Here is a 72,089-nt window from a genome sequence, read left to right on the forward strand (position 1 = left end):
TCCCTTAGTCCTAACAGCAGCACAGATGAGGATGGGGTTAACTGCCCCTGTGGACTGGTAGGACCGGCGGAATTTTAATGAGCCCAAGAACCAATAAACGATCTTCAGCTCCCTGAAAAGGAGGAGATCACCCCCCAGCCCACCGTGTTTTTAACAAGCATAATGTATCTAGGGTGGGATATTTGTGTGCTGCTGTTAGGACTAAGGGAAAACAAATTATCGTTAGAAATTAACGATTCCCTTACGTCCTACCAGCAGCACAGATGGGGAGATAGCAAGAAGAATCCCCTAGGGAGGGTCCTCATGCCTGGCAGAACTAAGAACAGTCTGCCCAAAAGCCGAAAACTCTGCCATCCTAGCATCTATCCTATAAGGGGAGATGAAGGTTGACTCAGAGCTCCAGGAGGCCGCCTTGCAGATCAACTCTAAGGGGAGAAGGCTTCTTTCCGCAACCGAGGTGGAGACCGCCCTAGTAGAATGGGCTCTGACAAACTCGGGAGGATCTAAGGATTGGGAGACAAAGGCTTCCCTAATGGCCTCCTTGATCCAGCGACTAATGGTGGCTTTAGACGCTTTACGGCCTTTAGACTTACCGGCAAACAGGATAAGGAGATTCTCATCTATCCTGAACTCTCTGGATCTATCCACATAGATCTGGAGGCATCTTGAAATATCCAGCGGGTCTCTAGCTGGAGTATCAGAGGAGGAGGTTGTAAACAAAACTGGTAAAGAGATTACCTGGTTGATGTTTTGAAAAGGTAGGCACCTTAGGTCTGAAGTATGGTAAAAACTTCAGGAGCACTCTATCCTGTAGGAAGATGATGTATGGATGAATTGCAGAGAAAGCCTGTAATTCAGAGACTCTTTTGGCTGAAGCTATAGCCAGAAGAAAGACCATCTTTAAAGTTAAAAATTTGAAATCTACCTCCTCCAAAGGCTCGAAGGGGGGAGATGCTAGCCCCCTGAGCACTACTGAAAGATCCCACTGGGGAATAGGTTTCAGTATAGTAGGCTTTAGTCTCTCAGCTCCCTTCAGGAAGCGTTTGATGAGTGGGTCCCGAGAATATGGCCTGTTGAGACAGGCCGAGATGGCACAAATCTGTACCTTCAAGGTAGCTGGAGATAGGCCTCTGTCTAATCCATCTTGAAGGAATTGTAGTATCGCAGGAAGGGGCGGATCTGCGGACGCCACCTGTTTGGAATCACACCATGCCACGAAGATTCTCATGATCCTGGAGTAGGCCTTCTTTGTAGACTCTGCTCGGGAATGCGACAACGTTCTCAGGACCGACTCGGAAAGCCCTTCTATGTTGGGAAGGGACTGATCAACCTCCAGGCTGTCAGGTTGAACCTGTGCAGATCTGGGCAGAGGTGAGTGTCCCACGACACCAGGGTCTGCTCCGGGGGGAGTCTCCAATATTGTCCCCGACTCATCTGAATGAGCTGGGTAAACCAGGATCTCCTGGGCCAAAACGGTATGATGGCTATTACCGAGGCCTGATCCTGACGGATTTTCATCAATACCCTCGGTATCATGGAAAACGGAGGGAAGATGTAAGCCAGCCTGAACCTCCACGGTATCGACAGAGCATCTATCGCCAGGGGGGGTTGTCTTCCCTGTACAGGGAACAGAACCTCAGCACCTTGGCGTTGAACCTGGTTGCCATGAGATCCACCTCTGGCATACCCCAACTGTGAACTAGCTGCCTGAAGATCTCCGGATGCAGAGACCACTCCATGGTCGGTAAATCTCGACTTAAGCGGTCCGCTATCATATTGAGGGAGCCTTGAATATGAACGGCAGATAAATGCGAAAGGTTCAACTCTGCCCACCGAAGGATCACCCCGATCTCTGATAGAAGGGGCAATGACCTTGTGCCTCCCTGTTTATTTATATAGAGAACCGCAGTCATATTGTCTGACTGGACTTTCACCGCTTTGCCCCGAATCTGAGGGGCGAAGTGAAGGAGGGCTAGCCGGATAGCTCGCATCTCGCGAAGATTGGAAGAAAGACGCCGCTCCAGAGGGGACCAAGATCCCTGTATTGGGGATCCGTCCAGGTGAGCGCCCCAGCCTACCAGGGACGCGTCTGTAGTCAATATGACCCAAGCTGGTTGGGTCATAGACTTCCCTGCTGGTAGCCGAAACCACCATCTGAGGGAATTCCGGGTTTGACCGGACAGGGAGCACAGGGAATCTAGCCCCGCAGGGCTGCCGTTCCATAAGTGTAAGACCTCCGACTGAAGAGGACGGAGGTGCCATAGTGCCCAAGGGACTGCGTTCGCAGCCGCTGACATGAGCCCCAGCATCTTCATGAGAGTCCGGATAGAGACTCGACGAGGGATATAAAAGGACCTTTGCCAGGTCCTGAATCCGCGCTTTCCTTTCTAGAGTCAACCGGAGGGACATCTCCACAGGGTCGACCACGAATCCTAAATAATGGATTGAAGTCGATGGGCTCACATTCGACTTCTGCCAGTTGATAATCCAGCCCAGGCAAAGGAGAAAGGAAATTGCGATCTGAAGATGGTGGGTAAGGACCGGAACTGAAGAGGCTTTGAAAAGCCAATCGTCCAGATAAGGAATAATGGTCAGTCCTTGAAGTCTCAAGGCTGCCACCACCGACACCACCACCTTGGTGAAGATAAGGGGGGCAGAAGAGATTCCGAAGGGAAGCGCGGCGAACTGAAAGTGCTTGCGGACCCCTGAAATCTGGACCGCGATCCTGAGGAGTTTCCGGGACGCGGAATGGATCGGGATGTGAAGGTACGCATCCTTGAGGTCCAGAGTAGCCATGACGTCCCCAGAGTTGAGGATATGGCTGACTGACCTTATGGTTTCCATGCGAAACCTTGTTCTTCTTATAAATCGATTGAGAAATCTCAAAATCGATAATCATCCGGAGATCTCCCGTCCTTTTGGGAACCAGGAACACTGGTGAATAAATCCCTAGACCCCTCTCCCCTGCCGGCACCTCCTCTAGGGCTCCCTTGGAGATATAGTCCTGAATGTAAGATTCTAGGACCACTTGTTTGGCAGACCCGAAATTTCGTGTGGCGATGAATCTCTCTGGGGGGAGAGAGATGAGATCTACCCGGTACCCGACAGAAACTATGTCCTGGACCCAGGGGTCTGCAATCAATCGGCTCCAAGAGTCTTTGAAATGGGTAAGACGGCCCCCCACGGGAATCTGGGGGAGGGGTACGGGAAAATCTAGAGGAGACACTGCAGGGGCAGCAGGGCTTATCCAAGAGCCTCGAGGAGGCCCATAGTCAGGAGGGTTTTGCCTCCCTGGTGGGTTTATGGGAGCGTCTTGAATATTTACGAGACGGCCCCCCCCAATCTCTGCGCCTAGACTGCTGCCCCGGACGACCTTCGCGCTTCTTCTCCTGTCTGGGGCGTCCCCGAAAGGGCTGCTGGGGGAGGCTCTTCCCCTTTTTATCGGAGAGCCCCTCCATTATCTTGTCCAATTCGGACCCGAACAGCCTATCCGATTCGAAGGGGAGCCCACAAAGGTTGAACTTGGACGCGTTGTCAGCGATCCATGGTTTCAGCCAAAGTGGCCTGCGGGCAGCTGAAACTAGGGCCATAGTTTTGGCGGCCAGCTTCAACTGCATCTGGGTGGAATCGACCAGAAAGTCCATAGCCAGATTGGCTGACTTGAAGGCTGCCAGGATGTCATCTCTTGATACGCTCTGATCCACGTCCGTCTGGATTTGGTTGAGCCTGGAGCGTAAATAGGCGGCTACCTCGGTGGCCGCAATTGAAGTTGTTGCGGAGGCAGCAGCCGCCGCGTAACTCCTTCTAAGGGTGCACTCTGCCCTCCGGTCTAGAGGGTCCTGCAGACTAGACCCATCATCTGCAGGAACTAGAGTGCGCCGGGACAACTTGGCTATAGCCATATCCACCTTGGAAACGGAACCCCATGATTCCACCAAGGGTTTAGCCATCGGGTACATAAGTTTGAATTTTCTGGTGAGTACTGGACCTTTCTCAGGCTTTCTCCACTCTGTGCGCATCACAGAGAGGAGGGTCTCATCCGCTCTAAAGACACGCTGTGTCCGTCCGGCGGGATCGGAAGACTCCCCCATGTCAACATCCTGGTCCCCCGACCTGATGGACTTGAGTAACTTCTGCGTCTTTTCTGGAGGGAAAAATCAAGAAGTAAATTCTTCTTCCTCGGAAGAAGACCCCACAGAACAGGGGGTAGGTCTTTTGACCGGTGCGACCACCTCCATGGGAGTCTGAGAGGGACCTGGTAGCCTCTCATTAAGCAGCCGTACCACTCCCTTAATGGAATCATCCACGTATGTTTTTGTCCACTGGAACATCTCCTGCATCGTGGGTTCCGTGGATGCCGTGCGACAATTCTCACATCTGGAGTAAGGACAGCCGTCATCTAAGGGTGTGTTACATTCGTAACACGCCAAATGCTTCCTCTTGGCCCCAGCCTTCCGCTGATCCGGATCCTTAGGGGAAGCCATAGTCTGTAATTGGAAAGAAAAAAAACAGGTCATAACACCTACAATACCTGGAGGTGGAGAAACAAGACCTTAAGGGGGCCCACCAGCACTAGAAGAAATAGAGCTGTGAAAAAGAGGAACAACAAACCCCAAGCCAAGCAATATGAAAATATCTCAAGGCACAGGGAACTCTGGAGCTAACTTGTGAAAGCGACGCAACCAGAGCACTGACTGACAGGCTCTTGGGTGCTTTAAAGGAGGAAGCCCCGCCCCTTGGGCGGTTCCTTGATCGTAATTAGCCCAGCAAAATAACAGAGCCTATAATGGCTCAGCTGTTCTAAATGTCTCCCTAGATTTAATCCTGGGTCCCAGGATGTCTTTTATAAGGAGACAGTTAATAGAAATGGTGAGTTTTACAACCTCACCGCATCGCTCCGGAAAACCGGAAGTGACGTAGCGCACCCAGTGCGCGTCACTTCCGGAAGATGGCGGCGCCCATAGCGTCGCACACATGCGGTTGGAGAGACGGGACACCGCATGCGGAGATGAAAGAAGAGGGGAGGGGACACCCCCTTCCCCGACGGTACCCCAGCGACAAAAAATCGCCGCGATCAGGCCTAAAATAAAGGCACTGAAAGCAGGAAAAAAGCGATGCTTTAGCTTAAGGAAAAAAAGAGCCCCTAAGCACTCTTCAGCTCCCTGAGGGGGAGCGATACGCCAGTCCACCTGTCCAGAGGACAGAAAAAAACACGGTGGGCTGGGGGGTGATCTCCTCCTTTTCAGGGAGCTGAAGATCGTTTATTGGTTCTTGGGCTCACTAAAAGGTTAACCGGGCAATCATAAGGACGATGAGGTGGTAACTTCTGACAACCCTTTTCAGAAAAAACATCCTCAAAATCCGAAATAAATGTAGGTAGGGTAGTTATGGAGGCGACTTAGCAATTGCTATTTAAGCAATTTTCTCTGCACTGCTCACTCCACTCCAATATCTCCCTGGCCTGCCAATCCACTACTGGATTGTGCGCTACCAACCAGGGAAGACCCAGCACTACCGGAGTGGGAAGCCCCTCCAGAACATAACCTGAAAGCATCTCGTTATGGTGGTCCCCTACCCGAAGGTGTAAATTATGAACAATGTGGGTGAGGTTTCTCTGAGACAGGGGAGCAGAATCAATAGCGAATATGGGAATGGGTCTCTAACGTACAGAGAGACAAACCCAAAGTGCGGGCAAAATGGGCATCTATCAAATTTACCCCTGCTCCACTGTCTAGAAAGAAAGAAATAGTCTCCGTCTTATCACCAAAAATAATAACCGCTGGCAACACAAATTGTGATGTACGTATAGAGGAAACGTATACCCCCCGGCTGACATCCTCCACCCAGCCTGGGGTTAGTAGTTTTTCCGACGGTCTTTTGTTTCTGAGAAGGACAGACATTAACGAAATGACCCCTCTCCCCACAGAAAAAACAAACCCCACGCCTACAGCGAACCTCAGGAGGGCGGACCTGACGAGTAGTACCTCCTAGCTGCATAGGCTCGTCTAAGTCCGTACAGACTAACTGCTGCTTGGGAGGGGTTACCAATTTCTCTGATTCTTTCAACCTGTCCCTAAGGCGTCTCTCTATACGGATAGAAAGGGACATAACCGCATCAAGGGAAAAGGGGGTCTCATATAATGCAAGCGCATCCTTAACCCTTTCGGATAACCCAGAGCAGAACTGACTCCTGAGAGCCGGGTCGTTCCATTGGGTATCCGTAGCCCACCTACGGAATTCAGAGCAATACTCCTCTACCGGCCGCTCTCCTTGTAAGAGTCTCCGTAATCTTGATTCAGCCAGTGCGACTTGGTCAGGGTCGTCATATATGAGACCCAAGGCCCCGAAAAACTCATCCACTGACCGAAGAGCCTGGCAATCAGTAGGTAAAGAGAACGCCCAGGACTGAGGGTCCCCCTGCAGCAGGGAAATAACAACCCCCACCCGCTGATCTTCATTACCAGAGGAGTAAGGGCGCAGTTTAAAATATAACTTACAGGCCTCACGGAATGTCAAAAACTTGTCCCTTCCCCCAGAAAATCTGTCAGGGAGAGGGACCTTGGGTTCCGCAACAACCTGGTTACCAGTAGCAACCGCTGGGCTTGCGGTCAGTTGTAATTGCTGCTGTTGCTGGAGGACCGACGCCTTCAATCCTACCACCTCCAAAGACAGGCCATGAAATTGTTTGGACAGAGCAGCAATTTGATCCATACTGGATTCCAAGTAGGTAAAAAAATATTTTTTTATTTTTTTTTACCTACACAAAATAAGGGCCAGAGATAATGTAATGACCGGCAACACGCACAGGGAGGAAAACAGGGAAAGCCCTGCCCAAGGGAGAGGGAAAGGTGGTGACCCCTAACTCACCTTGCGGCTGGCACCTGACTGCCCTGACGTCCCTAGACGGGTTCCTCACCCGTGCAGCGATCACGTGCCTAAACCCTGGCTTTCCCTGAAATGAGCCCTAGATAGTGAACGGGCCGGTGGGATCGCTAGTCCGCACCACTGCACTATGAGGGAAACACCAGGGAGAGGACAGACAAATACAGACAAACACATACACCCAGGTGGGCGACCACAGCAGTCCACAAAGGTTCAACAGGGATCCGGAGGGTAGCGTTCTAAAGCAACAAGAAGAGAACGCAGCAACACAGCTCCAGTGGGTCAGAATAGATGTCCAGGCAGGAAGCTCTATCTCTGGCAACCAGAGAAGTGTGAGAGAGGAATATAAGGAGGTTTGGGAGTGCTGGACAAGGAACAGCTGAGGAGAAGGAGCTACGGATCCCTGAGTGAGCCAAAAGGGTTTGCAAAGCAAACCCAGAAAGCTACCATAAGGAAAACAGCCCTATCTTAAATAGAGCATGCAGCCAACCGCTGCGACTTCCTGACCCCCGGGTATAACGGAGTCAGGCGTGGTTCTCGATACCCTCGTGACACTTCTGCAATGTCACAAGATTTATTTCCATCCATTGTTGCATTAATTTTGCATTGATGATGGTAGAGTCTGACTGCTGCGCAAAGCCTTCTCCAGCACATCCCAAAGATTCTCAATGGGGTTAAGGTCTGGACTCTGTGGTGGCCAATCCATGTGTTAAAATGACGTCTCATGTTCCCTGAACCAGTCTCTCACAATTTGAGCCCGATGAATCCTGGCATTGTCATCTTGGAATATGCCCGTGCCATCAGGGAAGAAAAAAAAAACATTGATGGAGTAACCTGGTCATTCAGTATGTTCAGGTAGTCGGCTGACCTCATTCTTGGAGCACACACTGTTGCTGAACCTAGACCTGACCAACTGCAGCAACCCCAGATCATAGCACTGCCCCCACAGGCTTGTACAGTAGCACTAGGCATGATGGGGGCATCACTTCATCTGCCTCTCTTCTTACCCTGATTTGTCCATCACTCTGGAACAGGGTAAATCTGGACTCATCAGACCACATTACCTTTTTCCATTGCTCCAGCGTCCAATCTTTATGCTCCCTAGCAAATTGAAGCCTTTTTTTCTGATTAGTGGTTTTCTTACGGCTCCACAGCTGTTCAGTCCCAATCCCTTGAGTTCCCTTCGCATTGTCCGTGTGGAAATGCTCTTACTTTCACTATTAAACATAGCCCTGAGTTCTACTGTTGTTTTTCTTCGATTTTATTTCACCAAACGTTTAAGTGAACGCCGATCACGATCATTCAGGATTTTTTTCCGGCCACATTTCTTCCTTGAATACGATGGGTCCCCGCTATCCTTCCAGTTTTTAATAATGCGCTGGACAGTTGTTAACCCAATTTTAGTAGTTTCTGCAATCTCCTTAGATGTTTTCTCTGCTTGATGCATGCCAATGATTTGACCCTTCTCAAACAGACTAACATCTTTTCCACAACCACGAGATGTGTCTTTCGACAGGGTTGTTTAAGAAATGAGAAGCAACTCATTGCACCAGTTGGGGTTAAATAACTTGTTGCCAGCTGAAAGATAATCGCCCATGCAGTAATTATCCAATAGGAGGCTCATAACTATTTGCTTAGTTAAATCCAGGTGGCGACTTTTTTTTTTTTGGACAGGCAGTGTATGTCTATATGTGTTGAAGAAAGACGGCAGCACTCCAAATTGTGATGAAAAAAAGTGGATGGTTTATTAACCCATCTGACAGCAACGTTTCAGCTCTCTCAATGGAGCCTTTGTCCAGCTCCATTGAGAGAGCTGAAACATTGCTGTCAGATGGGTTAATAAACCATCCACTTTTTTTCATCACAATTTGGAGTGCTGCCGTCTTTCTTCAACATATGTACATGGGACCTTAGTCACAGGTCCTTGAAAGGATTTGCACCCTTTTTAATGTGTGCGGCTTTTTTCCCCCCCATTACAAATTATATATATATATATATATACACACATACACACACACACATACACACTACAGAGAACAGTACACTACTACAGAGGGATCTGGATAGATTGGAGGCTTGGGCAGATAAGTGGCAGATGAGGTTTAACACTGACAAATGTAAGGTTATGCACATGGGAAGGAATAATGGAAATCACCCGTACATACTAAATGGTAAAACACTGGGTAACACTGACATGGAAAAGGACCTAGGAATTTTAGTGAACAGCAAACTAAGCTGCAAAACCAGTGTCAGGCAGCTGCTGCCAAGGCCAATTGCATCAAAAGGGGCATAGATGCCCGTAATGATGAGAACATAGTCCTACCACTTTACACATCATTAGTCAGACCGCACATGGAGTATTGTGTACAGTTCTGGGCTCCTGTGAACAAAGCAGACATAGCAGAGCTGGAGAGGGTTCAGAGGATGGCAAATAAAGTTATAACTGGAATGTGACGAGGGGACATCCTCTGCGTCTGGAGGAAAGAAGGGGATTCTTTACAGTAAGAGCAGTGAGACTATGGAACTCTCTGCCTGAGGAGGTGGTGATGGCAAGTTCACTAAAAGAGTTCAAGAGGGGCCTGGATGTATTTCGGGAGCGTAATATTACAGGCTATAGCTACTAGAGAGGGGTCGTTGATCCATTGAGTCATTCTGATTTGTAAACAGTTCATCCAGCATTGAAGGGTTAAAAAGTTTTTCCAGTTTTATTAAGGATGCATGTTAAAAACATTCCAGGGCATACCGCTTTGCCATATTCAGTCAACGTGTAATACTGAGTTATGAGTGAGACTGTGTAACAGATGAAACGCATTGACAGAATATAGCAAAGCGGTATGCCCTGGAATGTTTTTACCATGCATCCTCAATAAAGCTGGAAATACTTTTTAACCCTTCAGTGCTGGATGAACTGTTTACTGTTCACACGCAGCTGGAGCGGAGTCCTGTGCACGGAGGCTTTATACTGCTATAGAAGCTGGCGTGAGTTCTCTTTTTAGTTATTCTGATTGCCTGATTGGATTCAGGAGGGAAAAAATTGGCCTTTACCGCAGTTTTTTTTTTTTTGCCTTCCTCTGGATCAACTTGCAGGAAAACAGGCTGAACTGGATAAACGGAGGGCTTTTTTCAGCCTTATAAACTATGTTACATTTATCAGTTATGTGCACAGCTCTACACTGCAGCTAAGCATGGGGGAAGGGGGTGTAGGTGCACACAATAGGACATGGTTGTACAAGCATGGCCGGAAAGGCAGACGCATAACAAAAAATGTAAACTTGTGTTGATTTAATACCTGCATGCAGCAGAGCATTGCGGAGACAATGGAAACGCCATGCTCCTGTGATGGGTCAATAACTTGTCGTGTGGCCTAGAGCATCAATTACAGCTTGACAACGACGTCTCCTGCTGTTCACAAGTCGACTTAAAGTCTGCTGAGGCATGGCATCTCACTCTTCTTGAAGATTCTGGGGTACAGAGTTATGAACCTCTACATGGCGACTCAGCTGGTGCCATAGGTTTTCAAAGGGATTCAGGGCTGGAGAAAGTGCAGGCCTCTTCATTTGAGGTCCCCCAGTCTCCAGCAGATGTTCCCTAATGATGCGACCTCGAAGAGCTGGCGCATTGTTGTCCATGAAGAAGAAATTAGTCCTGTGTTGTTAATGCAGAGGCACAATGACTGGATTAATGATGTTATTCACATAGTATGGGCTTGTCACTGTACCATTCACAAAGTGTAGGGCAGTTCTGTATTGACTAGACACCTGCCCACACTGTAACACCACCACCACCAAAGGCTCATCTGGTGACAACAGTGGCTAATGCATAGCAAGGTGCTGTTGATCAATTGTTAGGTGTTGTCTTGGTCTCATGATGGTAAAATGTGAACAGCATGATGAGGAGGACTGTTTAAATACTATTTCAAATTGAACCAGGAATGGGCGATTCATGGATCAAATACCTGTTGTGAATTTTGCAGTTAAGCTCCTTGTAAAGAACAGCAAGTTGTGCAAAAAGTGCTGACACATTCAACAGTTGGACAAGTGCATTCAAAAGTTTAGAGGTCACATTGAGTTCACCCATAAAGGTTAAAATGCATTTTAAGTTCATCCTGAAATTTCACCCACAAGCCAAATATCCCTAACTGTTTGTGAGTAGTGTATATACAAAATATTGTTGCACGGGCATTTAAAAAGTCCCCCAAAAAAAGACCCTTGCAACATTTTAATGGAAATGCTGGCATAGTGCCGTTTGTAAATGCCCCCCATTATTCTTTAAAAAGGTTTGGATATGTTCACACAAAGACAATGTGATCCACTGTGGGGTGGTCTAAAAATCCTTATGCATCAAATATAATGCAATGGTTGAAAACTGCATGAAATAATAAAAAAATAAAATAACACACCCACAGCATGCCCTCCAATCCTTGCAGATTTTTGCCGATAATTGTCCTTTTTGCGGTATCTGTGTTTTGTTGATCCGCAATTTGTAGACTGCAAAAACAGTTACAGTCATGTGCATGAGCCCTTATTCTGTAGGTAACCCATCCAGCATTTTACAAATATTTGCTGATCTTATTCTTCTTTCACATTCATCCTTTTCTCGCACATCTGTATACGTCATCTTTATTTTCTGAATTTACAATGAGAACATCACAATTTACATGTTATTCATGTGTCTAGCATTGTGCTACCTACAAAAAGGCATTTCCCATGATCCAGTCTTCTGGTTTTCCAGTTAATGATTAATACCGCCAAATGTACAGAGACAAATTCTTAAAAATGTGTTAGAATGTGCTGTAAGATGAAATATTACTATATCCATCATGTGTGACTAGGAACATTATTGTAAAGATCTAACACTTCACATGGAGAGGCTTCTTCAGCCCACGTCCATCAGTGTCTGTTAATTATACCAAGGCAAATTTAAAAAAAAAAATTTCAGAGCCTCCATCATGGAAAGCATACCATTGCATGCAGTGTAATTCTTCCTGTCACAATAATGGAAACTGCATAAAAAAAAAAAAAAAAATCGGATGGAGACAGCACGTCCTGAAGTAAAGCTTTATGCCACGTTTCAGCCTAGGAGGCCTTTCTCCCCTGGAGACCTGCACCCACCGCTCACCAAACTAGGCGTGCTGTCCTACCTTCTTTTTCCAAATGATGGAAACTGCGACTGACAGAGCCCATTATAAACCAATAGGCTCTGTCGGGCACTGGTGGTATCCATCATGCAATGGACCTGGCGTCATTAAAAACGGAAGCCGCAACAAAATTGTGAACTTGGCCTCAGACAACCCAATAAAATGATGTACGGTATGTCGTTTTAAAGAGGTTGGCCCACAAACAACAGTTGGGACCCCGACTGATCATAAGAACAGAGTTCCCCAGGTCCTCTGGGAGAATGTAGTAATAGTGCACGTGTGACCACTGCTCCATTCACTGTCTATGGGACTGCAGGTGGAACGGTTGGACCTCTAGAGATCATACATTTATCAACCCCTTTAAACATGTTGTCTTCATGTTAACCAAAATTTTTAGGCATTATTTCTTGACATTTTTTTGGGGGTAGAATATACAGAAAATTAATACAGTAATACAACTGTCTAATATGTTCTCTCCATCAATTCCTCACAGTTGTCAGAATCTCTGCTTGCTGTCACTGAATTAAAAAAACCTGTCCTGGTTGTGTGATGGACAGAGAGGTGCGGTGCTCGTTAGGGTTACGTTATGTAAATCAAACTTCTGTCTAGTTTGAAGGCAAATCAGAGTAAAAGTAAAAAAAATTAACTGTCCTTCATACTTCCCTCATGATCCACTCCTTATTTTGGCTTTAAAAGCTGCATCAAAAAACCTGCATGTGTGGCCATGCCCTAACGAGTCATACACTGGTATGTCCTTTCTATGACAACGGGCAAGTTTTTATCCACTACAAGTTCTTATGGAAGACTTCAAGCAGAAATGTTAAAAACCATAAAGAATTGATACAGAAAGAAATATCACACACAATGTAATATAAACCAGAATACCTCTTTTTAAAGGGCATCTGTCAGCAGTTTTGTACCTATGACACTGGCTGACCTGTTACATGTGCGCTTGGCAGCTGAAGCATCTGTGTTGGTCCCATGTTCATATGTGCCCACATTGCTGAGAAAAATGATGTTTTTATATATGCAAATGAGCCTCTAGGAGCAACGAGGGGCGTTACCGTTACACCTAGAGGCTCTACTCTCTGCAATCGTCACACCCTCCGACAGGGCCAGGCAGTATAAATGTGATCACACCTGGTCCTGTCAATCAAAGGGCAGAGGTCACAGCAGTTGCTGAGAGAGCTGAGCCTCTAAGTGTAATGGTAACGCCCCGGTTGCTCATAGAGGCTCATTTGCATATATTAAAACATCATTTTTCTCAGCAATGCGGGAACATATGAACATGGGACCAACACAGATGCCTTCAGCTGCCAAGTGAACATGTAACAGGTCAGTCAGTGTCATAGGTACAAAACTGCTGACAGATGCCCTTTAAGCCCTGACATTAGTACTGAGATGAGGCTACTCTACACATATATTGGAATATATGTAAAATATGTTCTAATCCTGTTCTCCCATTGGCCAGTAGTAACTGGAAAGTAGTGCAGAAGATGAAGATTCCCTGACTCTCATCAGCAGCTATCAACTAGAACTGCATAACCTTTCCCAAATATATTTCCTGACCTCTTGTATCTAAATGGAGCAATTCTATTGACACAATCCTATTCCAGATGTGAGATATTCCACTTAGTGACATAGGTCCAAGCCAAACCTGCTGTCTCCTTCATTTAGGTAAATGCAGTATTGTATATACAGTCTGACATGTGCACCGGCCTGCCCATCACCAGAGTCTCTTCCAAAATATGTAGATTGACTACAAGATTTCACATTAACCAGTGCAATTAGCTTTCACCGGAAGTCGTCCCGCGGTGATAGAGGTAACAATCTGGAATCTGAAGTGTTAGGTGACATTTTTCCTTTCGTTAGCACAGGAAGGGGAGGATGTCCTGCAGGTGGGACCCATCTGAGACTGAATGGGGAAAGGCCAGATGACCCGCTTGGCACACTGCGTAATAATCCTGCAGTAGTCAGAAATGAATGCTACCGATAACTCTGAATCCACCCCCCCTCCTCCCATCTCCTGATTTGTCTTTTCGTGTTCTTGCGTGTGCTTAGGGGAGGATTCTTGAACTCTGTCTCAATCAGATTTTTTAGGCAAGCGACCCATCTTGGTCTGGATGTTCCTCAGCAGAAAGAAGACTATGGTAACTGCTAAGCAGGTGATCTCAGCCGTCCAGAACGCTGTGTCCCAGCCATAATGTTTGGCAACTGTGCTGAAAGGTAATCCGGCGAGAAATCCTCCAACTGCAAAGAAAAACGGTTTCAGTAAAAAATAAATAAATAAAAAAAAATAAAAAAAACAGCTTTCAGCTCTGACAAGTATCATGCCTCATTCACACGTCAGTGTTCGGTCAGTGATTTCAGACGGTGATTTTGAGCCAAAGACAGGTGCGGCTCTAAACACAGAACAGGTGCAGATCTTTCCCATATACCTAATGCCTGTGGAGGCTCCAATCCTGGTTTTGGCTCAAAATCACTGATGGAAAAATCACTGACAGAACACTGATGTGTGAGTGAGGCATCAGTGAAATCTAGCATTATGTACAAATGTCAGTCCTTCTTGCGGAGGTCTATGGAGCAGAGCAATCCTTCTAGGGGACAATACCTCCATAGTGTGGAATGCCACAGAATATACTTCCTTCAATTCCCAAGAGTAAATGGAACCGCATATATAAGGCTAGAAGTCCTCCCAAGCCCTTGTCATATTCGCGTGTTAAGACACAAATACAATACATAAAGTCAATGAAAGTTTCTTTATGTAAAAAATGTAAAATCATACAATCCACAGATTCTTTTTAGCATATTACATCTGTGACTCATTGACATAAAACATTTGTAACTTACTAAGCATTGCCCATATTACTTTATGAAAAGTCCATATGCATCAATCCACATGGACAGGTTGAGCGTGAGCACACCAGATCCCCACCAGGAACTGTCCTTGTGGATTGGTAACTATGGACATTTAGGCCCCTTTCATACGGGCGAGTAGTCCGCGCGGGTGCAATGCGTGAAGTGAACGCATTGCACCCGCACTGAATCCTGACCCATTCACTTCTATGGGGCTGTGCACATGAGCAGTGATTTTCACGCATCACTTGTGCGTTGCATGAAAAATCGCAGCATGCTCCTCTTTGTGCGTTTTTTCACGCAACGCAGGCCCCATAGAAGTGAATGGGGTTGCGTGAAAATCGCAAGCATCCGCAAGCAAGTGCGGATGCGGTGAGATTTTCACGCACGGTTGCTAGGAGACGATCGGGATGGAGACCCGATCATTATTATTTTCCCTTATAACATGGTTATAAGGAAAAATAATAGCATTCTGAATACAGAATGCATAGTAAAATAGCGCTGGAGGGGTTAAAAATAATAACTCACCTTAGTCCACTTGCTCGCGCAGCCCGGCATCTCCTTCTGTCTTGATCTTAGCTCTGTGTAGCAAGGACCTTGGATGACGTCACAGTCATCACATGATCCATCACATGAGCTTTTACCATGGTGATGGATCATGTGATGACCGCAGTGACGTCACCACAGGTCCTGTTGCTACACAAAGCTAAGATGAAGACAGAAGGAGATGCCGGCTTCGCGATCAAGTGGACTAAGGTGAGTTAAATTTATTTTATATTTTTTTTAACCCCTCCAGCGCTATTTTACTATGCATTCTGTATTCAGAATGCTATTATTTTCCCTTATAACCATGTTATAAGGGAAAATAATACAATCTACAGAACACCGATCCCAAGTCCGAACTTCTGTGAAGAAGTTCGGGTTTGGGTACCAAACACGCACGATTTTTCCCACGTGAGTGCAAAACACATTACAAGGTTTTGCACTCGTGTGGAAAAATCGCGGGTGTTCCCGCAACGCACCCGCACATTTTCCCGCAACGCCAGTCTGAAAGAGGCCTTAGTATAGTAATATGGACACTGCTTACCAATGTTTTAGGTCAATGAGAAATCTGTGGATTGTACGATTTCATCTTTTCAATATAAAGAAATTTGCGTCAACTTTACAAGTGAATGCAACAGAATATGACAATGAATGAACGTCTGTATAAATCCATGAGAAAAACCTTAGTGATTAAGTGGACTTGAACGTATACCAACTTTTTCGCTTTGTAACACGCATTTTTTCCTCTCAAAAATGGGGGAACAGGGCAGTCTGTCTTATACAGCAAATACTAGTCGTTATGGATGAGTGAACTTCTGTTTTCAAATTCTGCATACAAGGTTCGGGTTATCTAAGAACTTATGGTCCGTGGCAGCAGAATCCATAACGGAATTCTTACATTACCCGAACCTTGTACGCCGAACTTGAAAACAGAAGTTCACTCAAAACTACTAGTGGGCAATTCCATTATGGGAGCGCTCACTAGTATGCAGGAGGCGCGGGGAGTTATGAGCTTCAAGCGCTGCCTGTACTCACCACTCCCTGGTCTTCTGCTGCCCGCTCTGTACTGTCCTTACTGCATACGGCGTCAGGATGTAGTGTGTGCACTATGATCTGACACTGCACGTCAGGTGACAGTCCAGGGCGGCCCCTGAGAAGACCAGGTAGTGAGACTGCAGGAAAGAACGACAGACCTGGAGAGTGGCAGCAGAGCAGGAGAGGTAAGTAAATTTATTTATTTTAGCTCTGATCTGACATTTGACATGGGGGTCGGATCTGAAGTCTGATGGGGGTCTGACATGGTCTGATCGGACGTCTGATATGGGGGTCCAGCATGGAGGTTTGATTTGGGGGTCAGATCTGAGGTTTCATACAGGGATTTCATCTGCAGATCTGATATGGTGGTCTGATGAAAAATATACATATATCTTTTTTCTTATTTTCCTCCTTTAAAACCTAGGTGCGTCTTATAAAGCGAAAAATACTGTAGTTTCGGATCACAGCAGCCTATGGGTGCTGCATAATGTATTCACAACGTGGTCATATGCATTAGGTCTTACTGTGTTAATACTGCAAAATACGTATAGGGGAAGTATCCGAGCCGCCAAAACTGCAGCTCGGATGCGGACCAAAACAACGGTCGTGTGCACGAGGTCTTAATGTCGGTTGAATGCTCATTCAGCTGATAACTATCTCTTCAGACCCCTCTGTACACTATGCATACATGTGTCAATCACGCCAAAACCGGCAGGTTAGGCTCATATTCATTTAATGAGTATGGTGGTTAAGATTTAAAATGTAATTTCATAAGATGTGATCAGTAGAAATTCATACAAACTACTCCAGTGAAAAAATAAATAATAAAAAAGTTACTTTACAAGTTACACTTACCGTTAGCTGACAGGGCCACAATCGCATGGGAGGTACCGCAGAAATTTGAAGGGGCACTTTCATTGGCAATAACTCCAAACAGAGCTATGGGACCATAAGAGCAAAAACCAAAGACAGCTCCAAGAATCAGGATCCACACCTAGCACAGTAAGAAAAATGGATTTTTTGTACTCACCGTAAAATCCTTTTCTCGTAGTAGGCATTGGGGGACACAGCACCATGGGTATATGCCCAGCTGCCACTAGGAGGCTGACACTAGAAACAAAAAAGTGTTGGCTCCACCCAGGTGGGCTATACCCCTCTGCTAGAGCCAGAACAACTCAGTCAGTACCAAAAGCAGTAGGAACGCCACCCCTGAACCAAAAAGAAACGGAGTGCCAACAAGTCTTGAACTGGGGAACCCGACAACCACAAGCAAACGCCGGAACCACGAACAAGAACAAATGCTCCAAGGAAAGGGAGGGATCTGTGTCCCCCAATGCCTACTACGAGAAAAGGATTTTACGGTGAGTACAAAAAATCCATTTTTCTCGTGCGTGGCATTGGGGGACACAGCACCATGGGACGTCCCAAAGCAGTCCCTGAGGGAGGGAAGAAGATCGCCAGACGGCAACCTAAAGCACCGCTGCCTGCAGAACCTTACGCCCCAGGCTGGCATCAGCAGAAGCCAGGGAATGAATGTGGTAGAATTTAGCAAAAGTGTGAACTGACGCCCAGGTGGCGGCCCGGCAAAGCTGGGCAGCCGAAGCCTGATGACGCACCGCCCAGGAAGCTCCGACTGCCCTAGTCGAATGAGCGGTCAACCTGGAAGGGGGAGCGCGACCCTTCGCGGCGTAGGCCTCCTTGACAGCCGACCGAACCCAGCGAGAGATGGTGGCCTTGGAGGCAGGCAGACCTTTACGAGGACCCGCCGGAACCAGGAAAAGAGAATCCGAACGACGGAAGGGTTCCGTGAGGCGAAGGTACCAGCGGAGAGCCCGAACAACATCCAGGCAATGGAGAGACTTCTCCCGAGGGTGAGAAGGATTAGGGCAGAAGGAAGGAAGGATAATCTCCTCATTGATGTGAAACGGGGTGACAACCTTAGGGAGAAAAGAAGGAACGGGACGCAAAACGACCTTGTCCCGATGGAACACCAGAAAAGGCGACCGGCAGGAAAGCGCCGCCAGTTCGGAAACCCGACGGATAGAGGTGATAGCCACAAGGAAGGCAACCTTAAATGACACAAACGACAGAGAGATGTCTGCCAAGGGCTCAAAAGGAGAGGACTGAAGAGCATCAAGAACAAGATTCAGGTCCCACGGCTCCACCGGAGGACGAAAAGGAGGGGCTCGGCGAGCGACACCCTGCAGAAAAGTCTTAACCTGAGCCCGCGTGGCCACAGAACGTTGAAAAAGGACCGAAAGGGCAGAAATCTGCCCCCTGAGAGAAGCCAGGCGAAGCCCCTTATCAAAACCAGCCTGAAGAAAGGCCAGAATATTAGGGACCGAAAAAAGGAGAGGACGAGAACGTGCGGACTCGCACCAAGCAAAATACGCCCTCCAGGTCCGATAGTAAATACGGGCCGACTGGGGCTTCCGAGCGCGAAGCATCGTCTGAACGACAGAGTCCGAGAGACCACGGGCCTTCAGGATCGCGGTCTCAACAGCCACGCCGTCAAACGAAGCTGCGGTAAATTCGGGTGGAACAGAGGGCCCTGCGAAAGGAGATCGCGACGCAGGGGAAGACGCCATGGAACGTCGGCGAGCAGGAACACGAGATCTGCGTACCACGCCCTGCGGGGCCAATCTGGGGCCACCAGAATCGCCGGCACCCGGGCCGCCTTGAGACGCTTGAGCACTCGAGGCAGAAGAGGGATGGGCGGAAAGAGATACAGAAGGTCGAACTGGGACCAAGGCAGAACCAGGGCATCGACCGCAAGAGCTTGCGGATCCCTGGACCGCGCAACATAGCGCGGAAGTCTGTGATTCAGGCGAGACGCGAAGAGATCCACGTCCGGAACTCCCCACCGGAGACACAGTTGATGAAACACTTCCGGGTGGAGAGACCATTCGCCCGGGTCGACGAGCTGACGACTGAGAAAGTCTGCCGCCCAATTGTCGACCCCGGGAATGTGGACGGCGGAGAGAACGGGAACGTGTTCCTCCGCCCATCGCAGGATCTGAGAGGCCTCTCGCAGGGCCATCACGCTCCTGGTGCCCCCCTGATGATTCAGATAAGCCACGGCGGTGGAGTTGTCCGTTTGAATCCGGATCGGGAGGCCGCGCAGACGGGAAGTCCAGTGCGACAGTGCTAAGAAAATCGCCCTGAGTTCGAGAACGTTGATCTGCAGGGAAGATTCCTGAACAGACCACAGACCCTGAACCGTGAGGGACTCGAACACCGCTCCCCATCCCGAGAGGCTGGCATCGGTCGTGATCACGCGCCAACTGGGGGGGAGGAAGGACCGGCCCAGGGACACCGTCCGGGGAAGCAACCACCAGGAGAGATCCAGACAAACCTGAGGAGGGAGACGAACGAGGCGCTCGAGACCCTCCGGGGACTTGTCCCACCTGGACAGGATGAACATCTGCAGGTCCCGAGAGTGGAATTGGGAATAAGGAATGGCTTCGAATGAGGCCACCATCCTCCCCAGGACGCGCATACACGTCCTGATGGTCAGAGAGGACGGCCTGCGGAGAAGATGTACCCCCGCATGAAGAGAAGACACCTTCTCCGGGGGAAGGAACACCCGCCCGAGGCGAGTATCGAACAGCATTCCCAGAAAGAGCATCTTCTGGCGTGGGACAAGGGAGGACTTGGAGTGGTTGACAAGCCACCCGAACCGAGCAAGAGCCGAGAGGGTGATGCTCAGGCTGGACAGGTTGTCCTCGGGAGACGGGGCCCGAATCAGAAGGTCGTCCAGGTAAGGCACCAGGGCGACCCCCCTGGCACGAAGAAGAGCCACTAGGGGAGCTAACACCTTGGTGAAAACCCTTGGTGCGGAGGCCAGACCGAAGGGAAGGGCTACAAATTGGAAATGAAGCGAACCCACCGCGAAGCGAAGGAACCTTTGATGGGAGAGGGCGATGGGAACGTGGAGATAGGCATCCTGAATGTCGACCGACGACAGGAACTCGCCCAACTCCAGGGAGGCGATCACGGACCGGAGGGACTCCATGCGGAAATGACGGACCCGGACAAACCGATTGAGCGCCTTCAGATCCAGGATAGGACGGAGTGAGCCGTCCTTTTTGGGGACGGTGAACAGGTTCGAGTAGAAGCCCCGAAAACGTTCTGACTCTGGAACCGGAACGATGACCCCCAGAGCGCGCAGGGAATGAATGGCCTGAAAAAAACTGTCTGCCCGGGCGGGAGACATGGGGGGGGACGTCAAGAAGAACCGACTGGGTGGGAGGTCGGTGAATTCGATTTTGTACCCCGAAGAGACCACCTCGAGAACCCAAGCGTCTTCTACGTTTGCCCGCCAAACATCCCGAAAGACGAGCAGGCGCCCTCCCACCATGACGGGGATCGAGTCATGCTGAAGGAGGCTTAGTGGGCTGGGGACGAGCGGGCTTGGGTTTGGCGTGCCAAGAGGGCCTGGACTTGAAGGAAGGCCTGGAAGGCTTCTTGTCAGATCGGGCAGGAGGGGCCCGAAAGGACCGAAAGGACTGCGTCCGGGAGGACGATCCGGGGAAACGACGGCGGCGAGGCTGATTCTGAGGAAGAAGAGAACTCTTACCTCCAGTGGCCTCGGAGATGAGCTCCTCTAAGCGTTTCCCAAAGAGCTTTCCACCAAGAAAGGGAAGAGAGATAAGAGCCTTCTTAGAGGCGGCGTCCGCCGCCCAGGAACGAAGCCAGATGGTGCGGCGGATAGCCACAGAGTTGGCGGCCGCGCGCCCAGAGCGGCGAGCCGATTCCATAGAGGCGTCACAAAGAAACTTGGAGGCCTGATAGATCTGGGAGGCAAGCACTGCCAAGTCCCCCTGCTCAGAGTCAGCAGGTAAAGCACGGAGAAGCTGCTTTGCCCAAACGGCGCATGCCTTGGCGACCCAAGAGGCGGCAAACGCAGGACGGATGGCGGCGCCCGCTGCGATGAAAACGGACTTGGCCAAGGAGTCGACCCGTTTATCAGCGGGATCCGACAAGGAAGCCGCATCAGCCAGGGGAAGCGTAGTAGCCTTCGCCAGACGAGCGACCTGAGGATCCACCAGGGGGGGCATCGTCCAGAGATTGACCGAATCCTCAGAGAAAGGATAAGGAACATCAGAAGCCTTGGTGAGATGAAGGCGCCGATCAGGGTGACGCCATTCCCTGGCAAGGAGAGCGTCCAGATCCTCGTGATTGGGAAAAACCACAGTGGACCGCTTAGAGCGTCGGAAGGACACTGCCTCCATGGAGGAGGACGAGGGGACATCCTGCACGTGGAGTGCGTCCCGCACGGCTCTGATGAGATCCTGCACTGCTGCCGACATCGCCGAACACCGCTCAGATTCAGAATCTGAAGCGGAGGAGTCCCCAGGAGCGGCGGAAGCGGCTGAAGAAGAAATCTCACCGGACTCAGACCTAGCCGGGGAGTGATCCGGGGAAACTGAGGAGGAGTGAGACCCAGCCGAGACCGTACGTGGTCGTTTGCGGGACCGAGAGCCGGAGCGAGGCTGGGAACTGTCGCCAGGCGTATCACCAGCGGTAGAGGCCCTGCCAGAGGCGGCCGCAATCTGGGCAGGGAGACTGTCCAGAGACTGCGCCAGGGATTGGGAGAGGCTAGCAAGGCTACCTATGGCCTGGGACAGGGTAGCAGCCCATTCCGGGAGAACCGACAAGGTAGAGGCCGCAGGAGCGGACTGGGCGGGCCCGGGGGTGAGGCACTGCACACAGAGGGACGTAGGCTGGCCGCATGGGAACTTCCTGCTACACACAGAGCAGGCGTAATGAGTGGAAATGGCGGCAGGGGGAGTGGGGGCCTGACCAGAGGAAGACATGATGGCCTCTCGGTGGTGGAACCTGAAAAGAAGAGGAAGGAGTCAGCCAGAGGCTGCCTACCACGACCAATGGTGCTGTGTCCCAGAAAAAACCGAAGCTGGAGGATCCGGAGCGCACAGAGTGAGGACGCACCACAGCTCAGGCAGAAGGAGAGAGAGAGAGCGTCCGGCAGAAGAACCGCCCCCCTAGCAGCCCGCGCTGGCGCAGGATTGGGCGGAAAGAAGAGAGGCCTCCGGAGGAACGCCCACAAGGGGAGAGGCAGAGAGGAAGCCCGGGAAGCCCAGGAGGCGGAGACGACGCCCGCCCACGTGACCGCGGCCTAGGCCAGGCAAAAGCCGCGGCCTCTAGTATGCCAGGGTGCCGCCGGAGGAGAAAAGCGCCGCCGCCGGCAGGCCCCCGCCCGCCAGCGCAGGAGGCGGAAGCGGCTAACAAACAGCCAGCGCCGAGGGAAGGCAGAGGAGGGGACACAGCCACCGAGGTAGGGAGAGCGAGGGCCGAAACCGGCCGTCTTAAAGGGGCCGACACCATTAAAAAAGGCTCCAGAATGGCGACCCCCCTGAGAGCCCAGCTTACTAAGTGGAGGTGGGGGGGTGGAGGGGAGGGGGTTGGGGCTGAAGCACATACTCACCCTCCGATTAGTTCAGGCGCAGCATGACCACCCCCTCGGCGGACTCAACACGGAAACCGTGGGTCCGCCGGAATCCACTGCGGAAGCAGGTCACGTTGGGGACTGGGTGGCTGCAAGGTACCGAGTACGCGCCCGCAGGGGGACAACTAAGGTGGAACACGATGGAGCCGCCCCTGCTACCTGTAGAGGAAAAAATTAAAAGAAATAAAAATAAAAGATAAAAAATTAGCAGAAAAAGGACCTGCTAGCAGGTCATGTCTGCCTCCTACGGACACTAGAACTAGACTGAGTTGTTCTGGCTCTAGCAGAGGGGTATAGCCCACCTGGGTGGAGCCAACACTTTTTTGTTTCTAGTGTCAGCCTCCTAGTGGCAGCTGGGCATATACCCATGGTGCTGTGTCCCCCAAAGCCACGCACGAGAAATCAGATTAACAAGGCAATAAAAGAATGACAGCGTCATCATGGATGTGGCCAGCGACATATAAATCACAACCTATAGTTAACTCACATGAAGAGGTATGGCCCATAACAACTGTATTCTTTCCCTTTCTACTAGAGAAGCGTTTCCTAATCCAGTCCTCAAGAACCCCAGCGGTTCATGTACTGAAGATGTTACATGGGAGTAGCCGTCGTGGAGTAGCCGTCAGCTGATTTGCCGACATCGATCGCTCCTGAACCCCCACTCACATGCATGCTCAACCACTCTTATTTTCCAGGGGCTGGGGCAGAGAGACTCTGCAGATTGGGGGAACGGATAAATGCTGCCAAGCGCAGGATGCTCCTCTCAAAGCCAACTGTGAAGAGGGTCCTGACCCTATCTGTGAGCTCTAATTAAAGGACATCTGTCAGCAGATTTGTCCCTATAAAACTGGCTGACCTGTTACATGTACACTTGGCAGATAAAGGCATCTGTGTTGGTCCCATGTTCATATGCGCCAGCATAGATGAGAAAAAAAAACTAGATTGTTGTACTTACCATAAAATCTGTTTCTCTTCCGTTCATTGGGGGACACAGGCTTGACCATGGGTATAGTTGCTGCCACTAGGAGGCAACACTAAGCACAAAAGTGTGAGCTCCTCCCTCCAGCTATACCCTTCCTACAGGGACTAAGCTAAAGCAGTTAGTGCAAAAGCAGTAGAAGCAAGAACACACAGGAAACCAAACGATGTACAAACCCAGAACCACATGGGCCAAAAGAGGCCCGTAAAAAAAAAAAGAGCTGTCCCCCCCAATGAACGGAAGAGAAACAGATTTTACGGTAAGTACAAAAATCTAGTTTTCTCATCCGCATCATTGGGGGAGGACAGGTTTGACCATGGGACGTTACAGAGCAGTTCCAAGGGTGGGCCATAAACAAAGAAACCTTCCGGTCAATTAGAGAACTGCTGTCTGTAAAACTCTACGCCCCACAGAAGCGTCAGAGGACGCAAAGTTGCGTACTCTGTAAAACTTTGAAAAAGTGTGCAAAGACGACCAGGTAGCCGCCTTGCATACCTGAAGGGTCGAAGCCCCATGATGCATTGCCCAAGAGGCCCCTACTGCCCGAGCAGAATGAGCTGTAACCCGGAAGGGTGGGTCCCGATCACTGACGCGGCACGCTTCAACAATGGCCAAACTAATCCATCGGGAAATGGAAGCTATGTAAGCAGTCAGCACTCGTCTCTGCCCCTCTGGAATGACAAATAGCGAATCCGTCTGTCGGAAAGATAAAGTCTTATACCAAATCCAGAGTGTGGAGTGACTGCTCACGAGGAAAAGACGGGGCAGGACAAAAGAAAGGTAATATGATCTCTGCATTGATATGGAACGCTGACACAAAATTCGGAAGGAAGGACTAAACAGGGCAAACGACTACTTTATCCTGATGGAGGATCAGGAAGGGCGATCGACAGGAAAGATCCGCAAGTTCCAACACCCTACGGATGGAAGTGATCGCAACTAAAAAAGCCACTTTGTAGGACAGGAAGCGAAGGGACACCTGTTGCAAAGGCTCAAACGGAGATAACTGAAGAGCGCTGAGCAGCAGATTAAAGGGCTTCTATCACCCCCCCCATTGTGCAATTTTCATTAGTCGCGACATTAGCTACTTGCTAATGTCAGCTGAGTGCAATCATACATGTCCTACCTTTGTCTGTGGCTTATTTCTTGTAAAAATCATACTTTTATCATATGCAAAGTAACGTTCCTCGATCGGCACAGGCGTACTGAGTGAAGGACGTGCGCTTGCCAGCTCCTTCCTAAGTGCGCCTGCGCCGATTACATCACACTACACCCGGAAGAGAAGACTGCAGATTATCGCTGATGCCGGCAGTCTTCTCTTCCGGGTGTAGAGTGACGTGATGAAGGATCTGGCAAGCACGCGTCCTTCACTCAGAACGCCTGCGCCGATCGAGGAACGTTACGGCGCAGGTGCGGTAATTCAGCAGTAGATGGGGCCAGCGGGAGGAGGAGAGCGCTCGCTGGCCCTGTCTATCAAGAGGAGATGGGGCATGTCTAGAAGCGGCAGATGCAGTGGCTACCAGCAAGTACATGCCCAACTTGCATATATGATAAAAGTATGATTTTTACAAGAAATAAGCCACAGACAAAAAGGTAGGACATGTATGATTGCACTCAGCTGACATTAGCAAATAGTTAATGTCGGCTAAAGAAAATTGGGGGTGACAGAAGTCCTTTAAGGTCCCAAGGATTCAACGGAGGGCGGTAAGGGGGCACAGCGCGCGCCAAGCCCTGCAGATAGGTCTGAATCGCAGACAGCAAAGCCAAGTTCCACTGAAATAAAATGGAAAGAGCCAAAACTTTGAGGGAACTGAGAGCCAGTACCAAGTCCATGCCCGACTGCAGGAAGGACAAGAGTCGCGGCAGCGAAAAATAAATGGGGGACAGCTGGTGGAGCTCGCACCAACTAAAGTAGGACTTCCAGGTCCGGTGATAGATCCGGGAGGACGATGGCTTTCTGGCAGGAATCATGGTCTGGACAACAGCATCCGAGAAACCCTGAGCCCTTAGTACGGTGGCTTCAACAGCCATGCCGTTAAATGTAGAAACCTTAGATTCGGGTGGAAGATCAGTCCCTGAGACAAAGGGTCCTCCTGAAGGGGAAGACGCCAGGGTTCGTCGGCGAGGAGGGAGACCAGGGATGCGTGCCACACTCAGCGTGGCCAATCCGGGGCCACTAGAATGAGGGGCGGACTTTCGGACTTGATTTTCCAGAGAAGACGCGGAAGGAGAGGAAGAGGAGGGAACACGTAAGGAAACGTGAACTGACTCCATTGAATTATGAGAGCGTCGTACGCCAGGGGATCCTTGGGCCACACAACGAAGTTCTCGAACTTGTAGTTAAAGGGAGAGGTCCTGAGATCCACGTCCAGCCGACCCTACCGCTCGCAGATCGCTATAAAAACCTGCTGGTGAAGAGCCCATTTGCCGGGATCGAGACGCTCCTGGCTGAGGAAGTCGGCGATCCAGTTGTCGACGCTGGGGGATGTGAACTGCAGACTGAGAATCAGCGCAGTTTCTGCCATGGCTGCAGGGCTCCAAGTGCTGCCCTGCTGGTTGAGATACACCACCGCCGTGAAATTGACGGACTGACGTGTGTCCACGTGCCCTGAACGGAGAGATTTCCCAATACTCCCCCCCCCCCCCCAGCCCCGGAGGCTCGTGTCCGTTGTCAACACCGTCCAGCGGAGGGGAAGGAAAGATCGGCCCGACATCAGCATCGGGGAAACCAACCACCACCTGAGTTCCCGGCAGGTTTGATCCGGGAGGCGTACAAGCCGATCCAGGGAGGTTGGGGATCGGTCCCAATGGGTTAGAATGTCCCACTGAAGAGTCCTGGTATGGAGCTGAGAGACCATGTGACCCAGAACCCTCATGCAGAGATAAATGGGGAGAGGACGGGGCCGCAACAAGGGAAGAATCTGAAGCCGGAGAGTGGATATCTTCTCCGGGGGCAAGAATACCTTGGCCTGAAGGGTGTCGAATAACAATCAGTCGCTGAGAAGGATGGAGACATGACTTTCGTCAGTTCAGAACCCATCCAAATCGTTCTAGGGTGTCCAGGACGATGCGCAGGCTGTCCGCCGTTTCCCCGAATGATGGACCCTTTATCAGGATATCGTCCAAGTATGGGATCGCTACTATTCCCCAGGCATGTAGCAGAGCCATGACCGAGGCCAGAACCTTTGTAAAGACTCTGGGAGCTGTGGAGAGACCGAATGGGAGAGCCACAAACTGGTAGTGAAAAGGAGAAATTTCTGGTGACTGACGCAAATGGGAACATGGAGGTAAGCGCCCTTGATCTCTATCGAGGCCAGGAACTCCCCCGGTTCCATGGACGCGATGACCAATCTGAAGGACTCCATCCGGAAGTGGCGGAGCCGAAGAAAGAGGTACAGGGCTTTGAGGTCCAAGATGGGAACTACAAAGAGATTGAAGTAAAACCGGCAAAAACGGTCTTGAGCAGGAACCAGGACGATCACTCCCTGCCGCAGGAGGGTGAGCATGGCCTGAAAAACGGAATTGGCGGCAGAGGGAAAGGTCAGAGGAGATCTGTTGAAGAGCGTCCTGTTCTGTGGTAAATTAGTGCTCTTACCACCTGTAGCGTCATAGATAATTTCGTCCAAGCTTTTGCCAAAAAGTCTGCTGCCGGCGAAGGGAAGGGCCGTCTAAGCTCGTTTTGAGGCATTATATGCCGCGCAGTAGGAGAGCCAAAGTGTATGGCGAATAGCCACCAAGAGAGCTGACAAGTCTGGCCGCGTCCAGAGAGGCTTTGCAAACATAAGAACTGGCCTGGGAAAGCTGCAGGACAATATCAGAGAGTTCCTCCAAGTGGTCCCCAGCATAGCCTTTTTGCCCACTCACCCATAGCTTTGCTGACCCATGTAGAGGCAAAAACCGGGCAAAGTGCTGTGCCCACTGCTTCAAAGGATGACTTTGCAAAAGCTTCCAATTTTTTATCCCTGTGGTCGGAAAAGGAAGCCCCCTCTGCCATAGGCAAGGTAGTATGTTTTGCCAAGCGAGATACAAGAGGGTCCACAATAGGGGGGGGACGACCACTTTGTCAAATCTTCCAGAAAGGCATATAAGATGTCTAAGCGTTTAGGCAAAGTAAAACGTCTGTCAGGGGAATTCTACTCCTTGGAGAGAGAGGAATCGAAATAGTGGGGATTAGGGAAACATTTTGGCGAGCGACGGGAACGTCTGAAAGAAAAACTCGAGCTGGCTGATGAGGGTGTGGGGTTCTCAACCTTTAAGGTTTCTAAAACCGCTGAAATGAGGTTGTCTACCATAGAGGACAGTTTTGAAGACTGGTCCTCAGAAGATACAAAGTCTGCATCTGAAATTTTTTCTTCAGAGCAAGCCTCCTCCAGGGAGGACACATCCGAGCTAGACTCTCTGGGAGGCGACGCAGATACCCTTCTGGTGGAGGGTGGTCTGGCCCGTTTTGCAGGGCGACCATGATGGGAAGTGGCCACAGGATCCCCAGAGTCAGACTGGTCAGAGGGGTGCCTAGCGGACAAACGCCCCAGAATTTCCACGATGGCTTTGTTGGTATGGGAGACGTCCTGTACCATCTTTGACAGGGAACGCGCCCACGCCGGTTCTACCATGGGCTAGGCAGGAGGGGCGACTGGGTCAGGGTCAGAGCCACTTGGCGGTGGGGCAGAGCATGAAGAGCAGAGGGGATCTTACTGACCGCATGGAAATTTAGAGCGACAAGAAGCACAGGCAAAATGGCGTACAGAACTCGCCGCCTGCTTTGGGGCCTGGGCTCAGACATAGTGATTACTTTGTAGTGACAGGAAGAGAAGGCAAGACCCTGTAGGAGGGGGGGGGGGGGGGGGGAAGCCTACACAACCTGTGTCCCTCAATGGAGCTTATCCAGAGCCTGTTGTCAGAGTCCTGCAATGGTCCTTCTGCAGTAGGAGTAGGCGGAGAGCAGAAAAGAGAGCCAAGAATCTGCGCCAGGAGAAGATGGAGTGGGGGGAGGAGGGAGCAGCTCATGCCCAGCCCCCATGTACAAATGTTTGCATCGCAATCCCCTGTGGAAGCAGCAGGCCCGTTCTGTCCGGTCCCCGAAGAGGAGAGGGGTCACGCTGCCGCCGTAAAGAAATTCTCCTCTCCCCTACCCCTAAAGATAGTGGTGGTGCTGTGACATACCCCGGCCAAACGAATAAGCCGGCCGGAATAGGCTGCAGAGAAGCCGGCGAGGACAGGACCAGAATACTGGGAAGAAGCAGAAGGTGGCCCCAGGTGACTACCTAGTAGAGACAACGAGACCTGACATTAAGCCTTCCCCGCCCCCTCCCTCAGCCGGGGGGGGGGGGGGGGGGGCGACACCTGCCAAAACTGAGGCCTCTGGGGAAGGTAAGCAGGCCTCTGTGGGGCACATTCCTATGGGAAAACCTGAGAAGGGGGAGGGAGGGGGCCTTGGGGACTTAGATATTACTCACCAGTCTGGCGTCTGGCTCCAGCAGGGTCACCAGCTTCGGTGTGCTGCTCCTTGGTTAGGGTTGCTACATCGGTAACAGAGGGGACTTAGCGGAGGCCTGACCTGGTGACCTGAAAGCTGGCGGGATACAGAGGCTTTGGGAACCTCTGGTCCTCCTTGCCTTCTGGAGACCGGGAACGAGCAGCGGGCTTGGGGACCCCCTGGACTCCCGTCTCCTGGGTGGTAACAGATAAACCAAAGTTGAGTTGTTTGGAAGAAACACACAACACTATGCGTGGAGAAAAAGAGGCACAGCACACAAACATCAAAACCTCATCCCAACTGTGAAGTATGGTGGTGGAGGCATCATGGTTTGGGGCTGTTTTGATGTGTCAGGGCCTGGACGGATTGCTATCATCGAAGGAAAAAAGAATTCCCAAGTTTATAAAGACATTTTGCAGGAGAACTTAAGGCCATCTGTCCACCAGCTGAAGCTCAACAAAAGATGGGTGTTGCAACAGGACAACGACCCAAAGCATAGATGTAAATCAACAACAGAATGGCTTAAACAGAAGAAAATACGCCTTCTGGAGTGGCCCAGTCAGAGTACTGACCTCAACCCGATTGAGATGCTGTGGCATGACCTCAAGAAAGCGATTCACACCAGACATCCCAAGAATATTGCTGAACTGAAACAGTTCTGTAAAGAGGAATGGTCAAGAAGTACTCCTGACCGCTGTGCACGTCTGATCTGCAACTACAGGAAACGTTTGGTTGAAGTTATTGCTGCCAAAAGAGGTTCAACCAGTTATTAAATCCAAGGGTTCACATACTTTTTCCACCTGCACTGTGAATGTTTACATGGTGTGTTCAATAAACACATGGTAACATTTAACTCTTTGTGTGTTATTAGTTTAAGCAGACTGTGATTGTCTATTGTTGTGACTTAGATGAAGATCAGATCACATTTTATGACCAATTTGTGCAAAAATCCATATAATTCCAAAGGGTTCACATATTTTTTTCTTGCAGCTGTAGCTAAAGGGAGGAGCTCACACTTTTGTGCTTAGTGTCTGCCTCCTAGTAGCAGCAGCTAGACCCATGGTCAAGCCTGTGTCCCCCAATGATATGGATGAGAAATTATGTTTTAATATATGCAAATCAGCCTCTAGGAGCAATGGGGGCGTTACCATTACACTTAGGGGCTCTGCGCTCCCTACAACTGCTGCATCCTCTGCACTTTGACAGGAACAGGTGTGATGATATTTTCACTGCATGGTTCTGTCAATCAAAGTGTAGAGGGCGCAGCAGATGCAGAGAGAGTGGAGCCTAGAGGCTCATTTGCATATATCAAAACTTTATTTTTCTCAGCAATGCGGGCACATATGAACATGGGACCAACACAGATGCCTTCTGCTGCCAAGAGCACATGTGACAGGTCAGCCAGTTTCGTAGATACAAATCTGCTGACAGATGCCCTTTAACAATATAGCGAGTCCACTGGTGATCATTTCTTCCATATACTGCATATGTTGCAATGTATGTATGATTGTATGTTCAATCCCTCCAGTCATATACTTTTCTACTTTAAATGGGGCTATGTGTTGCAGGCAAAAAATTTATTTCTGTATAAAAGGTGCGATCAATGAAACATGAGCAAACTATTATTTGTGGTTTGATAACTGGACGTGTTTACAGAAGGCAACGATCAGGAATGAACATTTGGGCAATAATCACTCCTCCATCTAAGGCTACTTTCACACTGGCGTTTTTGCTGGATCCGGCAGGGTTCAGGAAAAAACGCTTCCGTTACTGATAATGAACAGATCCGGTTGTATTATCTTTAACATAGCCAAGACGGATCAGTCATGAACTCTATTAAAAATCAATGGAGGACGGATACATTTTCTATTGTGGCAGAGAAAACGGATCCGTCCCCATTGACTTGCATTGGGGGTCATGCCAGATCGGTCTTGCTCCGCATCCCAGAACGGAAAGCAAACTATAACATGGTGCGGTTTGCTCTCTGGTATGGGAACACAACTAAAAACGGAACAGAATTCATTTTGGAGCAATTTGGTCTGTTCCGTTTTGTCCCCATTGACAATGAATAGGGACAAAACTGAAGCTTTTTTTTTTGGTATTGAGCCCCTATGATGGATCTCAATACCGGAAAACTAAAACGCTAGTGTGAAAGTAGCCCAAGAGGACCTTGACTGTATATCAGCTGATAAAGCATGTTGCACTGCAGCACGCTGGGTCTGTCCTGTCAGTGTATTACAAGCAACACAACATTATTACTATATTTTCTAGGGTTTTATAGCTTTACAACATTCTGAATGATTTGTCAGTCTATAAAATAAAGGCGCACTCCGGGCAAAGTGCAGGACCTGTGAAGGCGGTGCGTGATTCCAAGAACAATAAAGAAAGAATCACCCATGTATAACAATGTATTGGCGTTGCCTGGACTGTTCCTTTAAAGGAAACGTGTAATGAGAAAATGACCCATCGTATATACATCTATACATGATAGAGTTTTTATGTTAAGCATATTTTTGTTCTAGAATTTTTGGCGATTGCTTTTGTAATTTTCCATGTCACTATCTATATTTAAAAAACAATCATAAAAATCTGCAGTTTTCACATCGGCAACTAGGCCTAAAATATGTAAAGACTTCAGGGCACATTTATTAAGACCATGTTTTAGACGCCAGTCTTAATAAAGGCCATGCGCTGGCTCTGCCAAAGTTATGAAGAGGCGCCGGCCTCTCCAAACCTTCAGCGCATCCAGCACCAGTTCTAAATGTAAGACAGCTTCCTTGCGGTCTTACAGTTAGAATATTTTCTACGCCTAACACAGGTATAGAAAATTATGAATGAGACGGGCCTGCCGGACCATCTCCTTTGCCATGCCCACAATTGTAGAGCGGAGCAAATTGTAGATAGCAGCGCAACTTTGCACCGCAATCTGCACCTGAAATACGCCTAATATAGGCGTATTTCAGAATAGTAAATGACCCCCATCCTGTCTTTTCAAAGCAGCCACATGGTCCATAGACACAATGGTCAGGAGGAGACTCCATTGACTTCTATGGGAGAGTTTTCTAGGCATGCTCTGTGACCTGTGCAGCAGTCAGCCAGGAGCTGATAAGCTGTGATATCACCTCCTGTGAATGGTGGATCTATGTAGAGGTGTTACTTGTAATTGTAATCCTGACTATGGTGATAACAAGATAGCTACTGAAAAATTACCTGTACACAACAGGAAATCATGACCTGTTATTAGACCTAGTGGTCAGTGTGAAAATTGCAGGATTATATACATTTCTTAATATAGATAGTAACATGGAGAATTAAAAAATAAAAATATGAGACTCAAACAATAGGTCAGTTTCTGATGACACCTTCCCTTTGAGGTCAAGCCTTAAAGCCAGGAGAGAAGCATCAATTTACAACCCTTAGTTAAATGAAAGGAGTAACAGACGTATTCAAAGAAAGACAGAAACCTCTTGTTCATTCAGATTGGACATCTCAGCGAGAGGCTGGAGGGCGAGAGACAAGATCCCGTCAACCTGAGAGAATGTGAAGAGCAAAGAAGAAAACCGTATACATATTAAGAGAGAAGATGAGAAATCGAGCAAGCACTGCACCAGGCTAGGTCTAATGACATGCACAAAGAGTAAAACTTTCTGCCCAAGCTTTACCTTACCTTCGATGATCCTGGAGTGACTGTAACACGGAACAGAAACAAAGACACAACCATTCCGGCCATCATAGACAGAAGCAGGCCGTGACGAGGGTTGCCATAGTTCTTCAAACCTGCCTGATGGTGACCACAGAAAGGACATTGAAAAACCGTTAATGCAAGTGAAATAATAAAAAATAATAAAAAATACATATTATAGATCCCTCTAGTTCTGTTCAGTGCTCATTACGGTTATGTTCACACCTGCTTTGGTCCCTCTTTCTCTACTTCCATCATATTTTATGGGAAGACTAGCAATAAATGCAGTCAACATGACTGGAAACCGTGGAGGAATGATGGATCTGGTGCAGTGTCATGGTTGACGTTTATAACGGAAGCCACGGCACAGTGCCAAATGCATCATTCCGTCATGGTTTCGGTCATGTTAGACTGCATTTGGAAGGCCTTATACAGGAGCTGAGTATTTAGTGGCAGGCATAGTTTCAGATTCTGTTGTACATAATATTTTAAGATTTCCCTTACAATGTGATGGGACCCAATCTTGTTCTTGGCAGTAAATAAACAGGGTATATTTTTTTTATGAAGTGGCCCACCCCTTTATGTTTAGTCCAGTACACTTAAAGGGTTGTGCAGGCTGTATATATTGATGACCTATCCTCAGCATAGGTCATCAATATCTGATCGGAGGGCATCAGACACCCGGCACAGCTGCCGATCAGCTGTTTGAAGAGTAAGCAGCATTCCATTTGAGCGCCGATTCCTCTTCAGTACACAGCAGTGCAGTGTAATTACAAGTGTATGGAGCAATAACTAAAGTAGCGCTGCATGGAGCACCGCCTCCTCGCCAAGCAGTTGTTTGGTGTGGGTGCCGCATGTTAGGATCGGTCACCAATATCTGAACAGTGGAGGTCCGACAACTGGCACCCCCATTGATCACATATCGATGACCTGTATTAAGGATAGGTCATCTATATAATATACCACCTGCACAAGCCCTTTAATGTTCAGATATTGAGGCCATATCAGACGCAAAAAATTTAGCCATGTTGCAGACATCTGAAACAGGCCTTATGATATCAGATTTCATAAGCGCCCCTTATAGTTGTGCAAACTGGCATAAAAAATTTCTGATAAAAAGGACTTAGATCTTCTTTTGATACCTGTCTTCTGTATAGCTTAGTTCACATTTTAGCGATTCCATCAGTTAGGGCTCATTCAGATGACCGTACTGTTTTGCAGATCCGCAAAACACAGATGCTGGACCATGTGCGTTCCGCAATTTGCAGACCACACATGGCTGGCACTATCAGCCGCAATTGCGGACAAGAATAGGACATGTTCTATCTTTTTTTGCAGGCCGCAGAACAGAACTACGGATGCGGACTGTACACTGTGTGCTGTCCGCATCTTTTACAGCCCCATTGAAATGAATGGGTCCACACCCGTTATGCAAAATTGCGGAACGGGTGGGGACCCGTTCATATGGCCGTGTGACTGGGCCCTTATTGTGAGCTGAAACCAGGTGCAGGTCTAATTTATCTCTGTGGAGGCTCCACTGTTTGTTGGCTCACAATCACTGATGGAAATCACTGACCGAATAACTGAAGTCTGAACTAGGCCTAAAAGGTAAAAGCATTATGCTGTAAACTGCCCAAAAAAATGCTGAGTTTGTAATGGGTGCATTCACGTTTCTTACTTTTGCCACAGCACGGTCGGACAGTAATCCTGCAGCAATACTGCCTAGGAGACCTCCCACCTCTAGGGCGCTCATGTACGAGCTTCCTGCAAAAGACAAAAAATGAAAATTTTATATTTCATGTCAAAATATAAAGATGATTTGTGCCTGAAGTGCTCAGTACATGTTGTTCAGGTTTCTGAATAGGATTGTCTATCCGTATGTACATACAGATTACTCCCTGCCATCTTCAGGAGCTCCATGATGCCTGATGCCCCTGAATGCTTGTCAGAACCCTGTGGCTGCACCACAATCACCACAGTCTGGGGTGAACCCTCAGTCTGCCTCATGTGGCAGCGATGTATGTCTGACAGAGAATAGATATTTGGCTGTGGATTACACATCACTTGTGTAAACTATACGCAATTATATGTGCAGAGAAGAAGGAAAATGACGTCCATGTCGGCCACTTACCTATCAATGCGGACTGCTCTTTGTCTTGAATCAAGAAGAGCTGCCCCCAATCTGTACAGCAGGTTTTCGCTCCAAATACCACCAGATACCCAGCGCACAGCAACCACAGGTAAGGAGAGAGCAGGAACTCTTTCAGAGTGGTCTCATCTGCAGACTGGGACCCTGGAATCGCAGCCGAAGGGACAGGATAATAAATGAAGAAAAAAACATGTATAACACAAGGTCCAAATGACTCCTCACGTGAACTGTAGTGAGCATTGTAAAATACATATTTTGTGTCTCCAATTTCTCTGTGGGGACAAATGAGCAAGAGGGACCATTAAACAAGCATGCCAGCAATTGGTCTTGGCACATGGGTTATTATAAAAGAGGAGCTGCCCCCTCTCCTGACATGTCTGTTTAGTAACTACTTGCATCCCCCATGTGATAACAATTCTGGAGCATCTATTCTTTTGACTCTGTGTTGTGCCATTCCTCTATTATACCGGCTACAAGTCATGAATGAATTACTAGCTGTTTGCAATGACGGTCCAACTGGGTGTTACCAGCTGGGGGTGTGGCCCTGCACAGTCTGACATTATCCAAATCAGAGCCGTCAGGGTCAGACCAGTGTTTTGGTCCTAAATGTGCACAGGACCTGCTCCTGCTAGATATCAAGAGCAGGAACTTTAAAGGGGTTCTCTAGGATTTACATATTGATGAATTTTCCTCAGCCCTCTGGGCGCTCCAGCATCTTCCTAGCCCATGTGATGTCACATTCATCGGTTACATGGCCTAGGCACAACTCAGCCCAATTTGAAGCACAGCCACTATACAATGTACAGCGCTGTGCTGCATAAGCTGTGGGCAGGCCACGGTGCTCACAGGGGCGCCGCAGCCTTCTATTGAGGATAGGTCCTCAATGTGTAAACCACTTTAAAATCATGCTATACATTTACAACAGTGCGATTATAAAAAGACCAGGACCCACATGGCGTATATGTACAGCTAAAGGTCATCAGGTTAAGTGGAAAAACAGGTTAGGCGTGTACAGGTGAAACTCGAAAAATTAGAATATGGTGCAAAGTTCATTTATTTCAGTAATGCAACTTAAAGGTGAAACTAACACGAGATTCATTACATGCAAAGTGAGTTATTTCAAGCCTTTATTTGTTATAATTTGGATGATTATGGCTTACAGCTTATGAAAACCCCAAAGTCACAATCTCAGAAAATTAGATTATTACATGAAATCAATAAAAAAAATAAAGGATGTTACATAGAAAAATGTAGGACCTCTGAAAAGTATAATCATGCATATGTACTGAGTACTTGGTTTGGGCCCCTCAGTGCGGCGTGGCATGGATGCTATCAGCCGATGGCACTGCTGAGGTGTTATGGAAGACCAGGACGCCTTAATAGCAGCTCTTCTGCATTGTTTGGTCTCATGTCTCATCTTTCTCTTGGCAATGCCTATAGATTCTCTATGGGGTTCAGGTCAGGCGAGTTTGCTGGCCAATCAAGCACAGTAATCCCATGGTCACTGAACCAGGTTTTGGTACTTTTGGCAGTGTGGGCAGGTGCCAAGTCCTGCTGCAAAATTAAGTCAACATCTCCATAAAGCTAGTCTGCGGAAGGAAGCATAAAGTGCTCCAAAATCGGACCACTGAGCAACAGACCAGTTCTTTTTCTCTTTAGCCCAGGTAAGACGCTTCTGACGTTGTTTGTTGTTCAGGAGATGCTTGACAAGAGGAATACGACATTTGGAGCCCATGTCCAGGATCCGTCTGTGTGTGGTGGCTCTTGATGCACTAACTCCAGCCTCAGTCCACTCCTTGTGAAAGTCCCCAACACTTTTGAATGGCCTTTTCCTGACCATCCTCTCCAGGCTGTGGTCATCCCTGCTGCTTGTGCACCTTTTTCTTCCATATTTATCCCTTCCACATAACTTTCCATTAATGTGCTTTGATACAGCACTTTGGGAACATCCAACTTCTTCTTTTGCAATTACCTTTTGAGGCTTTCCCTCCTTTATGGAGGGTGTCAATGATGGTTTTCTGCACAACTGTCCGGTCAGCAGTCTTTCCCATGATTGTGATTCCTACTGAACCAGACAGAGACAATTTATAGGCTCAGGTTCCCTTTGCTCAGGGGGTATGGATTAATTAGCTGACTAGAGTGTGACACTTTGAGCCTAGAATATTGAACCTTTTCACAATATTCTAATTTTCTGAGACTGCGACTTTAGGGTTTTCATAAGCTGTAAGCCATAATCATCCAAATTATAACAAATAAAGGCTTGAAATACCTCGCTTTGCATGTAATGAGTCTATCTCATATAGTTTCACCTTTTAAGTTGCATTACTGAAATAAATGAACTTTTGCACGATATTCTAATTTTTCCAGTTTCACCTGTAGGTTTTCTGTGGGATATAAATAACCAAAGGCAAAATAAGATGTGTTCACCTTTCTTCCCTTTCTTGGCCCCCAGCTCAATGTTCTTAAGCCCCACGTCGGACGGCTCATTCTTGATGAGTATAAGACAAACCACAGACACTCCAATGCAGATGAGACCAGAGAAGGATAGGGTACTGCGCCAGCTGTAACTAGCCGCTACTAGGGTAGCAATAATAGGCCCTAGGCTTCCTGCGAGGTTCATACTGCACGACAGCACTGCCCACCATGTGCCAAATTGTGAAGGCTCGAACCACTGAAAGGTAAGAGGAAAATAGGTGCAAAGATTATCTTACAAATGAGGCAACGAGACATACAGTCATGTGAAAAAATTAGGACACCCTTTGAAAGCATGTGGTTTTTTGTAACATTTTTAATAAAAGGTTATTTCATCTCCGTTTCAACAATACAGATAGATTAAAGTAATCCAACTAAACAAATAAAACTGAAGAAAAGTCTTTTCAAGATCTTCTGTAAATGTCATTCTACAAAAATGCCTATTCTAACTGAGGAAAAAGATAGGACACCCTTGCCCCTAATAGCGAGTGTTACCTCCTTTGGCTGAAATAACTGCAGTGAGACGGTTCTTGTAGCCATCTACCAGTCTTCGACATTGGTCTGAGGAAATTTTACCCCACTCCTCAATGCAGAACTTTTTCAGCTGTGAGATGTTTGAGGGGTTTCTTGCACGTACAGCCCTTTTCAAGTCACCCCACAGCATCTCAATGGGATTCAAATCTGGACTTTGACTTGGCCATTCCAGGACTCTCCATTTCTTCTTTTTCAGCCAATCTTTGGTTGATTTACTAGTATGTTTTGGGTCATTGTCATGTTGCATGGTCCAGTTCCGCTTCAGCTTTAATTTTCTAACTGATGGTCTCACATGTTCTTCAAGCACCTTCTGATACACAGTAGAATTCATCGTGGATTCTATGATGGTGAGCTGACCAGGTCCTGCTGCAGCAAAGCAGCCCCAAACCATGACACTTCCACCTCCATGCTTCACAGTTGGTATGAGGTTCTTTTCTTGGAATGCTGTGTTTGGTTTACGCCAAACATGTCCTCTGCTGTTGTGTCCAAATAATTCAATTTTGGACTCATCTGTCCAAAGAACATTATTCCAGAAGTCCTGGTCTTTGTCAACTTTATCTCTGGCAAATGTCAGTTTGGCCTCGATGTTTCTCTTGGAAAGCAAAGGTTTCCTCCTTGCACACCTCCCATGCAAGTTAAACTTGTACAGTCTCTTTCTGATTGTAGAGGCATGTACTTCTACATCAACAGTAGCCAGAGCCTGCTGTAGTTCTCGAGATGACACTTTAGGGTTTTTGGAGACCTCTTTTAGCATCTTGCGGTTTGCTCTTGGGGTGAACTTGCTGGGGCGACCAGTCCTGGGCATGTTGGCAGTTGTTTTGAAAGCCCTCCACTTGTAGACTATCTTCCGGACAGTGGAATGGCTGATTTCAAAATCTTTTGAGATCTTTTTAAATCCCTTCCCAGACTCATAGGCTGCTACAATCTTTTTTCTGAAGTCCTCTGACAGCTCTTTTGCTCTCACCATGGTGCTCACTCTCACTTCAACAGTCAGGAGCACACCAAACTAAATGTCTGAGGTTTAAATAGGGCAAGCCTCATTCAACATGCAGAGTAACGATCTACTAATTATGTGCACCTGGTGTGATATACCTGTGTGAGATCTGAGCCAATTTAAGAGGGAATACATGTGAGGGTGTCCTATCTTTTTCCTCAGTTAGAATAGGCATTTTTGTAGAATGACATTTACAGAAGATCTTGAAAAGACTTTTCTTCAGTTTTCTTTGTTTAGTTGGATTACTTTAATCTCTCTGTATTGTTGAAACGGAGATGAAATAACGTTTTATTAAAAATGTTACAAAAAACCACATGCTTTCAAAGGGTGTCCTAATTTTTTCACATGACTGTATGTGCAAGCATCTATTCAGAATCAATATATACCGGATATATTTTTACTTCAGATGCCAGAGCCACCTTGTGCCCCCCATCCTCTCCTTCTTGATTGACAATGCCAGGAAACATATGCAGGAACCTGGCCCTGTCAATCAAGGAGAGAGATGGTCTGGCAGGAATATGGATTAAGACTCATGCACACGGACGTTTTTATTTGCGGTCCGCAAAAACGGTTTCCGTTGTTCCGTGATCCGTGTGTCTTCCTTGATTTTTGGAGGATCCACGGACATGAAAAATGAAAAAAAAATCTAAGTCAAGTTTGCCTTTGAAATGATAGGAAAAAACGGACACGGATCACGGATGACAATCATTGATTTGAATGGGTCCGTGAAAAAAATAGGACAGGTCCTATTTTTTTCACGGACTGGAAACACGGATCACGGTTGCGGATGCCAAACGGAGCATTTTCCGATTTTTCCCCGGACCCATTGAAAGTCAATGGGTCAGCGGAAAAAAACGGAAAACGGAACAACGGCCGCGGATGCACACAACGGTCGTGTGCATGAGGCCTTAGGCTACTTTCACACTTGCGTTCAGAGCGGATCCGTCTGAGACAGATCCGCTCATATAATGCAGACGGCGGTTCCGTTCAGTACGGATCCGTCTGCATAATAATGTTAAAATATTTCTAAGTGTGAAAGTAGCCTCAGACGGATCCGTCCAGACTTTCAATGTAAAGTCAATGGGGGACGGATCCGTTTGAAGATTGAGCCATAGTGTGTCATCTTCAAACGGATCCGTCCCCATTGACTTACATTGTAAGTCTGGACGGATCCGCACGCCTCCGCACGGCCAGGCGGACACCCGAACGCTGCAAGCAGCGTTCAGGTGTCCGCCTGCTGAGCGGAGCGGAGGCTGAACGCTGCCAGACTGCTGCATTCTGAGCGGATCCGCATCCACTCAGAATGCATTAGGGCAGTATGGATGCGTTCGGGTCCGCTTATGAGCCCCTTCAAACGGAACTCACAAGCGGACACCCGAACGCTAGTGTGAAAGTAGCCTTAATAGTATTTTTTTTTTGCAGAATGAAGCAACACATCGCTAAGTTAATGGTGTCCCATTGTGTCTGGTTTAACAATCAATTTCCTGGTGCTGTTGTGCGGGGTTGACAGTATCTAATCTCTGTCTCTTTGCTTTCCCTCTCCCTTCTCTAGAGATATCACCAGGGAAGAGGAGGTCCTTGCATATTGCATGAATTAAAGCTAGTGAAAGCAGCAGTATCCTGAGCTCACAAGCAGCATATATTACAGTGAGGAGCACATCCACAAAAGTCTGAAACTGGGAGCGGGTTACACACTGAATGAATGAATGACACAATTATCTTAAAGGGGTTGTCTCCCTTCAGTAAATGGCATTTTATTTATCACATAGACAAAGTTAATACAAGGCATTTACTAATGTAAGCTAGATTTATTTTTCCACCCAATTATACACTGCTTGTTTCCAGGAGTTACAACCACCACTGCAGAGCGGATATGAGGTGGCCGGGATGGAACTGCTGCGCATGCGTGCCTATGCGCAACCCCAGCCACCGGAGAGGCTGGCACTTTTTTCCTATAGTGTGCAAGCACAACTACCACTGCTGGACTGCAGGGTGGTCCTAAACCCTGGATACAAGCAGTGTATACTGTGATGGAAAAAAAATAATCCAGCCAGCAAAGGAGGCAACATGGACAATCACAATACATTAGTAAGTGCCTTGTATGGGTCCAGCACAGTATTCAATTCTGTTTTTCTGCGGTCACCACTCCTGACATGCCTGTTTTAATAGCTTCATGCATTCCCCATGTAAAACAATTCTGGAGAAGCTATTCTTATGTCTCTATGTTGTGCCATTCCTGTATTATTTCTACTAGAAGTTATGAATGAATTGCTAGCAGTCTGCAGTAAGGGTACAGAGGGGAGGTAACCAGTTGGGAGTGTCTCTGCACAGTCTGCAAATGACAGCACTGATTGCATAGAGTCAGTCTGTGCAGGTACACACCCCCAAATTGTTACCACCCCTCTGTACCCTTACTGCAGACTGCTAGCAATTCATTCATAACTTCTAGTAGAAATAATAAAGGAATGGCACACCATAGAGCCATAAGAATAGATGCTTCAGAATTGTTATTACATGGGGAATGCGTGTAGCTATTAAAACAGACGAGGTGACAGATCCTCTTTAATGCAGATTTCAAATCACGCCTATTATATAAAAATCTTTTTTTCCTTGACAAAGGCATCCATAGCCATTGTACCTCCTTCCCTGTAGTACTAGCAGCTAAGCAAGTAAATACTCCTGTAAATCGTTGGTGAATGTGTTGATGATCTTTTTACAAAAATTGCAGATACCCAACGAACAGCTGTACACTTACCTTCCGAAGAACCTTCCCACAGGGCGGCCAGCCAAGTCCTTGTGCAAGACCATTAAAGAACCAGAGGATGGCAAAAACGGACACAGTGGAGCTCCAGGAAAAGAGCACATTTACCACCCCCACTAAGCAGAGTCCTGTAGAAAAGAGCCAGCGAGCACTCATCTGGTCAGACAGGACCCCGCTGATGAACTTGCTGATTGCATAGGCTGCGGACTGGCTGCTGGTGATCAGACCTGTGGACAACATACAGATCTAGTTATATAACCGAGCTTCACGTGTGTTACATCTGCTTCAATACCGAATTTTCATAGGTAAATAGGACATTCATTATCAACATCGTCACTTATTACAGATAGGCACAAGCATCTTAATGAACAAGGATGTGAAGATCTAAATAAAATTATTGTTTGTCACTGATTGCATCTTTTATCGAGGCAGAAAACTCCCCTTTTGTTAAGGAAATCCTCTTGTATAAAGATGCACTGCCAATAATATGCAAACTGCATGAATGGCCCCCATACAGTAGGATGATTGTTCCATTTGATCCTACTGGACAATCCTTGCCGTCAAGCTAGATCGTTGATCGGCATTTGTTTTTGGGCAGACGTCACCTAGGCACAGCTCAGCCCCGTTCAAGTGATTGGAGCTGACCTACACCTAGGCCTCATGACTGATGGCCATGACATTACTGGCCTAGAACAAGCAGTGAGAAGGCTGCTGTGCTCAAAGGAGCGCCGGGGCCTTCTCAAACGGCTGATCGGCGGGGGTCCTGGGTGTCGGTCCCCACTGATCAGATGCTGATGATCTATCCAGAGTTATCAGTTACAAAGAGCTGGATAACCCCCTTAAGAATTGGTATTTTTTTAATTGGGAGAGGTTGTGTCTGGTACTGTAATTTAGTTCTACTAATGTGAATGGGGCTGAGGACACTGTGGACAGTTTTTTGGAAAACAAAAACAGCCATGTTATTCTAACCCTGGACAACCCCTAGAACTCGACCAACAGCTCTTTTTCAACCAACTTACTATGAACAGGACTTCAAGAAGTAAACATGGTGATCCGTGTGATGCAACCTCCAGGCAAAGTCTTTTGGTGCCACTTCAAACATGTCACAAAGTGACAGGAAAATAATTAGGAAATGTGGAACGTGGTTGCTGCATAAAAAGTGGCAATTATTTCTTATTCATGTTTTGGTCAGACTGCTGGGATTCCCACCGATTACATGAACAGGGGTCCTGTGCCCCAATATGAATGGAATGACAGCTCCAGCATGTTCAATGCTGCATTATTCAAACTGTATGAGAAGGCCGAAGATAGGCGAGTAAAGTGCACATCCTCGACCTACCATTCCATTCATACAAGGTGTGCAGGGCCCCTGTCCTCATGATCGGTTCGGTCCAGGTCCTTAATCTTACACCAATGTCTATTAGCAGTGACTGTGGACCACCTCTGTCTGCACTGTTCTCATGTACACAGCACTCACCAAGCTTTATTGCTTTTATACTTTTTTTTTCTTTTATACCTTTATTGCTTGTGATGGTTAGGTGTCCGATCAGATGATCAGCAGGATGCCTATAGCAGGAGGCTGCTGATGGGTCTAACTAGGCCTAGCCTGGATACAAGACGAGAGGCGGCCTCTAGCCTGGATACAAGACGAGAGGCGGCCTCTAGCCTGGATACAAGACGAGAGGCGGCCTCTAGCCTGGATACAAGACGAGATATGGCTGGCCATGGAGGAATACAGGTTCTGTATGGTATCCTGCAGTACATTTGTCCACAGATGTTACAGCTGGGCCTGTAGATCCTACACCCTCGTAGGTTGCTGAAGCTGGCATCTCAGCTGATCCCATAAATGCTTGACTGGCGATAAATCTGGTGACCGGGCAGCCAAGGAAGTGTAATCTGGTGGAGACATTCCTGGGAATCCCTTGCTGTGTGTGGTTGAGCATTAGTGTGCATTCACACAACCTTAAGTGTTTTGCGGTCTGCAAATTGCGGATCCGTAAAACACAGATTCCAGCCGTGTGCGTTCCGCATTTTGCAGACCGCACATAGCCGGAGCTATATAGAGAATGCCCATTCTTGTCCATAAGCGCGGACAAGAATAGGACATGCTCCATATTTTTTTGCGGGGCTGCAAAACGGAACAACATTGAAATGAATGGGTGCGGAACGGATGCGGATCCATTTATATGGTCGTGTGAATGCACCCTTAGCCTGCTGAAAACTACTAGTTAGAATCCCTGCCATGAGAGGAACACATGTGATGGCAGGATGTCCTGCATATATCGCTGAGCTGGTAGTGTCCCCTGTATCACTACTAGGGGTTACAGACTGTTGTACGTGGTGGCTCTCCAGATCATCCCGCCAGCAGTTGGGACAGTGTGTCACTCCACAGCAAAGGCAGGATTGAGAGCTCACCACCAGGGCCCCAAACAAACCCAACCATCGTGGGATCCCAAACAGAACCGATGCTCCCAACAGCTAAGTTACAACGGCCTCGATCAGGGATCAGCAACCTTCGGCACTCCAGATGCTGTGAAACTACAACTCCCAGCATGCACATTTACTCAGCTGCTCTTGTAACTCGCATAGAAGTGAAAGGAGGATTCTGGGAATTGTAGTTTCAGAAGAGCTGGATTGCCAGAGGTTGCTGATCCCTTGCCTAGATGGTGGGCAATTCATAGAAACATCCGCTCTGCTTCTTTCAATCCAATGATGCATCCCCTCTCAAAGTCTGTCAATGGGGAAAAATATTTTCAAGTGCGTCGTAGAGGCATGTCTAGCAGTCAACGATCTCTCACCAAGAGGCACACTACCCAAAAGTAACCTCTGTGAGCCTCTTTAAAGGGCAGTGGGGGAAGCTCTTGTGGCAAGACCCAGTGTCTATCAGATCATACCTGTAACCATTTACATATCTCCCTGAGACATAACCGCATGCAAAGTTTTGCAGCAATCTGACATTTCTATCTAGGTGCAGAATGTTTTTGGCAATGAGTGTATAAAAATTAATAAAGGTCTTTTCTGAAAATGGAAAAAACAAAACAAAAAACAAACAATAAATGAAATCTATACACATAAAATAACCCCCACTCGCTGCTAGAACCGACTGCATTATTCTTAATTGGACATGTAATGTCCCATGTGCATATACCCTTGAAGCACCTTGTCTCATAAGTATGCCGTGCCCTTCCTTGGTTATTCCTCCTAGAAATTCATAGATGAATTAATAGCTGAGGAGGGTCTGTCCCTGCACGCTGTAACATTGTCCATTCAGTGCTGCCAGTGTCAGACTATGTAAGGACATACCCCTTTAATAAAGCAAATGGTAAAGTTATTCATCAGTTTCTAGGAGGACTAACAGAGGAACAAAGATTATAAGAAAAGATGCTCCAGAATTGATATTACATGGGGAATGCAAGTAGTTACTACAGCAAACATGTCAGGAGAGTCTAACGCTCCTTTCTAACAATGAAGATCAAGACTTTTGGTATGCAGAGAAATTCTGCTATTACAATGGCCCTAAAAGTATATAAAATAAAAACTGCGTTATCCGGTTTCTCTTTTTTACTACATGTCCCAGCATGCTCTGTTCAGTTTACTGACCGTGTGGTCATCATGGGCATGATCAGAAAACAACCAGTCTCTTTTCCCTTGTCCCAAAGGTCAGCTCTTTCGCTGTCATTCAGAATTTTGCTTTTAATCAAAATTTATTCCAAATTGCTGATGGGGGAGCGGAGTTTCACTTTATGCTGACTCGGCGGAGTAAAGTTACCGAGAACTCCGGAATCTGCACATTGTATGATATGGCGGCAGACAGTAAAGCAAAAGGCCACTTACCCAAATCATCCTTGTCCAGTTTTATTTCCTGCATTACAGATGGCATGACAAAAGAGAAGGTCTTGCGATTGAAGTAGTAGAGGGTGTAGCCCACAAACATGGCCCCGAAGATGACCGTCCGGTAGTAGCCATATCCCTGCCCTTGTGCTCCCATCTTGCCTTGTGTCCAAAGGGTGCTCTCAGAGACTTATAACCGCTGTTTCATTTAAAGATGTCAGAGCTTGAGCAGCTCGAAGTAAGGCATATACTGTATATATATAGATCGGGTCAGCGTGCATATGCCAGATGGATTCCCAAGTGAAGAAACAAGCCACAGGTCGAGCCCCCACGCTGGTAAACGGAGACGGTCAGAGGAGGGGAATGCTTCTGCCAATCTCTTCCTTCTGCTGAGCTGGGAGTTTGTTCTCTGTCCTCTTCCAGGTAGGCTGTTATATCTGTCCTGGGCCAATGATTAACCCCGAGGTGTCACAACGCTGCAGGGACAGGAAGAAAGGAGATCATTTACTGAACGTGCAGAGGAAAAAGCTGACGAGACCTCGGAGCATGCAACAGGAGATCTAAGAAAGCTATTCCAAGGCAGGGGAGCAAAATCATCACCCACGCATCCAGAATCTGCAAACCAGATCATACGCCTATGGCCCCATTCACACCACCATATTTCTGGTCCGCATCCACATTTTTTGGATGCGGAACCATTCATTTCAATAGGGTCGCAAAAAATGCTGACAGCACACCATGCGCTGTCCGCAACCGTATATATCCGTTCCACAGTCCCGCAAAAAAGATAGAATATATGTCCAATTCTTGTAATTCATGTAATAGGCACTGTTATAATGGGTCCGCAAAAAAAAACTAAAAAACCTTAGGCTAAATGCACACCATCAGGATTGCGTGTGGAAAATCCACAAAGTAGGTCATTTACATTGCATTCTATGAGAATTTGAAATTTTAAAATCCGCAGCATCTGTATTTTTTTCAGGATCTGTGTTTTAAGGACCACAAAATACATATGGTCATGTGCAGGAGCCCTAATACAGGACCAGCAAAGTGTACGCCATTAGATAGATCTCATAGACACTTTGGGGGTCATTTGTTATTTGGCATATTTCTGGCGCAACGGTCCTTTGCGCTGCAATCTACGACTTTTTCCCGCTCACTCCAGGTCTTAAAAAAAAAAATTTTAAAAGTGGGCAGGGAAGGGGACGAGCCGGCAGGCCCACCTCATTCATCATTTTCTAGGCCTGTTTTAGGTGTAGAAAATTGTCTATATGTAAGACAGCTCGGAAGCTGGATGCGCCGAAGTTATGGAGAGGCCGGCGCCTCTTCGCAGCTGCAGCGGATCCACCGCCAGCTATAGGGGTTATTAAGATCGGTGTCTAAAACGCTGGTCTTAGATTTAGAAATCTTCTGCATGTCAACTGTTGTCGCATTTTTTTTTGTATGTTAAATCTGGAACAAAAAAAGTGCAAAAACAGAGATAAAAAGCGTCCGTTTTTTGTGCAGATTTTCTGCACACAAATCTGCAGTTTAAGTGTAGGGACCCTTAAAGGCAAATTAGCTCATGTCAGGCAAACCAGAGACTCCTCCAAGAGGAAGAGGGGCCCATTTTTAGACATGTGTTTCGGGGGTTCTTTTAGTGTGCTCATGCACACAAACGGATGCCCGTATTCATTCAGTTTGTTTTTTCGTGGCGTATGAAAAAAAAAACAAAAAAAAAAAAACATGGATATGACTCAGTGTGCATTCTGGGTCCTTATGTCTGTTCTGCAAAAAAATAAAATAAATAGAACATATCCACATTATGGACAAGGATAGGACTGTTCTATTAGGGGCCAGATGCTTAATGCAGAACGAACATGGGCAGTATCTGTGTTTTGCGGATCCACAATTTGCGGACCACCAAACAACGGTCGTGTGCATGAGCCTGTACACAGCAGAGTACTAACTGGCCGGGTGAGATGCCTCAGACACAGCTAATGGAGAAGGGGTGGGTGGGGGTTACCGATTATGTACTGAGGGTAAAGAACCCCAAAACACCAGGCAATAGATGCACCAAATTGCCAGTTTTGTGGCACAAACACATTAGTAAATTAGTCTCAGTTTTTTGGGTTGTGAAGTTTTAATGATCTTTGCAATGAGAATTTACCATTAGGGTCCTTCCCTTACAATGAATCATTACCTACTTTATCTAATACAGATACAGAGTAAACCGCCTTGTAAAAGTTGAAAGTGAATGAGCTAGAAAAGGACAAATTCCAGGAGGTGTTTTGTTCCTGTGGGCAGACGTGCCTTATGTAGACATGGGGAGAAAACAGAAAAACGAAATTTACAAGGTGCACAAGGTTCAAATAGACAGGCCAAACAAGACCTGCAGCTGCCAAGTCCGTCCCGCTATGGCAGCATACAGCGGCCACAATAACCGAGCACCTATAAGGCTAGGGTCACACACTGGGTTTCTGAAACTACAGTATTGGTACCAGCAATATTTAAGCTTTGTTCACATTTGCTCTGCAACAGAATGCAAGCCAAAGATGAAGCACTCATAAAATGGACACCATCAGCTGGTCTGACTGCTGGGACCCCTACAGATCCTGGGGGCTCTATCCTAAGTCCCCCACTTGAATGAAGCAATGGTAAAGCAGGCCCACTACTGCTCCATTCACCGCTGTCTATGGGTCCGATGGACAGAGGTCAATCAAGGCTCCATTTACCGCTGTCTATGGGTCCGATGGACAGAGGTCAATCAACTCTCCATTTACCGCTGTCTATGGGTCCGATGGAAAGGGGTCAATCAATCAACGCTCCATTTACTGCTGTCTATGTGTCCGATGGACACCGCTCAATTATCCATTCACCGCTGTCTATGGGTCCGATGGACAGAGGTCAATCACTGCTCCGTTCAAACAGGGACCTTCCTTCTCGTTATAGACGGGCCCCCAACAATCTAGCAGTTCTTCCCTATTCAATGAATATATAGTTTCATGGAAAAAGATTCAGTAAAACTTATAATTTATTCACTCGTATCTCTGAAATCTTCTTTCTCGGCTACCCGTGTACAGCTATCAGTGACTGACAGCTGTCTCTGTATACACACTTACACAGATTATACTATCAATCACTGCTAACATGTCCCCTATGTACAGCTATCTCTGTATACAAACTTACACAGGGAATACTATTAATCACTAACACCTTCTCTGTGTACAGCTATCAGTGATTGACAGCTATCTCTGTATACACACTTACACAGAGAAGTCTATCAATCACTAATAACACCTCACTTGTGAACAAGTCAGAAAGAGAAACTTAAATGCATAAATTACAAGTCTTGCAGAATCTTTTCCCCGAAAACTATATATCAGTCTGCTCAGCTCCTCCAGCTCCTCCTGTAGATTGCAATGCATTTCGTTATGACATGCTCCCTTTAAAAATAATTAATTACTACACCCATTTAAATCCTAAAATAAGAGCATCTTATACAGGAATATAATAACTACAAGTCGCCGGGAAGTGACCTATAATCAATGCATAGACTAAAACCAACAGGATGATCCGAATGGTTGCTGCAGGTTTGCTACAATCGCTCATTACTAATCCACAAGCCCCCCATTCATTCAGACATTACCTCTCGGTCACTTCTTCTGTGGCCTCTTGCAAGCCGGGGACACAGCACCACACATGAAATGCAGCAGCTAAATATAAAAGCTGCTGAGCTGTGCGGCTCTGGAGGCTGGCACGCTGCCCTTCTCAAATAGCGAAAGGGCAAAAGTGAGAGGCACTTGGGATAATGAACTACTTCTAGTTAGAGGACTCATGTTCAGACCCCCCTCCATCTAATGGAGAAGGGGGAGGGGAGGTCCTGTTTCTCCTATGACATATGGATTGGGCATTGTTCCCAAGGGAGATAAGCCACTGTCAGAGGAGTATGGCAGTAGCTTTTTCCCCTATATCCACTGAGAACTCATGCAGGCAAGGCCAAGCCAAATGCGCATGTGTATGAAGCGGGCATATGCAAAGAGGTAAGTCTCAAAGAAAGAAGGATCTCACTAGCGCCACCTTGTGGAAGTTTCTCCCATTGAGTCAAAATCTGACTTTTTAAGAAGCCTCGAGACATAACAAGGGAAAATAGCCAAGTCAAATATCCATCCACAGACAGCTGTTTCGGGGTGCTTGCCCCTCGTCAGTACAGAGTAGGATTCTGGCTGGCTGGGTACGATGCCTTGGATGGTGCTGGGTCTCCTTAAGGCAGGGCTAAACAAATCCCAGGAGCCAGGTCGCCATGGCGATTAGGAATTTTGTCCTGGCGCCTGGGTATTTGCCCTCACATGGCTGCCCCCCAGTAATCCGGGGCTCTCCCGGCACTCCGCCGCCTCTACATGAAGTTACCCGGGGCGGAGAGTGGGGTGGACAGGGTGGCATCGGGGGAGCTGAGGAGGTAGGTAGGACGCAGTGGGTCCGCATCTGGTGGGCGTTCCTTCTACCTGGCTGTAGCACTGTCCAATCGCAGCGCAGTGCAGGGAAAAGGAATGCCCAGGAGAGAAGCTGATGTCTCCTCCCCATTGCTCTGATAGTAATTAGCATACGAAGCAGGAGACAGTAATGGGGCACAGCGGGCGAACGGAGCGGCGCCCAGGAATAATAGTAAGTGCTGGGACATCGGTGGGTGCTGCTCTGTGTAGCCTGCTACTTAAAGTCCGGACCCATATAAGTTCGTCTTTAACGCATAATACAGGAGGCAGGTGCTGGCAGCAGAATCACACTGCCAGCACCCTGCCTCTGCGGCACCTGAGGGGTTAACTGCCGCTGATCTTCTGCCAGTACCCGCCTCCTATATTAAGGGTTAATTATCAATGGTGGCACAGTGCGCTCTCCCACCCACCAATCATTGGTGGCACAGTGGGCCCGCCCTTCTCAACCCCCCCGTATTAAAATTATTGGTGGCAGTGGCCACAGGGTCCCCTCCCCTTCTCATTGGTGGCAGTGGCCACAGGGTCCCCTCCGCCCCTCTTCATTGGTGGTGCAGTGGCAGCTTCTGATCGGAGCCCCAGCAGTGTAAGCCTGTTGCTCCGATCTGTTACCATGGCAGCCAGGACGCTACTGAAGCCCTGGCTGCCATAGTCGGCTCCCTGCTCCTATGTGCACAAAGCACAGATCAGCAGGGACAGTGTGAGGTCTTATTCACCCTGATAGAGCTCTATCGGGGTGAAGAGGACAAGAGATCGAAAGATCCCAGGTTCTGGCTCCTAAGGGGGGAAATAGTTATCAAATAAAAAGTGTAAAAAAAAAAAACACCAAAATATTAAATATAAATCACCCCCTTTCCCAATTTTACATATAAACAATAAATAAGTAAATATATCGCCACATAAGAAAAGTCCAAACTATTAAAATATAAAAAAAAATAAAAATATGCGGTGAACGCCGGAACAGAATGAAATAAAATAAAACTGCGCGATTCGCCATTTTTTTTAAATGCGGAATGCACGTGGCTTTTTTTGTTTATTTTTTCGCGAGGTATCGAATATCGCAGTACTTTTTTATGGAATCAAAAATTTGGTATCGCAACAACTCTACTTTGTACACTGCCGCTGTATATGTGTGTGCGACACTGTACCCTGCCGCTGTATATGTGTGTGCGACACTGTACCCTGCCGCTGTATATGTGTGTGCGACACTGTACCCTGCCGCTGTATATGTGTGTGCGACACTGTACCCTGCCGCTGTATATGTGCGTGCGACACTGTACCCTGCCGCTGTATATGTGCGTGCGACACTGTACCCTGCCCCTGTATATGTGCGTGCGACACTGTACCCTGCCACTGTATATGTGCGTGCGACACTGTACCCTGCCGCTGTATATGTGCGTGCGACACTGTACCCTGCCGCTGTATATGTGCGTGCGACACTGTACACTGCCGCTGTATATGTGCGTGCGACACTGTACACTGCCGCTGTATATGTGCGTGCGACACTGTACACTGCCGCTGTATATGTGCGTGCGACACTGTACACTGCCGCTGTATATGTGCGTGCGACACTGTACATGTGTGTGCGACTCTATACACTGCCGCTGTACATGTTGTTAATGCCCATGTTGTTTGGTTCTAGACTTCTTTATATGTTAATTTAAGAGGTGTTATTTTTGTTGCTGAAAATAAGTATTTATAAAAAGGTAAAAAAAAAAAAACACACAACAAAAAAAACGGCTCCTAACTTTTTTAGCTGGCTCCTAGATTCCAAGGAAATTTGTCAAGCCCTGCCTTAAGGACACCAGAGGGGAGATTTATCAAAACCGGTGTAGAGGAAAACCGACTTCGTGCCCATAGCCACCAATCAGATTCCGCCTTTCATTTTCCAAAGCAGCTCTGAAAAATGAAAGGTGGAATCGGATTGGTTGCTATGGGCAACTAAGGCTACTTTCACACTTGCGTTAAAAGTTTTCCGGTATTGAGTTCCGTCCTAGGGGCTCAATACCGGAAAAAAAAGCTTCAGTTTTGTCCCCATGCATTCTGAATGGAGAGCAGTCCGTTCAGTATGCATCAGGATGTCTTCAGTTCAGTCACTTTTACGGTATTTGGCCGGAGAAAATACCGCATCATGCAGTATTGAAATGTATTAATGCTTGATCCGGTACCAAGTGTTCCAGAAAACGGATCTGGTTTTCCGGTCTGCGCATGCACAGACCTTTACAAATGTAAAAAAAAAAAAAACGGCGAGACGGATCCAGTATTTCAATACATTTGTCAAACTGATCCGCATCCGGAAACAAATGGTATCAGTTTGCACACGGATTGCCGGATCCGGCAGGCAGTTCAGGCAACGGAACTGCCTGCCGGATTCCTCTAATGCTAGTGTGAAAGTACCCTAAGCCAATTTTTTGTTCCACCAGTTTTGATAAATCTCCCCCCAGATGTGAATGGAAGTTTAGTGGAAGTGCAATACGGGATGCAGAAGGGATAACCATCGCTCATATGAATATGTGGCTGACAGCTATCTAGGGTGTTTGTTCACCCTGACGTTAGGCTCTGTCCCATCAGATTTCACTTGCCCTTGAATATACAATGCAAGAAAATATACCCGGTGGACCCATTGTAAGTTAATAAAAACGGACTCCCCAGGGATCCTGTAAAACAGAACTTATGAAGCCAGTGTGAATACAGACCAATGTATGTATCAAAGGCTGTATATGGGTGCGGGGAGATTTGTACCTTTGTAGATCTTCTTTCTCATTGGTTTTGTGACCTTCAGTTATAGAAATCTTCTTATGAGGTTGGTCTATGAAAACACATAGGACATGCAACTATTTTTTTTTTAAAGTCACAGCAAGGTATGTAATGTGACAATTTTACATCAGGTCCTGGTTGGCGTTGATTTGAGCATAATTAAACGACAATTTAAAAAGGCGCATGTAATAAATGTGGCAAATACTATACGCCTTGAAAACCATTCCCCCTTTTTCCTCACCAATTCAGGAAAAATGACTGGCAAAAAATAGCTCAAAATAGGCACAAATGGCTTAATAAATGAAAGGAAACATTTTTAGCCCAAAAAAGGCGCAATTGACGATAAGAAAACAGGCGACACTACTATGATAAATGTCCCCCCATGTTCTTCCACAGGCCTCATTCACATGTCTGTGATGACATCTGTGAAGAATCAGTGTTTTGTGTTGCACTGTGGTATCTGGTTCTGCTGGGGCGGCATTTGTGTTGCACTGTGGTATCTGGTTCTGCTGGGTCGGCATTTGTGTTGCACTGTGGTATCTGGTTCTGCTGGGGCGGCATTTGTGTTGCACTGTGGTATTTGGTTCTGCTGGGGCGGCATTTTGCATTGCACTGTGGTATTTGGTTCTGCTGGGGCGGCATTTTGCATTGCACTGTGGTATTTGGTTCTGCTGGGGCGGTATTTTGCATTGCACTGTGGTATTTGGTTCTGCTGGGGCAGTATTTTGCATTGCCCTGTGGTATCTGGTTCTGCTAGGGGGGGTTTTGTGTTGCACTGTGGTATCTGGTTCTGCTGGGGCGGTATTTTGCATTGCACTGTGGTATCTGGTTCTGCTGGGGCGGTATTTGCATTGCACTGTGGTATCTGGTTCTGCTTGGGCGGTATTTGTGTTGAACTGTGGTATTTGATTCTGCTGAGGCGGCATTTGTGTTGCACTGTGGTATTTGGTTCTGCTGGGGCGGCATTTGTGTTGCACTGTGGTATTTGGTTCTGCTGGGGCGGCATTTGTGTTGCACTGTGGTATTTGGTTCTGCTGGAGCGGCATTTTGCATTGCACTGTGGTATTTGGTTCTGCTGGGGCGGTATTTTGCATTGCCCTGTGGTATTTGGTTCTGCTGGGGCGGTATTTTGCATTGCCCTGTGGTATTTGGTTCTGCTGGGGCGGTATTTTGCATTGCACTGTGGTATTTGGTTCTGCTGGGGCAGTATTTTGCATTGCCCTGTGGTATCTGGTTCTGCTAGGGGGGGGTTTTGTGTTGCACTGTGGTATCTGGTTCTGCTGGGGCGGTATTTTGCATTGCACTGTGGTATTTTGTTCTGCTGGGGCGGTATTTGTGTTGCACTGTGGCATCTGGTTCTGCTGGGGCGGTATTTAGTGTTGCACTGTGGTATTGCTGGCCTCATTTAGTTGTGTTACCCCACCTTCTGTCAATTTGAACCCTCCTACAACATGGAGCCACTTTTAGTCTATTTCCAGGGCCACTTTAAGTTCCCAGCCCGTCCCTGCCCCCCAAATAAATCTCCCCAAATGTGGATGAGACTGGAACATCTGCCCAATGTACCACAGCAGCAATGTGCGAATATGGCCTAGGACAGGGATGCTCAACATGCTGCCCTCTAGCTGTTGCAAAACTACAACTCCCAGCATGCCCTAATAGCTGTAGGCTGTCCAGGCATGCTGGGAATTATAGTCTTGCAACAGCTGGAGGGCCGCAGGTTGGGCATCCCTGGCCTAGGAGTTTCTGAAGCCTTTCCCTGTAGTCGGACGCTTGTCTATACAGGGAGAGAGGTGGTTCTTTCCCTTCAGGTTAATCACACGCTCGGAGGGAAGAAGATCTGCAAACAAGATGAAAACGCGGAGCCTCTGGCAGAACACGGAGAACGCTTCACAGCACATTCTGTCCAACCGGTTTGTTGACAGATTGTATTGATCTGTGTAAAGGTTCATGGAGATGACGTAGAAAGTGAAATAACATTGGGGTACGTACGACTTTTTGATCACTTTGTATCACACTTTCTGTGAGGCAAGGTGACCAAAAAAAAAATGGCTGTCTTGGTAGCGTTCTCGGAGTGGGTCATGTGATATTTTTATGTCATGGGATAAGGGGTTCTCTCACTTCAGTAAATGGCGTTTAGTCATGTAGAGAAAGTTAATACAAGGCACTTACTAATGTATTGTGCTTATCCATGTTGCCTCCTTTGCTGGCGGGATTCATTTTTCCATCACATTATACACTGCTTGTATCCAGGGGTTACGACCACCACTGCAGCGCAGATATATGGTAGTCAGGACGGGAGTTGCTGCGCATGCGTGCCTATGTGCTTTCCCACGGTCCTGGCCATCAATGAGGACAGCGCAATTTCCTATAGAGTGCAAGCACGACCATCGCTACTGATGGATTGCAGGGTGATCGTAACCATGGAAACGAGCCGTGTATAATGTGATGTAAAAATGTATTCAGCCAGCAAAGGAAGCAATATGGACAATCACAATACATTAGTAAGTGCCTTGCAGTAACTTTCTCTACATGATAAATGCTATTTGCTGAAGTGAGACAAGCCCTTTAACCGCCTCCGGACTGCATAACACACGGATGCGTCCGGGAGGCGGTCGATTCATTCCTCCTGGAGGCATCCGTGCGTCATCTCGCGAGAGGCGAGACTTCCTGTGAACGCACGCACACAGGATCGGAAGGTAAGAGACAGGATCTACAGCCTGCGGCCCCATGCACACGGCCGTTGTTCAGGGCCGTGTGCGGGCCGTGGAACCGCGGCCTGGATCCCTTCCTGTGAGCTGGAGCGCACGGCGTCACTGGTTGCTAGGACGCCGTGCGCCCCCTGCTGCCGGCACAGTACAGTAATACACTGGTATAGATCGTACCAGTGTATTACTGTTCTGTGCCGGCAGCAGGGAGCGCACGGCGTCATAGCAACCAGTGACGCCGTGCGCTCCAGCTCACAGGAAGGGATCCAGGCCGCGGTTCCACGGCCCGCACACGGCCCTGAACAACGGCCGTGTGCATGGGGCCTGCCAGGGATTTTTTTAACCCCTAACAGGTATATTAGACGCTGTTTTGATAACAGAGTCTAATATACCTGCTACCTGGTCCTCTTGTGGTCCCTTTTGCTGGGATCGACCACCAGAGGACACAGGCAGCTCAGTAAAGTAGCACCAACCACCACACTACACTACACCCCCTCCTGTCACTTATTAACCCCTTATGAACCCCTGATCACCCCCGTCAGGCTCCATTCAGAGGTCCGTATGTGTTTTACGGATCCACACATCCATGGATCGGATCCGCAAAACACATACGGACGTCTGAATGGAGCCTTACAGGGGGGTGATCAACCCATATACACTCCCTGATCACCCCCTGTCATTGATCACCCCCCTGTAAGGCTCCATTCAGACGTCCGCATGTGTTTTACGGATCCACGCATCCATGGATCGGATCCGCAAAACACATACAGACATCTGAATGGAGCCTTACAGGGGGGTGATCAATGACAGGGTGGTGATCACCCCATATAGACTCCCTGATCACCCCCCCCCTGTAAGGCTCCATTCAGACATTTTTTTGGCACAAGTTAGCGGAAATAGATTTTTTATTTTTTGTTTTTTCTTACAAAGTCTCATATTCCACTAACTTGTGTCAAAAAATAAAATCTCACCATACCCCTCACGGAATACAAATGCGTAAAATTTTTTAGACATTTATATTCCAGACTTCTTCTCACGCTTTAGGGCCCCTAAACTGCCAGGGCTGTATAAATACCCCACGTGACCCCATTTCGGAAAGAAGACACCCCAAGGTATTCCGTGAGGGGCATATTGAGTCCATGAAAGATTTAAATTTTTGTCCCAAGTTAGCGGAAAGGGAGACTTTGTGAAAAAAAAAATATATATATAAATCAATTTCTGCTAACTTGTGCCAAAAAAAAATAAAAAATGCCCCTCATTGAATACCTTGGGGTGTCTTCTTTCCAAAATGGGGTCACATGCGTGAGAAGAAGTCTGGGATCCAAATGTCTAAAAATGCCCTCCTAAAAGGAATTTGGGCCCCTTTGCGCATGTCGGCTGCAAAAAAGTGTCACACATGTGGTATCGCCGTACTCAGGAGAAGTTGGGGAATGTGTTTTGGGGTGTCATTTTACATATACCCATGCTGGATGAGATAAATATCTTGGTCAAATGCCAACTTTGTATAAAAAAAAAAAAATGGGAAAAGTTGTCTTTTGCCGAGATATTTCTCTCATCCAGCATGGGTATATGTAAAATGACACCCCAAAACACATTCCCCAACTTCTCCTGAGTACGGCGATACCAGATGTGTGACACTTTTTTGCAGCCTAGATGGGCAAAAGGGGCCCACATTCCAAAGAGTACCTTTCGGATTTCACAGGGCATTTTTTACAGATTTTGATTTCAAACTACTTCTCACGCATTTGGGCCCCTAAAATGCCAGGGCAGTATAACTACCCCACAAGTGACCCCATTTTGGAAATAAGACACCCCAAGGTATTCCGTGAGGGACAGAACGTGTTTTTTTTTTGTGGATTGGATGAGGACCCATTCATTTCAATGGGTCCGCAAAAAATGTGTACAGCACACCGTGTGCTGTCCGCATCAGTAGGTCTGTTCCATAGCCCCGGAAAATAAAAAAACTTTCCAGTATAAGGCCTCTTGCTTACGTTCTGTATACAGAACCATTCATTTCAATGGATCCGTAAAAAAAAACAAAAAAAAAAAAACAGAAGGTACTCCATATGCCTTCCGTTTCCGTATTTCTGTTCCGTTCAAAGATAGAACATGTCTTATTATTGTCTGCATTACAGACAAGTATAGGACTGTTCTATCAGGGACCAGCTGTTCCATTCCGTAAAATACTGAATGCACACGGACGTCATCCGTATTGATCGCAAAATACTAATAAAGCCATACGGTCGTGTGCAAGAGGCCTAAATGTGACTTTCAGACGGACACATGACGCTGCATGCAGCACGACAGCTTCAAATACGCACCTCAAGTAACACAGGCGCTTTTTTGTGCGATTTAGGTTCAGAAATGCACAGACATTCGCACGGAAATTTGTGCAGAATTCCTGCAAAACAGTCTGCACCTCTGCAAAATCAAGTTGGGGTTCACAGGTAAGCAGTTATTTTAATTCTGACATTTTAGAAGTATCTTTATACATCAGGGCTCACCACGTTTCAGCTCCTCATAGATTCTTCATGTGGTCTTGGCGAACCGCCACGCAGCGCGGAATCTGTCACACAATGGACCTCAGCCACGCCCGACTAACTTATAATAGGTCCATTGTTTTGCCACAAAAAAAAAAAAAAAAAGTGCTGCATGCTGCGCTACTTACTGTGTCAAATGTGACAGAACATGTGCAGGTGGGAACACAGCATTCAAGGGGTTATCCGAGACCTGAAATGCCCCCCCATACACCCCTTTAAAGGGGTTCTCCAGGAATTAAGAAAATAAAAGCACTAACATTAGAATGTATGGGCTCCGAAGAGCTGATGGATGATTTTCGAAGTGGAGAACCAGTCGGGTCCGACTAGCACCTTGGGACCAAAGCCGAGGTCGGTTTCAAGTTTTAAAATGGTTTTCCACTTTAAAAATCAACGACCGAAGTCTCACTGAATTGTGTTATCGGAGCCCATACATTCTGATACTGTATTAATCCAAAGTTTTGAACAACCCAAATTTGGATGTAGCACCCGACGCTTGCTTCGCTTATCACTATTTATAATTGCTTCCTAGACAAAACAAGCCATCATTAGGAGAAACAAAATGGCTGCCTAAATACAGCTGAATCTCTGCAGGAGCGGAGCCCATGAGGAAGCGCAGCGCCGTCCATTGTATAGTGGCTGTGCTTGGTATTGCAGCTCTGCCCCATTCACTTGAATAGAACGGAGCTGCGCCTGGGTCATGTGACCGATGAACAGGACACCTGATGGGTGGAGGTGTCAGACCCTCTGCACTCTGATTGACAGGGCCAGGTGCGACAACGTCTACGCCAGGCATCCTCAAACTGCGGCCCTCCAGCTGTTGCAAAACTACAACTCCCAGCATGCCCGAACAGCCTACAGGTATCAGCCTACAGCAGGGCATTGTGGGATTTGTAGTTTTACAACAGCTGGAGGGCAGCAGTTTGAGGATGCCTGGTCTACCCCGTCCAGCCCTGTCAATCAAAGTGCAGAGGACGCGGCAGTTGCAGAGAGATCTGAGCCTCTCAGTGTAATGGTAACGCCCTCATTGCTCCTAGAGGCTCATTTGCCTAATTTTTCTCAGCACTATGGGCACATATGAACATGGGACCAACACAGCACAAGCGCACATGTAACCGGTCAGCCAGTGTCATAGGTACAAAACTGCTGACAGATGCACTTCAAGGATAGGTTCATAGAAGCGGCACCAAAGGGCCACAGCGCTCTGTCCCCGCTTTTTTGCCGTAATTTGGGGGTCTCAGTAGCCAGACCCCCATCAACCAACCTCTGCACTCAGGCCAGAGCACCACTTTAAAACGTGCATTATATGAGGACTACTCCACCGGCTGTCATATACTGGAGCGGCCATAGACTTCAGGGAAGCTCCTGTAACTGCCTGTGTGATACAGGATGCAGCACTTCTGCTGTGAAGGAACTACCACCCTCATCATGTCTGCTGCCCTCATGCCGGAGGTCATGTATTTTCGCCTTCAGCGTCACTAGGTGACAGCAGAAGATGGCGGCATTACTGGACAGCCGCCATTACAGCAGCGCTCTCCCTCCAGCCGGGTACATGGCCGCTGCTGCAGAGCCCGCTTACCGGCCGCACTGCCCCCGCCTCTCCTCACGTCCCGTCCGCCTCCATCTTGTTCCGTGCGGTCTATGAAGCGGTTCTCGGGCTGTTCCCGCCTCCCCGTGCAGCCATTATTGGCGGTCTGCTGCCCGGCAGGACGAACCGTTATCAGCCAGGCTGACTGTGCTGCTCATGGTGTCCTGGGTGTATTCACACGTAGCTGCCGGAGAGGTGCGATTAAAATGGCAGATGAAAGGTCACCTCTGGTTTTGCATTGCTGTCATTTACCATTTCACAGGTGAAACACTTAGGGTCGCTGTGTGCAGAGGCAGGACCCACTCACTTGAAGGGGGTCCACGATTTGGATCCCACAGTCCGCACCACCCAAAAAAATTAGCACTTGCACTACTTTTTTGCGAAGCGGAGGCACGGACAGAAAACCGTGGAAACACCCCGTAGTGCTTCCGTGGGGTTCTGTGCCTCCATTCCACACCGCACCTTGCGGGTTGCGGACGCATTCAAGTGACGCTAACCAGCATGCAGATCCGCAACAAAAACCGGGTGCTCCGACTCTGCTTTCTCCTTGGTTCCCATAGTTGCCAACAGTCCGAAATTTGTAGAAACTGAAAGGCCAGCTTTTTTACGCCGATCTTTGATAACCCCTGTGTAGTGTTGAGCGAGCTTGTGTTTTAAGTTCGGCGTCTAAAGTTCAGGTTCAGGTTATCGAAGTATCCCGTTATGGATTCCGCTACCACGGACCATAACAGAATTTAGAATCCATAACGCGATTCTTTGATAACCCGAACTTTAGACACCAAACTTAAAACACAAGTTTGCTCAACACTACCTATGAGTCAAAGGGCTCATACAGACGGACGTAAGTGTTTTGCGGTACACAAATTGCGGACGCACAGGGCCAGCGCTTTTATAGAAATGCCTATTTTTGTCCGAGACATACTCTATATTATTTGCGGGGCTGAAGAACGGAACTACGGATAGCACGCGGTGTGCTGTCCGCATCTTTTGCAGCCCCATTGAAATGAATGGGTCCACACCCTTTCCGTAAAATTTTGGAACGGATGCGGACCATCGTAATGAGCCCAAAGGCTGACTTTTTGACAAGCCTTGGGACATAAACTGATGAGGGGCAAACACCTTGAAACTGCTATCTGCAGATAGATATATGCAAGGGTGTTTCTGGGCCCATGCGATGGGTGCAACTGCTTTGGGCGCTACCTTAACCCCTTCACGTCCGAGCCCTTTTTCACCTTAAGGAATTTTCATTTTTGGAAATCTGACATGTAATAACTTTGGAACGCTTTTACTTATCCAGGCCATTCAGAGATTGATTTCTCGTGACACATTGTACTTCATGTTAATGGTAAATTTGAGTTGATGAGTTTTACCTTTTATTTTTATTGTAAATCCCAAATGTACCCAAAATTTGGAAAAATGTTGTAATTTTCTAAATGTTGCATTCTCTGCTTTTAAGACGGATAGTAATACCTCATAAAATAGTTATTACTTAACATTCCCCATGTGACTACTTTATGTTGGCATCATTTTGTAAATGTCATTTTATTTTTTAGGACGTTAGAAGTTTAGAAGCAAATTTTTAAGTAAATTTCCAAAACCCATTGTTTTAAAGGACCAATTCACTTTTGAAGTCACTTTGTGGGGATTAGGTAATAGAAATCCCATTTTAGAAACTACACCCCTCAGATTTTTCAAAACCGATTTTTAGAAACTGTGTTAACCATTTAGGGGTCCCACAAGAATTTAACCACTTCAACCCCGCTAGCTGAAACCCCCTTAATGACCAGGCCACTCTTTACAATTCTGCACTACACTACTTTCACCGTTTATTGCTCGGTCATGCAACTTACCACCCAAATTAATTTTACCTCCTTTTCTTCTCACTAATAGAGCTATCATTTGGTGGTATTTCATTGCTGCTGACCTTTTTACTTTTTTTGTTATTAATCGAAATTTAACAAAATTTCTGCAAAGAAATGACATTTTTCAGTTGTAATTTTTTTTTTAAAAAACGACATCCATATATAAATTTTTAGCTAAATTTATTGTTCTACATGTCTTTGATAAAAAAAAAATGTTTGGGTAAAAAAAAAAAAATGGTTTGGGTAAAAGTTATAGCATTTACAAACTATGGTACAAAAATTTGAATTTCCGCTTTTTAAAGCAGCTCTGACTTTCTGAGCACCTGTCATGTTTTCTGAGGTTCTACAATGCCCAGACAGTGGAAAACCCCCACAAATAACCCCATTTCGGAAAGTAGACACCCTAAGGTATTCGCTGATGGGCATAGTGAGTTCATATTTTTTGTCACAAGTTAGCGGAAAATGATGATTTTTTTTTTTTTCCTTACAAAGTCTCATATTCCACTAACTTGTGACAAAAAATAAAAACTTCCATGAACTCACTATGCCCATCATGAAATACCTTAGGGTGTCTACTTTCCGAAATGGGGTTATTTTTTTTACATATACCCATGCTGGGTGAGAGAAATATCTCGGCAAAAGACAACTTTTCCCATTTTTTTATACAAAGTTGGCACTTGACCAAGATATTTCTCTCACCCAGCATGGGTATATGTAAAATGACACCCCAAAACACATTCCCCAACTTCTCCTGAGTACGGCGATACCAGATGTGTCACACTTTTTTGCAGCCTAGATGCGCAAAGGTGCCCAAATTCCTTTTAGGAGGGCATTTTTAGACATTTGGATCCCAGACTTCTTTTCACGCTTTAGGGCCCCTAAAAAGCCAGGGCAGTATAAATACCCCACATGTGACCCCATTTTGGAAAGAAGACACCCCAAGGTATTCAATGAGGGGCCTAGCGAGTTCATAGAATTTTTTTTTTTTGGCATAAGTTATCGGAAATTTTTTATTATTTTTTTTTTTCTCACAAAGTCTCACTTTCCGCTAACTTGGGACAAAAATTTCAATCTTTCATGGACTCAATATGCCCCTCAGCGAATACCTTGGGGTGTCTTCTTTCCAAAATGGGGTCATTTGTGGGGTGTTTGTACTGCCCTGGCATTTGAGGGTCTCCACAATCATTACATGTATGGCCAGCATTAGGAGTTTCTGCTATTCTCCTTATATTGAGCATACGGGTAATGAGATTTTTTTTTCCGTTCAGCCACTGGGCTGAAAAAAAAAAAATGAACGGTACAGATTTCTTCATTCGCATCGATCAATGTGGATGAAAAAATCTCTGCCAAAAAAAAAGAGGAGGAGAAAGGCGTCTGCCAGGACATAGGAGCTCCGCCCAACATCCATACCCACTTAGCTCGTATGCCCTGGCAAACCCGATTTCTCCATTCACATCAATCGATGTGAATGAATAAATCATTGCCGGGATTTTTTTATTTATTTTTTATATACAAAGTGTTTGCCAAAGCATAGGAACACCGCCTCCTCCTCAGCTCGTATGCCTTGGCAAACGTATCTTTTACTGCAGAGGAGAAATCTCGTCTTGCAGCGCCGCATACACCGACTTGTGTGTAATCTGACAGCAGCGCAATGCTTCTGTCAGAATGCACATCAGTGCTGCAGCTAGTCGATCGGTTGGTCCACCTGGAAGGTAAAAAAAACAAAACAAAAAAGAAAAAACCAGGCCGCAACGCAATAAATTTATTAACTTTATAATAACCTTTGAACAGAACATATAAACTTTATTTAACTTTTGGAACTGAACGTTAACTTTTTTGCTTACTGGTGTTTTTTTTTTGTTTTTTTTTTACCTTTATAGGACAAACCTCTCCTTCCCCATGGGACAATGTGCAAAGCGCAAATCGCCCAAAGATGTGGCGAAGTACATTATGCACTTTGTCCCAGGTGAAAGGAGAGGTTTGCAGCAGCAGTGTGTGAATGGGCCCTAATAGCCCTGTGTGCCTGTCCTGTGAGATGTGATCCCTATGCTAGGTGTACCTGTGTGTGGTACTTCCAGAAACACTCCCCTAAGCATAGGGCAGGGTGGTCAGGACAGAAATAGCGGGTGTCACGCCTTATTCCACTCCTGCTACAGACACAACATCTTTTTCGGGGTGACGGTTGGGTTGAGGTACCGGCAACGACATTGGGCAAATGTCGCTCGTGTAGACGGCTAACTACACTGGTGGATGGGGCCACGGAACCTCCTGGATACAGGAGGTTCTCGATGATCTCTTCCTGAAATTTGAGGAAGGATCCTGTTCTCCCAGCCTTACTGTAGAGAACAAAACTATTATACAGTGCCAAATGAATCAAATACACTGCGTGCAGAATTATTAGGCAAATGAGTATTTTGACCACATCATCCTCTTTATGCATGTTGTCTTACTCCAAGCTGTATAGGCTCGAAAGCCTACTACCAATTAAGCATATTAGGTGATGTGCATCTCTGTAATGAGAAGGGGTGTGGTCTAATGACATCAACACCCTATATCAGGTGTGCATAATTATTAGGCAACTTCCTTTCCTTTGGCAAAATGGGTCAAAAGAAGGACTTGACAGGCTCAGAAAAGTCAAAAATAGTGAAATATCTTGCAGAGGGATGCAGCACTCTTAAAATTGCAAAGCTTCTGAAGCGTGATAATCGAACAATCAAGCGTTTCATTCAAAATAGTCAACAGGGTCGCAAGAAGCGTGTGGAAAAACCAAGGCGCAAAATAACTGCCCATGAACTGAGAAAAGTCAAGCGTGCAGCTGCCAAGATGCCACTTGCCACCAGTTTGGCCATATTTCAGAGCTGCAACATCACTGGAGTGCCCAAAAGCACAAGGTGTGCAATACTCAGAGACATGGCCAAGGTAAGAAAGGCTGAAAGACGACCACCACTGAACAAGACACACAAGCTGAAACGTCAAGACTGGGCCAAGAAATATCTCAAGACTGATTTTTCTAAGGTTTTATGGACTGATGAAATGAGAGTGAGCCTTGATGGGCCAGATGGATGGGCCCGTGGCTGGATTGGTAAAGGGCAGAGAGCTCCAGTCTGACTCAGACGCCAGCAAGGTGGAGGTGGAGTACTGGTTTGGGCTGGTATCATCAAAGATGAGCTTGTGGGGCCTTTTCGGGTTGAGGATGGAGTCAAGCTCAACTCCCAGTCCTACTGCCAGTTTCTGGAAGACACCTTCTTCAAGCAGTGGTACAGGAAGAAGTCTGCATCCTTCAAGAAAAACATGATTTTCATGCAGGACAATGCTCCATCACACGCGTCCAAGTACTTCACAGCGTGGCTGGCAAGAAAGGGTATAAAAGAAGAAAATCTAATGACATGGCCTCCTTGTTCACCTGATCTGAACCCCATTGAGAACCTGTGGTCCATCATCAAATGTGAGATTTACAAGGAGGGAAAACAGTACACCTCTCTGAACAGTGTCTGGGAGGCTGTGGTTGCTGCTGCACGCAATGTTGATGGTGAACATATCAAAACACTGACAGAATCCATGGATGGCAAAGAAAGGTGGCTATATTGGTCACTGATTTGTTTTTGTTTTGTTTTTGAATGTCAGAAATGTATATTTGTGAATGTTGAGATGTTATATTGGTTTCACTGGTAAAAATAAATAATTGAAATGGGTATATATTTGTTTTTTGCTAAGTTGCCTAATAATTATGCACAGTAATAGTCACCTGCACACACAGATATCCCCCTAAAATAGCTAAAACTAAAAACAAACTAAAAACTACTTCCAAAAATATTCAGCTTTGATATTAATGAGTTTTTTGGGTTCATTGAGAACATGGTTGTTGTTCAATAATAAAATTAATCCTCAAAAATACAACTTGCCTAATAATTCTGCACTCCCTGTATACAGACACCTTCCTATACCAGCGTCTGGTGCGTCGGGAAACTAAATACGGAGACAACATCTGGTCATTGAAGTCCACCCCTCCCATGTGAAGGTTATAGTCGTGGACTGAGAGGGGCTTTTCAATGACTCTGGTTGCTCGCTCAATTTGGATTGTCGTGTCTGCGTGAATGGAGGAGAGCATGTAAACGTCACACTTGTCTTTCCATTTCACCGCGTGCAGTTCTTCGTTACACAAGGCAGCCCTCTCACCCCTTGCAAGACAGGTGGTAACGAGCCGTTGGGGGAAGCCCGCGCGACTAGTTCGCGCGGTGCCACAGCAGCCAATCTGTTCTAGAAACAAATGCCTGAAGAGGGCCACACTTGTGTAGAAATTGTCCACATAAAGATGGTACCCCTTGCCAAATAAGGGTGACGCCAAGTCCCAGACTGTCTTCCCACTGCTCCCCAGGTAGTCAGGGCAACCGACCGGCTCCAGGGTCTGATCTTTTCCCTCATAGATCCGAAATTTGTGGGTATAGCCTGTGGCCCTTTCACAGAGCTTATACAATTTGACCCCATACCGGGCGCGCTTGCTTGGGATGTATTGTTTGAAGCCAAGGCGCCTGGTAAAATGTATTAGGGACTCGTTTACGCAGATGTTTTGCTCAGGGGTATACAAATCTGCAAATTTCTGGTTGAAGTGGTCTATGAGGGGCCGAATTTTGTGGAGCCGGTCAAAAGCTGGGTGGCCTCTGGGACGAGAGGCGGTGTTGTCGCTAAAGTGCAGGAAACGCAGGATGGTCTCAAATCGTGTCCTGGACATAGCAGCAGAGAACATGGGCATGTGATGAATTGGGTTCGTGGACCAATATGACCGCAATTCATGCTTTTTGGTTAGACCCATGTTGAGAAGGCCCAGAAAAATTTTAATTTCGGAAACTTGGACTGGTTTCCACCAGAAAGGCTGGGCATAAAAGCTTCCCGGGTTGGCGGATATAAATTGAGTGGCATACCGATTTGTTTCTGCCACAACTAAGTCCAAGAGCTCCGCAGTCAAGAACAGCTCAAAAAATCCCAGGGCCGAACCGATCTGAGCTGTCTCAACCCGAACTCCAGACTGGGCGGTGAAAGGGGGAACTACAGGTGCGGCTGAAGTTGGGGACTGCCAATCAGGGTTTGCCAGCACCTCAGGGATTCTAGGGGCTCTACGAACCTGTCTGTGCGGTGGCTGCGACGGGGTAACTACTGCACGTGCCACCGTACCAGCTTCAACTGCCCTTCTGGTGCTCGCTACTTCACCATGTTGTACGGCAGTGCTGGTACTAGGTCCAGGATGGGCTGCGCTGCTGGTGTATGCCTCACCACGTAATCCGACAGCGCCAGCCCCACTCTGCTGCCCTTGAAGCGGATCCTGCGCAACCTGTGTTCTAGCGACACGGGCCGGGTACGCCTGGTGGTATCAGGGACCTCAACCTCCTCGTCTGAACTTTGGGTCAGACTGCCACTGCTTTCTACAGGTTCATATTCTGACCCGCTGGATTCGTCAGATGAGGGTTCCCATTCCTCATCCGACTGGGTCCGAATCCTGTAGGCCTCTTCAGAAGAATACCCCCTGTTTGACATTTGGGCTACTAAATTTAGGGGGTATTCCCTGAGACTACCCAAGAAAAAAAGCAAGCCTGTCTTACAAATGGGAGGCTAGAGAAGTACCGCAGGCCGCTGCGGTTGATAAAAATATATCAAAACTGATTTTTTTATCGCCGCAGCGCTTGTAAAGTGATTGTGCAGTGAAATTTTTTGTCACTGAGGCGGGGCGGGCGTGGGTGAACGCCTGATCGGGCAAACACTGTGTTTTGGGTGGAGGGCGAGCTAAGGTGACACTAATACTATTATAGATCTGACTGTGATCAGTTCTGATCACTTACAGATACTATAAAAGTACAAATGCTGTAATCAGCGAATAAGTGACTGCGGTGCGGTGGGCTGAGCGCTAACCGACGCTAACTACCTAACCAAGGGGCCTAAACTATCCCTAAAACCTAACAGTCAATACCAGTGAAAAAAAAAAGTGACAGTTTATACTGATCACTTTTTTCCCTTTCACTAGTGATTGACAGGGGCGATCAAAGGGTTAATTGGGGTGCTGGGGGGTGATCTGGGGTTAAGTGTAGTGTTTGGTGGCTACTCACTGTGATGCCTGCTCCTCTGCTGAGACCAACCGACGAAAAGGACCAGCAGAGGAGCAGGGAAGCCATTTAACACATCATATTTACAAATATAATGTGTTAACTGGCTTGTGAATGGAGATTTTAAAAATCGCCAGCCTGCCAGCAACGATCATTGGCTGGCAGGCTGGTGACGAAATAGTGCTTGAACTTTTGCCGGCCCGCGATGCGCATGCGCGGGCCGGCTCAGACCGAAATCTCGCGTCTCGCGAGATGACGCACGGATGCGTCCAGGAGGAATGAATCGACCGCCTTCAGGACGCATCCGTGCGTTAGGCGGTCGGGAGGAGGTTAAGGAAAATATAGGAGACATTTCAAAAGGTCATTTATTTTTTATTTTTTATTTTGCAAATTTTCCATTTCAAACCAATTTTCCTGTAAAACAGCAAGGTTTGGGGGGCGCATGCGCGCGGCTCACGAGGAGGTCATGCTTCAGTGAGCTCCGCTCCGCACTTCGAGATTACCCTACTTTTAGCGCCTATTAACGGGCTCCATCACGCCTGAAATCTGATGCAGGGGTCCCCGAAGATGACCCGCACAAAGGGGAAAGCAAGAATCCCGGGCACCCGGTCCCGTCGCAGACCTTGCCGGAGATCTTCCGACAGACCAGGCAGACTGTCATGGTGGACGTGCCAGCGACTCCCGCCAGCCCAGCTTCATCAGATGGCGGTGATCCGCCCCAAGAAACCACAGATACTCGGGTGGGTTCAGATGACTTATACAAGAACATTGCAGCACTTTTTAAAACCGAGTTGTCCCAAGCAGTCTCGGACTTTACGCGCCAAATACAGGACCTCGGTAACAGAGTCTCGGACTTAGAGACAAGAACAGACGACCTGTCTGACGCTCTGGGCCGCGATCGAGAGGACATTGATTCCCACGACAATCAACTGGCAGAGTTGGAGCTTAAAATCGAGGATCTCGAAAACAGGTCCCGGAGGGGAAATCTAAGAGTTAGAGGTCTGCCAGAATCGTTTACCGATTTATCATCCACTCTGTCTGCCCTGTTCACGGCCCTGCTTCCTCAAGCAGAACCACATTTTCTTAAGATGGACCGTGTCCACAGGTCTTTGGGGAAACCCAGGACCCCGGATTTCCCCAGAGATGTAATCCTGAAATTCCACCATCCCGATACTAGGGACAAAGTTCTTGCTGCAGCAAGGGACAATCCGGACCTACCTGGACTCCCGCAGTCAGTCCACCTCTATGCTGACCTAGCGCCCTCCACGCTCCGTAGGCGCAGAGAAATGAGGCCGGTCACACAGGCCTTGCAGAAGGCCAACGTTAGATACAGGTGGGGATTTCCCTTCAACCTATCGTTTCAGCTGAATTCGCGCCCTCATACTATCCGGTCTGTGGCAGAGGGCCTGGAGGCACTGAAGCGGGCTGGGATCCAGTTTGACCATCAGGACTTACCGTCTGCATCACCGAAGCCACAGAGGCCGGCAAGGGTCTGGACAACTGTTCCGTCAGCCTCTGGGGGCCCGACCAGGCTGAGAAATACCTGACTTTTCACCTTTCCTCGACTGGAGAGCGGTAACAGTACTGTTTGTCTACACGGGTCTACTTCGGGGCCTCTGGTTCTATCCCCGTAACCGATGTCTCGGGCCAGTTTTATTATTATAGGGCCTCGAACATGCGGACTTTCATGTTGTCCCTGACATGGGATGTTGTGAGAGAGGGCTGCTAGCCGTTACCGGGCTATGCTCTCTTTCCTATTTCCCACCACTCTTTTTCCATAGGTTGGGGCTATGTAGTCCCACTTTCTGTTGCCTGTTCATTCAGGCTGTTATTATGTTCCGTTGTATTGATGTTGTGCTCTTGGGGAATGCTACTAGGATAATCAATGTATGTCTGGAGGTGAGGAGGGGGGCCAGGGTGGGGGTGCTTTGGGGTGCAGGCGACGGCTGGCGGCACTACTATAAGGAGTTTGTCATATACCGCCATGATGTGTAAGCTACTAACTCATAATGTGCGGGGTTTCAATTCCCCTAGAAAAAGAAAGACCGCCTTTGCAATTTATCTCAAACACACTCCTGACGTCATCTGTCTTCAGGAGACGCATTTTACACCGTCGTCGCACCCGAAGTACTTTCACCCACAATACTCCAGCTTCCACTCCTCCACTTTTGCATCTAAGTGTAGGGGGGTTGTGACGTTGCTAAGAAATTCATTTTCCTATACTATAACTCAGTCATGTATAGACCCTAACGGGAGGTATGTGATTTTAGTTGGAACCCACCAAGAGGAAACTCTCTGTATTGTCAACTCATATGCGCCCACAGATAACCCCACCAGATTTTTTTAAGCGGTCAGTAAAATAATTGGGAAGCTCACGTTTCAGAAATTAATATGGTGCGGAGACTTTAATTTTACGGTCCATCCAGTTCTGGATCGTTCTGTCCCTCCCACAACACCACGCCCGGCAACTCAGGCAAAACTGATCACTCAGGTTATGCAATCATTGGCGATTGCTGACACGTGGAGGGAACACAATGGCCCCCAAAGGGGGTATACATACTTCTCGCCAGCCCACCAGACCTACACACGCATTGACATGATTTTGGCTTCCACCTCTCTTCTGCCATATATGTCCTACTCCAGACATGTGGTGTCATCATGGTCGGACCATGATTTGGTTATTGCAGAATTTATGACTCCACATCGTAATGCTACACCCTACCATTGGAGGTTAAATGAATCTCTTCTGACTAACCCAACCATCTTTTCGCAGTTGCAGGAAGACCTTTCAAACTTCTTCTCTGATAATGAGACTTCTGATGTTAACCCTATGACGTTATGGCTGACCCACAAGGCCTTTATGAGGGGTAGGTTGATAAGAGTTGCCTCCAGGAGGAAAAGGGAAAGGACTCAGGCTCAGACAGGATTAGAGGCCAAACTGAACAGATTAGTCTGGGCGCACCAAAGGGCCCCCTCCCTATACCTTCTTAGAGCAATAAAGGAAGTTAAGCAACAATTGAATATAGTCCTCTCAAACAATACGGAGAAAGCGCTTCGGTGGACTAACTCCTTTTATTATAGGTATGCAAACAAGCCAGACAAGTTGCTGGCTAGCCAGCTTAGAGCCAAACAAAGGACCAATCAGGTTTTCCAAATACGTACGAGGACGGGTCAGACCACCTCAAATCCGGACACCATATATGCGACCTTCCAAAGATTCTATAAATCCCTTTATTCTGCCCCTGTAGGTGACCCCAGCACCAAAATCGATAGTTTCCTGGCTTCCATACGACTCCCTTCACTGACTTCTGAAGCTCAATTGGAGCTTAGTAATCCTATCACCAATGAAGAAGTGACATTTGCCATTAACTCCCTGAAATTGGGTAAGGCCCCAGGCCCAGACGGGTACTCTGCATTGTATTATAAAAAATTTAGCACTGCCATTATTCCCCACATAACAAACTACTGTAACTTTCTAATGCAAGGGGCTGCTCCCCCAGAGGAGTTCCTAAGAGCGTCCATCACGGTTATTCCCAAACCCAATAGAGACCCGTTGCTCCCGTCCAATTACCGGCCAATCTCCCTCCTAAACCTCGACAACAAAATTTTCACCTCCATATTGGCAAATAGACTTAAAAACTTTCTCCCGTCACTGGTCCACAAAGATCAAGTCGGGTTTATACCAAATAGGGAAGCCCCTGATAATATTAGAAAAAATTTAAATATTATACAATCCTCTAACAAATTGAAGACCCCATTAGCACTTCTGGCCTTGGACATTGAAAAGGCCTTTGATACTGTCACCTGGTCCTATCTTTATAAGGTTCTCTCTAAGATGGGTATTAATGGCCCTTTCCTAGCAGCTATCCAAGCCCTCTACTCTAGGCCGGAGGCCTCCCTTAAGCTTTCCACCACGAAACCCCTCCCCATTGCCATTGAAAGGGGTACTAGGCAAGGTTGCCCCCTTTCCCCGGCTTTATTTGCCCTAGCCATGGAGCCACTGGCTACTCATATCAGGGCCCACCCTGATGTCACGGGTTATACGATTGGGGGATCAGAATGCAAGTTGAGCCTATTTGCGGACGACCTGTTATTAACTATCACTAACCCCATTGTTTCTTTTCCCTCCCTTCTGAAGCTCCTGGACACTTTCACCAAAGCCTCAGGCCTGGCGATCAACCAAACCAAATCTGAGCTACTCTTATGCAACACACCTGCCTCCACTAAATCAACATTGCTGGACAGTTTCCCCTTCCAGCACAGACCTCAGCACGTCTCT

At 47.4% G+C, this 72,089-nt stretch overlaps 1 protein-coding gene across 3 annotated transcripts; it reads right to left on the reverse strand.

The window, feature by feature from the left end:
• Positions 1 to 13,335: 13,335 nt before the first annotated feature.
• Positions 13,336 to 60,012, reverse strand: SLC37A4 (solute carrier family 37 member 4). 3 transcript variants are annotated; one of them, XM_044288720.1, is made up of 10 exons: positions 59,848 to 60,012; positions 45,804 to 46,276; positions 41,964 to 42,196; positions 37,636 to 37,879; positions 35,191 to 35,352; positions 34,738 to 34,823; positions 33,045 to 33,158; positions 32,842 to 32,907; positions 17,309 to 17,447; positions 13,336 to 14,269 (listed from the first exon to the last, which is right to left on the reverse strand). In XM_044288720.1, the coding sequence occupies exons 2-10, from the start codon at positions 45,955 to 45,957 to the stop codon at positions 14,103 to 14,105; spliced, it is 1,365 nt and encodes a 454-aa protein (XP_044144655.1). In that variant the 5' UTR covers positions 45,958 to 46,276; positions 59,848 to 60,012; the 3' UTR covers positions 13,336 to 14,102. The 3 variants fall into 3 exon arrangements, with proteins under 3 accessions (XP_044144655.1, XP_044144656.1, XP_044144657.1); XM_044288721.1 differs by lacking the exon at positions 59,848 to 60,012 and adding an exon at positions 49,429 to 49,527; XM_044288722.1 differs by lacking the exon at positions 32,842 to 32,907 and having other exon boundaries at positions 59,848 to 60,009.
• Between the last annotated feature and the right edge of the window lie 12,077 nt (positions 60,013 to 72,089).

Source organism: Bufo gargarizans, chromosome 4 (genome assembly GCF_014858855.1).
Source record: "Bufo gargarizans isolate SCDJY-AF-19 chromosome 4, ASM1485885v1, whole genome shotgun sequence".
NCBI classification, from domain to species: Eukaryota; Metazoa; Chordata; class Amphibia; order Anura; family Bufonidae; genus Bufo; species Bufo gargarizans.

Coding starts and splice junctions, on each gene's coding strand:
- SLC37A4 (XM_044288720.1), bottom strand. CDS start 45,957: ATGGGAGCACAAGGGCAGGGATATGGCTACTACCGGACGGTCATCTTC. Junction 42,197..45,803: donor ACTGGACAAGGATGATTTGG/GTAAGTGGCCTT, acceptor TGTTGTCCACAG/GTCTGATCACCAGCAGCCAG. Junction 33,159..34,737: donor CCGACCGTGCTGTGGCAAAA/GTAAGAAACGTG, acceptor GGTCACCATCAG/GCAGGTTTGAAGAACTATGG.